A 72,089-nucleotide genomic window follows, 5' to 3' on the forward strand; every position below is an offset into this window, starting at 1 on the left:
CTTACAGACCTTACAGACCTTACATCTTGTTCGGGTTGCCCCAGGTCCCTCAGTGTGAGGCACCTCTAATGTCTACCAGAGAGTTGCTAGTACATCTTCCGGTATATTTTGCATCTTCCAATCTTGGATGGTCTGGGATGCAGCTTAGATATTTGTCGAGCTTATTCTTAAACACATCTACGCTCACTCCTGATATATTCCTCAGATGAGCTGGCAACGCATTGAATAGACGCTGCATTATCGATGCTGGTGCGTAGTGGATTAATGTCCTGTGTGCTTTCCTTATTTTTCCTGGTATAGTTTTGGGCACTATTAATCTACCTCTACTTGTTCTTTCTGATACTTTTAGCTCCATGATGTTTTCGGCAATTTTTTCTGTCTGTTTCCATGCCTGAATTATCATGTAGCGTTCTCTTCTCCTTTCTAGACTATAATTTTAAGGATTGTAGTCTTTCCCAGTAGTCAAGATCCTTAACATATTCTATTCTAGCTGTAAAGGACCTTTGTACACTCTCTATTTGTGCAATATCCTTTTGATAGTGTGGGTACCATATCATATTGCAATATTCAAGTGGACTACGAACATGTTTTATAAAGCATAATCATGTGTTCAGCTTTTCTTGTTTTGAAGTGCCGTAACAACATTACCATTTTTGCTTTACATTTTGCCAAAAGAATTGCTATTTGATCATTGCATAACATGTTCCTATTCATCATCACACCAAGGTCTTTAACTGCTTCCTTATTTGTGATTGTCTCATCATTAGGTCCCCTATATACATATAGCTTTCCTTCTCTGTCTTCATAATTTATTGATTCAAATTTATCAGATTTAAATACCATCCTATTTACCTCTGCCCAATCATATACTTTGTTAAGGTCTCTTTGTAGCGCGTTCCTATCTTCATCACAAGTAATTTCTCTACTTATTCTTGTGTCATCGGCGAAACTATTCACTACCGAGTCCTTAACATTACTGTCTATGTCTGCAATCATAATAACAAACAGTAATGCAGCTAACACTGTACCTTGTGGCACACCGGATATTACTTTGGTTTCATCCGATTTCTCATCGTTTGCAATAACTATCTGTTTTCTGTTGTGTAAAAATTCTTTTAACCATCTTCCTACTTTATCCACGATATTGTGTTTTCTAATTTTCTTCGCTAATATATTATGGTCTACCTTGTCAAAAGCTTTTGCAAAGCCTAGAAAAACCACATCTGTTTCATTTCCGCTTTTCATATTTTTGTATATGTTCTCACGGTGGACTAACAGTTGGGTTTGTGTACTTTTTCCGGGTACGAAACCATGTTGTCCCATATTAAACAAATTATTTTTTATTAAATGTTTCATAATATTTTTCTTCATTACCCTTTCATACACTTTCATAATATGTGATGTTAGACTCACAGGCCTATAATTACTTGCCTCTAGTCTTGATCCACTTTTGAAAGTAGGGGTAATATATGCTAATTTGTGCTCATCATAAATCTTGCCTGTATCTACACTTTGTCTTAATAATATTGCAAGTGGCTTTGCGATAGAATGAACTACTTTCTTTAACAAAATAGCAGGGATACCATCAGGCCCTGCAGCAGCTCCATTTTTAATTTCATTAATAGCCTGCACAATATCAGCTTTATTAATATATGTCAGCTAAATATTCACTATTTTCATCCCTTACTTCTATATCATTATCTTCATTATCAATTCTAGGGGTGAATTCTCTCTTATGTCGTTTTGCCAATATGTTGCTTATATCCTTTTTATCACTCGTTAATCTCCCTTCAATTCTTAGAGGGCCTAATCCTATTCTTCTTTTATTCATCTTTTTCGCCTACGAGTATAATAGTTTGGGGTTTTGCTTGATATTTATTAAGGTTTTTTCTTCCAAGTCCCATTTTTCATTTTCTTTTGATTGTATACTCTTTTGTTCTGCATTTTCTATCTGTATACTCTTTTGTTCTGCATTTTCTATCTTACTTTTTAGTTCTATAACTTTCCATGCATTTTTTTCCTTTGCAAGACCTTTTTTCCACTTTCTGATTTTCTGGAACAAGATCCTTCTGTCTCTTGGTATGCATGACTTATATAATATCTCCGTATTTCCCTTTATATCATCACTTACAAAAATGTTATCCCAATCTTTGTTTAATTATTCATTTATTTTGACCATTTTATATTTTTGCTGTAGAAGTTGTATTTTCCATATCCTTCCCTACTTTTTCATTTCTTGCTTATCTCTGTTTTCACTTGCTTTGGAATGGACTGTTAATTCTATGACATTATGGTCTGAAATACTCGCATTATAAACTATTATTTCTTTAACATAATTCATCTCGTTCACAAATACTAGGTCTAATGTATTTTTCTTTCTTGTTGGCAGGTGATTTATTTGTTGAATGTTGTATTCTAGTAGCATATCTAATAGCTTTTCGAATTGCCTCTTATCTTCTGCACTGCTATTACTCTCTTTTTTATATGTATAAATACAACCACAATCTCCTATTCGTTCTTTCCAGTCTACGAAAGGAAAGTTAAAGTTTCCGGATAGGAGAATAGTCCAGTCCTTGTGATTTCTACATATATCATCCAATTTTTCTATTACTATGTCAAACTTTAGTATTAGGGGGTCTATATATTACTATGTTCATTAATTTTTCAGATTCAAATTCTACCGCTATTAGTTCACATTCTGAGTTACTATATTTCTCATATATTTTTCCTTATTTTTTGTCTTTCCCATATATTGCGGTTCCCCCTTGATTCCTATTTTTTCTATCTGATCTATAAGTTTGGAACCCTTTTATTTGATCATCATTCCCAGTCTCTTGGGAATACCAGGTTTCACTTATATTCATTATATTTATTTTATTTTCAATTTGGGTTAGTTCTTCTAAGTACTCTATTTTTCTTTTTGAGTTACTCGTAACTAAACCCTGCGCATTCATCACTATGATGGTTTGCGTGTTTTCTCCTTCATTTAATATGGGCAATAATAACGATTTTCCCATGTCTCTTTCCTGTTCTGGTATGTTGTTCTTTTCTTCATTTCCAGAAATTCTGACATTAAAAAATCCAACTTTTCCATAATATTTGATCTTCCTTCATCATAAGTATTCATTTTGTGTCTGAATTTACAATTTTCTATATATCTGTAATATCGTCTTGAATCGTGAATACAGTATTTATCTCTTGAGCTGTAGCTTGGAGCCGATGCTTGGAAATATTTTGCTGACACACCATATTGTTCCTCTCTTTATCTGTTTCTTTCTTATTTTGGATTTTAGAATTTGATTGATTATTTATTTGATTTTGATTCATGGCTACAGGGTGCATATATTTACATTTTTTTTCGAACTTACATCCTTTTCCTTCTTTTAGGTTTTTGCATATTTTTGGATGTAGATCTCTGCAATCATCCCCATAGCCATCTAGGTATGCACATTTACCATATATTTCATAGTTGTGACATACCTTAGGATGTTTGTAGTAACATCTTTCTCCAAATCTGCAATTCCCTCTTTTCAAAAGGTTGCAGATTTTGTCTTTTTTGTCTATTTTTTCCTCTTTCCCGTCATTGTGTAGATCTGGGTAGAGCCTCTTCAGGATTTTCTTTTGTGCTGTCATGTCGTAATTTATTTCTTCGTATGTATGCTGCTTGATTGCCTCATATGTAGTATCAATGAGTATCTCTGCATCCATACTTTTATCTTGTTCTTTGTTTTCCTTATTTTTTTCTGTCATTTCAGTTTTGTTTACTTCTCTTCCGTTTTCCTCTTCTTCTTCATCCTCAACTATTTGTACATTCAATCTTGATTTAATAACATTGTCTATTCATGATAGACATGTTGAGCAAAATATTCTGGTATCTTTTCTCATATCTTGCATTACTTCAGCACATTGCGGATGCGTCGGAATGTTGCATGCAGCACATTTTCTTATCAGGTTTTGTGGATTAACTATGCTATACCACACCTTACACAGTTTGCATGCTTTTGGCAATCTTTTTCCTATTGCATCAATTAGGATATTCACAATGTTCACCTTATTCATTTTCTTTGTCAGAATATGTTGGTTTATGTATATTTTCTTTATGAGTCTCTTGACCACTTGGATTTTATTTGGAACTTCTTCAATTATTTTCAAGATGTTTTCTGTTGATTTGTTCCAGTTTGAAGGATCATATCCTTCTAATATATATAAGAATGCTTTTGCATCTTTTTTGGTTATGGCTGTTGTTGATCTCATAGATGAGAAATGCCAGCTCCCTTCCTGCTACCTCATCATATTGCGAATCTGCTAAACACGCTAAATTTGGCCATTTTTTTCCATAGTTGGAACTTACTGCCATCTTGTTCTGATTTACAGTATTTCACTTAACTAACTTAGTAGATGCTTTATACTACTATTTTCACAGAAATCTTATCACCGACAGTTCACGAAAACTTCTAGATATTTATAAATTTCCAGACAAATGTTAAACGCATGATATCTGTTGATTAATCAGACTGTGCCCGGTAACGTCTCACCAAGTAAAATGGCACTGAGAGAGAGAGAGAGAGAGAGAGAGAGAGAACCAAAGAACATAGAGGGTGGGTTGGGACCTCCCTCTCTGTTCTGTGCCCCTTTCTCTTCAAATCTCTAGAGAGAGACCTTACCTTACAGACCTTACAGTTCGTTCGGGTTGCCCCAGGTCCCTCAGTGTGAGGCACCTCTAATGTCTACCAGAGAGTTGCTAGTACATCTTCCGGTATATTTTGCATCTTCCAATCTTGGATGGTCTGGGATGCAGTTTAGATATTTGTCGAGCTTATTCTTAAACACATCTACGCTCACTCCTGATATATTCCTCAGATGAGCTGGCAACGCATTGAATAGACGCTGCATTATCGATGCTGGTGCGTAGTGGATTAATGTCCTGTGTTGCTTTCCTTATTTTTCCCTGGTAATTAGTTTTGGGCACTATTAATCTACCTCTGCTTGCTCTTTCTGATATTTTTAGTTCCATGATATTTTCTGTTATTCCTTCTATCTGTTTCCATGCCTGAATTATCATGTAGCGTTCTCTTCTCCTTTCTAGACTATATAATTTTAAGGATTGTAGTCTTTCCCAGTAGTCAAGGTCCTTAACTTCTTCTATTCTAGCTGTAAAGGACCTTTGTACACTCTCTATTTGTGCAATATCCTTTTGATAGTGTGGGTACCATATCATATTGCAATATTCAAGTGGACTACGAACATATGATTTATAAAGCATAATCATGTGTTCAGCTTTTCTTGTTTAGAAGTGCCGTAACAACATTCCCATTTTTGCTTTACATTTTGCCAAAAGAATTGCTATTTGATCATTGCATAACATGTTCCTAATCATCATCACACCAAGGTCTTTAACTGCTTCCTTATTTGTGATTGTCTCATTATTAGGTCCCCTATATGCATAAAGCTTTCCTTCTCTGTCTCCATAATTTATTGATTCAAATTTATCAGAGTTAAATACCATCCTATTTACCTCTGCCCAATCATATACTTTGTTAAGGTCTCTTTGTAGAGCGATCCTATCTTCATCACAAGTAATTTCTCTACTTATTCTTGTGTCATCAGCGAAACTACTCACTACCGAATCCTTAACATTACTGTCTATGTCTTCAATCATAATAACAAACAGTATTGCAGCTAACACCGTACCTTGTGGCACACCGGATATTACCTTGGTTTCATCCGATTTCTCATCGTTTGCAATAACTATCTGTTTTCTGTTGTGTAAAAATTCTTTTAACCATCTTCCTACTTTATCTACGATATTGTGTTTTCTAATTTTCTTCGCTAATATATTATGGTCTACTTTGTCAAAAGCTTTTGCAAAGTCTAGATAAACCACATCTGTTTCATTTCCGCTTTTCATATTTTTGAATATGTTCTCACGATGGACTAACAGTTGGGTTTGTGTACTTTTTCCGGGTACGAAACCGTGTTGTCCTATATTAAACAAATTATTTGCCTCTAGTCTTGATCCACTTTTGAAAGTAAGGGTGATATATGCTAATTTGTGCTCATCATAAATCTTGCCTGTATCTACACTTTGTCTTAATAATATTGCAAGTGGCTTTGCGATAGAATGAACTACTTTCTTTAACAAAATAGCAGAGACTCCATCAGGCCCTGCAGCAGCTCCATTTTTAATTTCATTAATTGCCTGCAAAATATCAGCTTCATTAATTTCTATGTCAGCTAAATATTCACTATTTTCGTCCCTTACTTCTATATCATTATCTTCATTATCTATTCTAGGGGTGAATTCTCTCTTATATCGTTCTGCCAGTATGTTGCAAATTTCCTTTTTTTCATTCGTTAATCTCCCTTCAATTCTCAGAGGGCCTATTTCTATTCTTCTTTTATTCATCTTTTTCGCATATGAGTATAATAGTTTGGGGTTTTGCTTGATATTTATTAGGGTGTTTTCTTCCAAGTCCCGTTTTTCATTTTCTTTTGATTGTATAATCTTTTGTTCTGCATTTTCTATCTTACTTTTTAGTTCTATAACTTTCCATGCATTTTTTTCTTTTTCTTTTTCAAGACCTTTTTTCCACTTTCTGATTTTCTGGAACAAGATCCTTCTGTCTCTTGGTATGCATGAATGATGTTTACTTTTCTTCTTCGGTATATATTTATCCACTATTTTCTCTAATATATAATATCTCCGTATTTACCCTTATGTCACACTTACAAAAATGTTATCCCAATCTTTGTTTAATTCTTCATTTATTTCTGACCATTTTATATTTTTACTGTAGAAGTTGTATTTTCCATATCCTTCCCACTTTTCATTTCTTGCTTATCTCTGTTTTCACTTGCTTTGGAATGAACTGTTAATTCTATGACATTATGGTCTGAAATACTCGCATTATAAACTATTATTTCTTTAACATAATTCGCCTCGTTCACAAATACTAGGTCTAAAGTATTTTCCTTTCTTGTTGGCAGGTGATTTATTTGTTGAATGTTGTATTCTAGTAGCATATCTAATAGCTTTTCGAATTGCCTCTTATCTTCTGCACTACTACTACTCTCTTTTTTATATGTATAAGTACAACCACAATCTCCTATTCGTTCTTTCCATTCTACGAAAGGAAAGTTGAAGTCTCCAGATAGGAGAATAGTCCAGTCCTTGTGATTTCTACATATATCATCCAATTTTTCAATTATTAAGTCAAACTCTTTAGTATTAGGAGGTCTATATATTACTATGTTCATTAATTTTTCAGATTCAAATTCTACCGCTATTAGTTCACATTCTGAGTTACTATATTTCTCATATATTTTTCCTTGTTTTTTATCTTTCCCATATATTGCGGTTCCCCCTTGATTCCTATTTTTTCTATCTGATCTATAAGTTTGGAACCCTTTTATTTGATCATCATTCCCAGTCTCTTGGGAATACCAGGTTTCACTTATATTCATTATATCTATTTTCTTTTCAATTTGGGTTAGTTCTTCTAAGTACTCTATTTTTCTTTTTGAGTTACTCGTAACTAAACCCTGCGCATTCATCACTATGATGGTTTGCGTGTTTTCTCCTTCATTTAATATTGGTAGTAATAAGGATTTTCTTTTTTCATGTCTCTTTCCTGTTCTGGTTATGTTGTTCTTTTTTTCATTTCCAGAAATTCTGACATTAAAAAATCCAACTTTTCCATAATATTTGATCTTCCTTCATCATAATTATTCATTTTGTGTCAGAATCTGCAATTTTCTCCGTTTGTGCAATATCCTCTTGCATAATAAATACAGTTATTATCTCTTGAGTAGAATTTTGGAGCTGATGCTTTGAAATTTTTTGCTGACACCTCTGCATATCTCGTTGGTGGCTTGCTTTTTTCTTTTACCTGATATTCTTTATTTCTCTCTTTATTTGTTTCTTTCTTATTTTGGATTTTATAACTTGGTTGGTTATTTATTTGATTATGATTCATGGCTACAGGGTGCATATTTTTACATTTTTTTTCGAACTTACATCCTTTTCCTTCTTTTAGGTTTTTGCATATTTTTGGATGCAGATCTCTGCAATCATCCCCATAGCCATCTAGGTATGCACATTTACCATATATTTCATAGTTGTGACATACCTTAGGATGTTTGTAGTAACATCTTTCTCCAAATCTGCAATTCCCTCTTTTCAAAAGGTTGCAGATTTTGTAAGTTCGACAAAAAATGCAAATATATGCACCCTGTAGCCATGAATCATAATCAAATAAATAACCAACCAAGTAATCCAAAATAAGAAAGAAACAAATAAAGAGAGAAATCAAGAATATCAGGTAAAAGAGAAAAAGCAAACCACCAATGAGATATGCAGAGGTGTCAGCAAAAAATTTCAAAGCATCAGCTCCGAAATTATACCCAAGAGATAATAACTGTATTTATTATGCAAGAGGATATTGCAGAAACGGAGAAAATTGCAGATTCAGACACAAAAGGAATAATTATGATGAAGGAAGATCAAATATTATGGAAAAGTTGGATTTTTTAATGTCAGAATTTCTGGAAATGAAAAAAAGAACAACATACCAGAACAGGAAAGAGACATGGGAAAATCCTTATTACTACCAGTATTAAATGAAGGAGAAAACACGCAAACCATCATAGTGATGAATGCGCAGGGTTTAGTTACGAGTAACTCAAAAAGAAAAATAGAGTACTTAGAAGAACTAACCCAAAATGAAAAGAAAATAGATATAATGAATATAAGTGAAACCTGGTATTCCCAAGAGACTGGGAATGATGATCAAATAAAAGGGTTCCAAACTTATAGATCAGATAGAAAAAATAGGAATCAAGGGGGAACCGCAATATATGGAAAGACAAAAAACAAGGAAAAATATATGAGAAATATAGTAACTCAGAATGTGAACTAATAGCGGTAGAATTTGAATCTGAAAAATTGATGAACAGTAATATATAGACCTCCTAATACTAAAGAGTTTGACTTAATAATTGAAAAATTGGATGATATATGTAGAAATCACAAGGACTGGACTATTTCTCCTATCTGGTGACTTCAACTTTCCCCTTTCGTAGAATGGAAAGAACGAATAGGAGATTGTGGTTGTACTTATACATATAAAAAAGAGAGTAATAGTAGTGCAGAAGATAAGAGGCAATTTGAAAAGCTATTAGATATGCTACTAGAATAACAACATTCAACAAATAAATCACCTGCCAACAAGAAAGGAAAATACTTTAGACCTAGTATTTGTGAACGAGATGAATTATGTTAAAGAAATAATAGTTTATAATGCGAATATTTCAGACCATAATGTCATAGAATTAACAGTTCATTCCAAAGCAAGTGAAAATAGAGATAAGCAAGAAATGAAAAAGTGGGAAGGATATGGAAAATACAACTTCTACAGTAAAAATATAAAATGGTCAGAAATTAATGAAGAATTAAACAAAGATTGGGATAACATTTTCGTAAGTGATGACATAAGGGTAAATACGGAGATATTATATAAAATATTGGAGAAAATAGTGGAAAAATATATACCGAAGAAGAAAAGTAAACATCATTCATGCATACCAAGAGACAGAAGGATCTTGTTCCAGAAAATCAGAAAGTGGAAAAAAGGTCTTGCAAAAGAAAAAAATGCATGGAAAGTTATAGAACTAAAAAGTAAGATAGAAAATGCAGAACAAAAGATTATACAATCAAAAGAAAATGAAAAACGGGACTTGGAAGAAAAAACCCTATTAAATATCAAGCAAAACCCCAAACTATTATACTCATATGCGAAGAAGATGAATAAAAGAAGAATAGAAATAGGCCCTCTGAGAATTGAAGGGAGATTAACGAATGAAAAAAGGAAATTTGCACATACTGGCAGAACGATATAAGAGAGAATTCACCCCTAGAATAGATAATGAAGATAATGATATAGAAGTAAGGGATGAAAATAGTGAATATTTAGCTGACATAGATATTAATGAAGCTGATATTGTGCAGGCTATTAATGAAATTAAAAATGGAGCTGCTGCAGGGCCTGATGGAATTCCTGCTATTTTGTTAAAGAAAGTAGTTCATTCTATCGCAAAGCCACTTGCAATATTATTAAGACAAAGTGTAGATACAGGCAAGATTTATGATGAGCACAAATTAGCATATATTACCCCTACTTTCAAAAGTGGATCAAGACTAGAGGCAAGTAAATTATAGGCCTGTGAGTCTAACATCACATATTATGAAAGTGTATGAAAGGGTAATGAAGAAAAAAATACTATGAAACATTTAATAAAAATAATTTGTTTTAATAAAGGACCAACATGGTTTCGTACCCGGAAAAAGTACACAAACCCAACTGTTAGTCCACCGTGAGAACATATTCAAAAATATGAAAAGCGGAAATGAAACAGATGTGGTTTATTTAGACTTTGCAAAAGCTTTTGATAAAGTAGACCATAATATATTAGCGAAGAAAATTAGAAAACACAATATCGTGGATAAAGTAGGAAGATGGTTAAAAGAATTTTTACACAACAGAAAACAGATAGTTATTGCAAACGACGAGAAATCGGATGAAGTCAAGGAAATATCCGGTGTGCCGCAAGGTACGGTGTTAGCTGCAATACTGTTTGTTATTATGATTGAAGACATAGACAATAATGTGAAGGATTCGGTAGTGAGTAGTTTCGCAGATGACACAAGAATAAGTAGAGAAATTACTTGTGATGAAGATAGGAACGCTCTACAAAGAGACCTTAACAAAGTATATGATTGGGCAGAGGTAAATAGGATGGTTTTTAACTCTGATAAATTTGAATCAATAAATTATGGAGACAGAGAAAGAAAGCTATATGCATATAAGGGACCTAATTAATGAGACCATCACAAATAAGGAAGCAGTTAAAGACCTTGGTGTGATGATAATAGGAACATGTTATGCAATGATCAAATAGCAACTCTGTTGGCAAAATGTAAAGCAAAAATGGAATGTGTTATGGCACTTCAAAAACAAGAAAAGCTGAACACATGATTATGCTTTATAAAACATATGTTCGTAGTCCACTTGAATATTGCAATATGATATGGTACCCACACTATCAAAAGGATATTGCACAAATAGAGAGTGTACAAAGGTCCTTTACAGCTAGAATAGAAGAAGTTAAGGACCTAGACTACTGGGAAAGACTACAATTCTTAAAATTATATAGTCTAGAAAGGAGAAGAGAACGCTACATGATAATTCAGGCATGGAAACAGATAGAAGGAATAGCAGAAAATATCATGGAACTAAAAATATCAGAAAGAGCAAGCAGAGGTAGATTAATAGTGCCCAAAACTATACCAGGAAAAATAAGGAAAGCACACAGGACATTAATCCACTACGCACCAGCATCGATAATGCAGCGTCTATTCAATGCGTTGCCAGCTCATCTGAGGAATATCAGGAGTGAGCGTAGATGTGTTTAAGAATAAGCTCGACAAATATCTAAACTGCATCCCAGACCATCCAAGATTGGAAGATGCAAAATATACCGGAAGATGTACTAGCAACTCTCTGGTAGACATTAGAGGTGCCTCACACTGAGGGACCTGGGGCAACCCGAACAAGATGTAAGGTCTGTAAGGTAAGGTAAGGTTTGTGTAGATCTGGGTAGAGCCTCTTCGGGATTTGCTTTTGTGTTGTCATATCGTAATTTATTTCTTCGTAGGTATGGTGCTTTATTGCCTCATATGTAGTATCAATGAGTATCTCTGCATCCATACTTTTATCTTGTTCTTTGTTTTCCTTATTTTTTTCTGTCATTTCATTTTTGTTTACTTCTCTTCCGTTTTCCTCTTCTTCTTCTTCTTCTTCTTCTTCCTCTTCCTCTTCTTCTTCATCCTCAACTATTTGTACATTCAATCTTGATTTAATAACATTGTCTATCCATGATAGACATGTTGAACAAAATATTCTTGTATCTTTTCTCATATCTTGCATTACCTCAGCACACTGTGGATGGGTCGGAATGTTGCATGCAGCACATTTTCTGATTAGGTTTTGTGGATTGACTATGCTATAACCAAACCTTAACACAGGTTTGCATGCTTTTGGCATTCTTTTTCCTAATGCATCAATTAGGATATTCACAAGGTTCACCTTATTCATTTTCTTTGTCAGAATATGTTGGTTTATGTATATTTTCTTTATGAGTCTCTTGACCACTTGGATTTTATTTGGAACTTCTTCAATTATTTTCAAGATGTTTTCATTAGATTTGTTCCAGTTTGAAGGATATCCTTCTAATATATCTATGAATGCTTTTGTATCTTTTTGGTTAGGACTGTTGCTGATCTCATAGATGAGAAATGCCAGTTCCCTTCCTGCTACCTCATCGTATTGCGAATCCGCCAAGCAAGCAAAATTTCGCCATTTCTTCCCGCAGTTGGAACTTACTGCCATCTTGTTCTGATTTACAGTATTTCACTTGATAAACTAACTTAAAAGACGCTTTATCCCACTATTTTCACACTAATCTTATCACCAATAGTTCACGAACACTTCTAGATATTTCTCAAATTCTAGACGTATGTTAAACTTGTGATATCTGTTGATTAATCTGACTTCACGCGGGAACGTCTCACCAAGCAAGATGGCTACTACGAGAGAGAGAGAGAGAGAGAGAGAGAGAGAGAGAGAGAGAGAGCACCAAAGAACATTAGAGGAGGGTTGGGGAACTCCTCTGTTCTGTTGGCCCCTTTCTCTTCCAATCTCTAGATGAGAGAGAGAGAGAGAGACGAGGAGAGAGAGAGAGAGAGAGAGAGAGAGAGAGAGAACCAAAGAACATAGAGGGAGGGGTGGGACCTCCCTCTCTGTTCTGTGCCCCTTTCTCTTCCAGTCTCTAGTGAGAGAGAGAGAGAGGGAGAGAGAACCACCTCTCTAGAAAGAGAGAGAGAGAGAGAGAGAGAGAGAGAGAGCACCAAAGAGCATAGAGGGAGGGGTGGGACCTCCCTCTCTGTTCTGTGCCCCTTTCTCTTCCAATCTCTAGTGAGATAGAGAGAGGGAGAGAGAACCGCCTCTCTAAAAAGAGAGAGAGAGAGAGCACCAAAGAACATAGAGGGAGGGGTGGGACCTCCTTCTCTGTTCTGTGCCCCTTTCTCTTCAAATCTCTAGAGAGACCTTACCTTACCTTACAGACCTTACATTTTGTTCGGGTTGCCCCAGGTCCCTCAGTGTGAGGCACCTCTAATGTCTACCAGAGAGTTGCTATTACATCTTCCGGTATATTTTGCATCTTCCAATCTTGGATGGTCTGGGATGCAGTTTAGATATTTGTTGAGCTTATTCCTAAACACATCTACGCTCACTCCTGTTATATTCCTCAGATGAGCTGGCAACGCATTGAATAGACGCTGCATTATCGATGCTGGTGCATAGTGGATTAATGTCCTGTGTGCTTTCCTTATTTTTCCTGGTATAGTTTTGGGCCCTATTAATCTACCTCTGCTTGCTCTTTCTGATATTTTTAGCTCCATGATGTTTTCAGCTATTCCTTCTATCTGTTTCCATGCCTGAATTATCATGTAGCGTTCTCTTCTCCTTTCTAGACTATATAATTTTAAGGATTGTAGTCTTTCCCAGTAGTCAAGGTCCTTAACTTCTTCTATTCTAGCTGTAAAGGACCTTTGTACACTCTATTTGTGCAATATCCTTTTGATAGTGTGGGTACCATATCATATTGCAATATTCAAGTGGACTACGAACATATGTTTTATAAAGCATAATCATGTGTTCAGCTTTTCTTGTTTTGAAATGCCGTAACAACATTCCCATTTTTACTTTACATTTTGCCAATAGAATTGCTATTTGATCGTTGCATAACATGTTCCTATTCATCATCACACCAAGGTCTTTAACTGCTTCCTTATTTGTGATTGTCTCATTATTAGGTCCCCTATATGCACATAGCTTTCCTTCTCTGTCTCCAGAGTTTATTGATTCAAATTTACCAGATATAAATACCATCCTATTTACCTCTGCCCAATCATATACTTTGTTAAGGTCTCTTTGTAGCGCGTTCCAATCTTCATCACAAGTAATTTCTCTACTTATTCTTGTGTCATCGGCGAAACTACTCACTACCGAGTCCTTAACATTACTGTCTATGTCTGCAATCATAATAACAAACAGTAATGCAGCTAACACCGTACCTTGTGGCACACCGGAAATTACCTTAGCTTCATCCGATTTCTCATAGTTTGCAATAACTATCTGTTTTCTGCTGTGTAAAAATTCTTTTAACCATCTTCCTACTTTATCCACTATATTATGTTTTCTAATTTTCTTCGCTAATATATTATGGTCTACCTTGTCAAAAGCTTTTGCAAAGTCTAGATAAACCACATCTGTTTCATTTCCGCTTTTCATATTTTTGTATATGTTTTCACGGTGGACTAACAGTTGGGTTTGTGTACTTTTTCCGGGTACGAAACCATGTTGTCCCATATTAAACAAATTATTTTTTAATAAATGTTTCATAATATTTTTCTCCGTATTTACCCTTATGTCATCACTTACGAAAATGTTATCCCAATCTTTGTTTAATTCTTCATTTATTTCTGACCATTTTATATTTTTACTGTAGAAATTGTATTTTCCATATCCTTCCCACTTTTTTATTCCTTGCTTATCTCTGTTTTCACTTGCTTTGGAATGGACTGTTAATTCTATGACATTATGGTCTGAAATATTCGCATTATAAACTATTATTTCTTTAACATAATTCACCTCCTTCACAAATACTAGGTCTAAAGTATTTTCCTTTCTTGTTGGCAGGTGATTTATCTGTTGAATGTTGTATTCTAGTAGCATATCTAATAGCTTTTCGAATTGCCTCTTATCTTCTGCACTACTATTACTCTCTTTTTTATATGTATAAGTACAACCACAATCTCCTATTCGTTCTTTCCAGTCTACGAAAGGAAAGTTGAAGTCTCCAGATAGGAGAATAATCCAGTCCTTGTGATTTCTACATATATCATCCAATTTTTCTATTATTAAGTCGAACTCTTTAGTATTAGGAGGTCTATATATTACTATATAGACCGGAGAGAGAGAGAGAGAGAGAAGAGAGAGAGAGAGAGAGAGAGAGTACCAAAGAACATAGAGGGAGGGGTGGGACCTTCTTCTCTGTTCTGTCACCCTTTCTCTTCCAATCTCTATAGAGAGAGAGAGAGAGAGAGAGAGAGAGAGAGAGAGAGAGAGAGAGAGAGAGAGAGAACCAAAGAACATAGAGGGAGGGGTGGGACCTCCTTCTCTGTTCTGTGCCCCTTTCTCTTCAAATCTCTAGAGAGAGAGAGAGAGAGAGAGAGAGAGAGAGAGAGAGAGAGAGAGACCTTACCTTACAGACCTTACAGTTCGTTCGGGTTGCCCCAGGTCCCTCAGTGTGAGGCACCTCTAATGTCTACCAGAGAGTTGCTAGTACATCTTCCGGTATATTTTGCATCTTCCAATCTTGGATGGTCTGGGATGCAGTTTAGATATTTGTCGAGCTTATTCTTAAACACATCTACGCTCACTCCTGATATATTCCTCAGATGAGCTGGCAACGCATTGAATAGACGCTGCATTATCGATGCTGGTGCGCAGTGGATTAATGTCCTGTGTGCTTTCCTTATTTTTCCTGGTATAGTTTTGGGCCCTATTAATCTACCTCTGCTTGCTCTTTCTGATATTTTTAGTTCCATGATATTTTCTGTTATTCCTTCTATCTGTTTCCATGCCTGAATTATCATGTAGCGTTCTCTTCTCCTTTCTAGACTATATAATTTTAAGGATTGTAGTCTTTCCCAGTAGTCAAGGTCCTTAACTTCTTCTATTCTAGCTGTAAAGGACCTTTGTACACTCTCTATTTGTGCAATATCCTTTTGATAGTGTGGGTACCATATCATATTGCAATATTCAAGCGGACTACGAACATATGTTTTATAAAGCATAATCATGTGTTCAGCTTTTCTTGTTTTGAAGTGCTGTAACAACATTCCCATTCTTGCTTTACATTTTGCCAAAAGAATTGCTATTTGATCATTGCATAACATGTGCCTATTCATCATCACACCAAGGTTTTTAACTGCTTCCTTATTTGTGATTGTCTCATTATTAGGTCCCCTATATGCATATAGCTTTCCTTCTCTGTCTCCATAATTTATTGATTCAAATTTATCAGAGTTAAATACCATCCTATTTACCTCTGCCCAACCATATACTTTGTTAAGGTCTCTTTGTAGAGCGTTCCTATCTTCATCACAAGTAATTTCTCTACTTATTCTTGTGTCATCAGCGAAACTACTCACTACCGAATCCTTAACATTACTGTCTATGTCTTCAATCATAATAACAAACAGTATTGCAGCTAACACCGTACCTTGTGGCACACCGGATATTACCTTGGTTTCATCCGATTTCTCATCGTTTGCAATAACTATCTGTTTTCTGTTGTGTAAAAATTCTTTTAACCATCTTCCTACTTTATCTACGATATTGTGTTTTCTAATTTTCTTCGCTAATATATTATGGTCTACCTTGTCAAAAGCTTTTGCAAAGTCTAGATAAACCACATCTGTTTCATTTCCGCTTTTCATATTTTTGAATATGTTCTCACGGTGGACTAACAGTTGGGTTTGTGTACTTTTTCCGGGTACGAAACCGTGTTGTTCTATATTAAACAAATTATTTTTTATTCAATGTTTCATAATATTTTTCTTCATTACCCTTTCATACACTTTCATAATATGTGATGTTAGACTCACAGGCCTATAATTTGGGCCTTATAATTAAGTACTTATCTTCCTTGTTCGCTATAGTAGATTCACATCACCCGTGCATCTGATGTCTTGGTCAGTCCCTTACGACGCTCTTGGTTGGTTGTTGATAAGCCAATCACTGAGCTGGAAACTCCCAGTTTCTCTCGAGAGTTCACATAGGCAGGTTGTATGTTCCACGTCTCCTGAGGAATACATTTTTCAAAAAGTATCCCTCAGGAGAGGTGGAACATACATCCTGCCTATGTGAACTCTCTCGAGAGACTGAGAGTTTCCAGCCCAGTGATTGGCTTCTCAACAGTCAATCAGGAGCGTCGTAAGGAACTGGCCTAGACATCAGAAGCACGGGTGATGTGAATCTACTATAGTAGGGACACTTAATTAGTTCAACAGGAGGAGGCCCTTTGCCCGACTGTATCTACAGATCTTCAACACTACCAGGGCTGCAAATTGATATGTAGATCATCCACCCTCCAATCATCAAACATACCAAATTGCAGCCCTCTAGCCTCAGTAGTTTTCATTTTATTTATGGTTAAAGTCAACCATCATTGTGCGTCTTCGGCGCATTTTTCATTTGTTGTTGTTGAAGATAAACATTTTTTTTTTAGCTTTTATTTAAATGTCCGGGATAATCTGCCAAAATGATCGTCGGTGCTTGCAGCTCTGTTGCACTTCTGATTGCTTCAGTGCTTGCGCTCGTGTTCATTAAATGCTCCATTAGTTCATTGACACAGCCGTTCATATAAGCCTTATTACGCTTGGTGACGTCACCCGCTTATTGCGGCCTTATATTGTTTATTGCAGCGATGTGGGTCAAAGTCTTTGTCTACTTTCCATTCTTGCTTTAACAGTTGCACGTATGAGGCTCAATTAGAATGACCTTGAACCTGTCACTCATAGATTTTTTTTTCTCCATTACACGTGATCTTTCTTTTCAAATGGTAAACTGTTTAATAATAATCGAAATGAAAGATCACGTACTACGGAAAATGATCATTACCGCCTGACAAGCAGGCTATAGCTATGACAAAATTGTCTGGAAAAAAAAGTTTGTACTGTACATACATGATAATACAATTATTGGAAGGCTTAGTGAAATTACCGTTACACGACGGATAAAAGTATTAACTTTGGCATGTGACTTCCTTGAGGACTATCAAACAATTTTAGAGTAGGAGCCCTCCAGTCTTTTTTAAGGGAAAGACAAAAAGAGATCAAATTTCAAGATGGCCGATATTTATTGAAAAAAAAAAAAGCTTTCCAGGTCATATGAGAAATACAATGACAATGTCTTTTCCTGACTTTGTAGCTTGGCTCACTAGAACCTTACTTTGGACATTACGATAGTAGCAATACATATATTTTGCACAATATAGTGTCTGACCTGCTAGGTGGGGGCAAGGAGGTGCCGCCCCTCCCTCTCACAATTTTCTTTTACTCTTTGCAAACTTGAATATAGTGTTAACCTCCAAATGAAACAAATTGTGCTTAAACATAGCTGTACATACCAGACAAAAAATTGTGGAAAGGTTGAAAGGCATCATTGGAGTCATTGTGTAGAATATTTGCACTTACAGAGAGGGGAGCAAACCAGGTTCGCTTTGCTACATTTGCAGCTGTAGCGGTCTCTTTTTGCAAGAGACTTAATTAGCTCACTACATGCCTTGGAAATCCTTGGAATTTTTGTCCAAACTGGTACCCTTGATCCTGACACCTTTTTTCCAAGCAACGTCCCATGGCGAAGGAACCGATAGCTGATCTTGAGTGCTGCTAGTCCAGATTCCTGCCTGGTCAACTGCTCGTCGGACATGCTGTAGAAGTGCATCTCTGGTCGGTGACGGTTTTTCCTTATACTAGTGCCGTTCGTGTGTTAGAAAAGTTCCCTTAATGCCTCATGACTGAGGTCAAATGACTATACTCGGCTTTTTTCCATCTGTCCACCCGCCTGTGGTGTATGCGTATGGTAACACTGCATCCCGGGCTTACATTCAACAATAATAATAACCCTATTTCGAATATTAACGGTGTATTTAGCATACAGTAAATTATTAAAACACTTTTCAGTTGCAAATGTACTCACAGATATCCTTTTATTTACCTAAAACTTATACATAGCGTAACTATCTAAAGCCCGGGACGCAGTGTTACCATACGCAAACACCACAGGCGGGTGGACAGATGGAAAAAAACAGTGTATAGTTTTGTTATAGAGGACAACAGTCATTCTCTCCAGCTTTGAGAAACGGTCATCCTCGAGAGTCAGGATTTGAAAGGGATTACGAGCAAGATACATAAATGTATTTGTGACTTCTTCATCAGCCTTCCAAGCTTGCCAAACAGACTTCTTGCTCTTTCCACTGAAGGCAGAAGTTGTGTCGCGACCTGAAAATAATGGAATTAACAGGTAATGCTTGTGATTGTGGGCTTCCAAGGCTTGTGCAGATGGCAATGATGTGGTAAAACCGGTAGTTCTTGCCCATTCCGAAAGCAGCACAGATGTCAGCGGTTGTATAGTAATCACCGATAAGAATGACTACTACAGTACATCTATGCTAAGTGCGTACATGAATCGTCTTTCTTCATTGTTGAAGGGCATGAAGCACATGAACCACAATTCTGGTATCTGCATCCTCATGATTGCAGTTTTGCATGGAGATGGTAGCAGCAACAGTCACCACATCCTGCCCTGATGTGATATAGAGTTTTCATTGGTTGTCAATTGAAATCTTCAATCTTGGAAGTCAAAAAGGCAAACCGCTCCTTCTTTTTAACTGGGTCACGTAGGAAATCCATCCACTTGCCTGCCAACTTGGTCTCACCTGACACCTTTCTGCGCACACCCTTGCCTCTCTTTTCCATGGTTGGCTCCTTCAAACTGTCTGGAATGTATGTGTCCTAAACAACATCCAACCTCATTGCCTCTTGGAGCTGTTTCTCTATGTGAGGGATGAATACCTTATGTGCATACTCATGGAAGGTACTCACTCCACAAACGGGAAGGCAGTGTACAATGACGGTACCATCGAGGATTTTGCAATCATAGGTTGAGGGTGGCTCTAATTGGTCAGGCTGCTCAAGACATTTTATCAGGCCAGAAATAGTGTTGGTCAAGCGAAGTTTACAGGAGTCTGAAAGAGAAGGAGGGAAGAACTGTACTTCATGTGCAAAGAACTCACCCAAATCACTATCTCTGTTCTGCATAGATATATACAGCTGGCCAAAGAGTACCTCTTAGGTTGCCTGAACAGTGCTAGGGAATTTCTCTTGATTGGGTCACGAATAGAGTGGCTATGTGCAGCAAGTACATTCTTGACAAAGTCCTTGCACTGTTTCTTGCCTGTATCCTCCAGTGTGAGCAAAGCTGCCATCACTGCACAGTTTCGACTGTCGAGTGTTAAGAGATCTTGGAAGTCAACTAAGAAAGGATTACCCATTCGTTGTATGGTATTAGAGAGGCTGGAAACCTGTGTCTGGAAGGTTTTCTGTCCTGAGAGACCCTGCTCACTCATGGTGCCTGATGTTTTTCACGATCCCCGAGTCATCATTTTCAAGGTAATCTCCTTCAAACTGATTAAGAAGCCGTGCCATCTCTGGCCCTGAGAGCATCCATCGTCGAAAGGCAACAGGGTTCTCAATAAGCCCCACAGTGCCCCCTGAGCCTTTCACTATCTAGTTCTTCTGCTCATGAACCTGGTCGAATGGAAACGCCAAGAATTTATTTGGGGTTTGGGAGAGCACCCGGCGAGAGCGTTTCTTGAAATCATCTTTGGCAGTGTTGGGCAAGGACTTCATATCCCTGATGTTGACAGACATCCATCGTGCGTCATATATGGCTCAATGCAAAGAACAACGGAGTGACTTCTTCAAAGGCTTCCACATACAAAGGAAAATTATTTTCTCTGTGAGCCTTGAGGAAGATGAGAATAAGGGTTTCATATCTCATGACCATGTCCCAGTACATGAAAGTAGGGAATATTGTCAACTTATTTCTGGACATAGGCCTGATTTAATTGCGAAAATTAGGCATATTTACAGGACATACTTTTACATTGAATTATTGGTGCCGTGATCGCTCTTTGTACAACATTGTTCAGCACAATATTCTACTGATGCCCTGTCCGAGATCCGACATCATTCCCAGAGACTGCCTCCACATTTCAATACTTAAATGTTGATCATGGTAATCAACATTTGGTTCATGTTTTCAGTTGCATAACAATCAATCAATTCAAAACACTTCTCAACCTCTTTTGCAATGCTTATGCTCCCTCAGGTAGACGAATATAGTTTTATTTTATTATAAATAAAGAAAAATAGAGAAATTCAGCATTTACACCACAAAAATATAAAAATTCAAGACGACTCCAACTCCAATATCAATTAGTAGTTCTCGATGGATCACCTTCCAATTTTTTTTTTTTTTAACCGCCCTGTAACGGTAATCTCAAAATCTGACATTAAGCAACCTGACTAATTGCTGAAAGTCCCAGAACAACACCTGGAGTCAGTTCTCTAGAGAAATTTTTAACGCGACTGTTCATTTTGTACATTGATTGTCCTGCAGGCAGAATAAACTAGAAAACATTACCGAATTATTTTACTTCACGTAAGTATATAAAAAAGACCTCATGTACGACTACGCTAAAATCCATTAATATTAGTGCTGCACATATGCTATTTTTAATGCATCTCTAGAGACCGTTAAACAGAGCAAGTAGAGTTTCAGCGAGGTGCTCTTTGCTGAAGGCTGCTTAATTATGCAAGATAAAACCTCACATCATCAAGGATGTTCGACTATACTCTGTTTTTTTTCATCTGTCCATCCGCCTGTGGTGTTTTAGTATGGTAACACTGCGTCCCGGGCTTTAGATAGTTACGCTATGTGTAAGTTTTAGGTAAATAAAAGGATATCTGGGTGTACATTTGCAACTGAAAAGTGTTTTAATAATTTACTGTATGCGAATTACACCGTTAATATTCGAAATAGGATATTATTATAATCGTTGAATGTAAGCTGAATGTAACTATCTAAAGCCCTGGACGCAGTGTTACCATACAAAAACACCACAGGCGGATGGACAGATGGAAAAAAAACAGAGTGTAGTTATCAATGATATATAAAGACCTCTCTCTATTCCAGCCTGAGACAGCTTGTCTCATTTAGTCTTAAAAGTTGCCTTGATAAAAATCAGTATCTTGCAGTGCCACTAAAGACTTTGACTCCTGCTTATCACATATTTCGTACATTGCACATAAATGCGTGAATAAACAGATAAACGGAGGAGCACTCTGCAGTCTCAATGTCGGACATGTGAATTCTAAATTTTAGTTAGCAAGAAAAATAAGATCGTTATTTTGATGTTATACAGAGAAGCGTTTCCAAAGATCAGAGGTGATTTTTTTTTAATGAATTGTACGCTGTCCACGCTTTTTCTACGTCACCAGAATGATGACATATGCAGTAAATTAGCTTTCCAATCCAATATCATTTTGTAGAAATATAAAAGTACCCAGCTGCAAAAGAAAATTTTTCGTGGCAAAGAAATGCAAAATCTTCATCGTTTCCTCTTTGATACGGGTGACGGGTCCCGTGTGTTGCTGTGGCCCGCCCTGTCAATGGTAAACTTGATTTTGAAAAACCTTCATGAATGACTTTGCCTATTTTTAAGCCTGTTTTTCCTCTGTGGGCATCACTTGTTCAGGCTGGCAGGATGGATATCATTTCAGCCTGAATAGGTTTTACTCTACACAAGGTTCTTCCACAGCCTGTAACAGACTCGAACAGACGTCAAGATTGAGTTTCAATAGAGTACCGTAGGAGTGTGACGCAATTACCACCGCTCCCTGGCCCTGGGCCACTTGTCTGTTGTCGCTCCGTAAGAAATTAAATTGAAACTGCCACAAAATCGTTAATAGAGGAAAGTTAGCATTGAAACACATACTTTGATCGGGGAAAATAAAAATTTATACAAGAGGTAAACAACCGAGTGGACTAGCTGTGGCCACCTTAACCGTGTTCGGACCCACCTTCGGAAAAAATACTTTAACACGTTCTGACACCGGAGATGGGCACCAGTCACGAGTCATATCTCGAGGTGTTGCTACCACGACCTGTAACTCGTGACTGGTGCCCATCTCCGGTGTCAGGACTTGTAAGAGTACTTTTTCTGAAAAATCTCCGGTGTCAGGACGTGTAAAAGTACTTTTTCAGAAAAAATACTTTAACACGTCTTGACACTAGAGATGGGCACCAGTCACGAGTCTCACGCCTCGAGGTGTTGTTGCCACGACCTATGACTCGTGACTGGTGCCCATCTCCGGTGTCAGGACGTGTTAAAGTACTTTTTCTGAAGGTGGGTCTGAACAAGATTAGGGCGGCCGCAGCTAGTCCACTCGGTTCTTTACTCTAGTTGTAACAAATACTTGTTGTTTATATTAAAAAATGACAACCAAGCAGCATATTTTATACAATATTATATAAATACTTATTTTTCTTAATCAAATTACATGGGTCTGAATGCTAACTTCCCTATATTAACGATTTCATGGGCGATTCAAATCCGGGCCTTTTAACTTCTTATGGAGGGAAAGCAGCCAGGTGGCCCAGCACGTGACCCGCGACGTCACGGCTATGGTATCCGATTATACAACAACAACCCGTTTATTGCAATCCAAATGCTTCAAACGGATACAAAATTATTTTTGATCTTGCATAAAATTTACTTTTATGCTGCAAATAATATCATTATTGCACAGATGTCTGAATCTGAATACTGCGCAATATTTTTGGTGCTAGGCTGATAGTCCTTGAAGAAGTTAAAAGTTAAGTATATCTTAGTTTAACCAGACTACTGAGCTGATTAACAGCTCTCCTAGGGCTGGCCCGAAGGATCAGATATTTTTACGTGGCTAGGAACCAATTGGTCACCTAGCAAAGGGACATACAGCTTATTGTGGTAGGATCCGAACCACATTATATTGAGAAATTAATTTCTGTCACCAGAAATAAATTCCTCTGATTCCGCGTTGGGCGAGCCAAGAATCGAACTTTGGACCATCGGATTGGTTATTACGTACTATGCTTCGTTAATTGCAGGTTTGTTCATTATGTCTTCAAAGACCACGATATTGAAAGTTCACTGATTTTTCTTTACGCACGAGATATAACACAACATCGGTTAATGAGAAATTTCTGCCTTATTTATGTCTAAATTGTTAACCGGAACTGAATGTTTTCCGTTTGAATCACTTAAGGACGTATACATAAAACCCATTCACAATTGGGTTCAAATTTATAGCTATTATTCTTTTCGATCATGACGAACGAATGCATGAGAATTAAACATACGATCAAATATTTCGGTAAAAAAAGGAAAAAAAAAACATGTTATGCACACGTAACTTTTCAAATCCCATTCACATGTGTCTGTAAATTATGTATATTGTATTATCTATCGCCTCATAAAACGTTTAACATCAGTTTCAACTGGTTAAGATTTATAGATCCTAATCATCTTCTGTGTATTATACCTATGTGTGTTTCCATTGAGTGATAGAGTTGGACATCCGAAAGAGTTGCCTTGTATGTATATCACTTAATTTTAGCGTAACATGAACTGAGGAAGAGAAGTTATCTGCTGTAACATGATCATCATTCGAACAATGTTGATCTCCCGGGATATATGTAAAGGACATATGCTGCCCTGTCTGAAGCTGAAATGGGCTATAGGGAAGCTGGCTCTCTCTCTCTCTCTCTCTCTCTCTCTCTCTCTCTGTTTTTTGTCTGTGGTTTTCACCTGATGGAGAGAAGGTCGAAAGTCTGAATACCATTCTGCCTAATGGTTATCTCTGTATGCAAATAAAGATTAGATAATGGGAGAAACAGATATTATATACATAAGCTACTGATGCGGAGTTCGCTCGAACATATACGATTCAGATACAAGTGATTTATTGAAAAAGAAACCCACAAAATTACTGTGTATAACGTGTTTACTTATAAGTATTTACAACCTACGCATCTCTTGAAAAAGGGCCACAGATAGGGCCTGAAAGTACACGAATGTTGAGTAAAATAAAATGTAAATGCTTATAAGTAAACACGTTATACACAGTAATTTTGTGGGTTTCTTTTTCAATCTTCAGAAGAAAACTGAAAGAAGTCTTTGTTTGGTTCAACAAGGGATTTAGTTCAGCCACATCATTGCTGGATTATTTTGAATGTTAAATTTGCTCATTAGAGCAATTCCTAACATACTAATCTTCAGGACACCTTGAAATGATTTCATACGCTAGAAATAGGTCTTACACTGGATGACCGCAAGCACGGTCTAGGTCCGTGACCGCAAGATCTCTCAAAGCGAGAATAACGAGCATTTAAATATGCATTGTTGTCTAAACTGTTCATGCAAAATTACTTCATTCATGACAAATCCAAAGTAAATGATGAAATTAGTTTTTTTTCGATTAGACTGCCCCAACCCCCTGCCCCTCAAGCAACGCCCCTGCCTATGTAATGTTAGTCGAAACAAGAATAACATGCATTGTTATTTAAATTTTTCATACAAAATAATTGCATTCATGATAATTCCATGGAAAAAATAGTGCAATAATTTATCGTTATTTAGGACGCCCTCTTACCTCCGTCCTAGTATGTGGTATCGGTCGAAAGCGAAGCAGACCCGGTCACGGCCTTTTTCAAATGCCCTGTTTGTAGATCAGCCTGTGAGCCAGAATATGGCGGTTTCCGTACACGCCTGGCCTTGTGAACATGTTGCAGACATTTGCCTCCATTTTTGTCTGCTTGCTGTTATCTACAGGTTAGCAGGTAGAGGTCACTCAACACAGCTGTTATTGTTGTGGTAAAAGCAGGCCATCCTTTTATTTCACTGGAGTTATTCATGGGCAAAAAAAATGGCCAAATAACAATGACGATCTATTGAGATCGCGGTCGAGGGCGTTGGACGTTTCCCATTCTGACGCCGAAAGTACTGGCTTCGTATTTTAGGAACTTCGGCGCGATTTATCCAGGCAATTGATTGGTTCATTTGTTGCCCGATTTTCGTCTGACTAAAAAGCTTAGAATCTTGCATTTCAGAGCAAGAATTAAGGATCAGCTCGACCTCAATTACGCTCTGTTTCACTTTGCATAGTTTGCAACAAATACACATGAATATTTAGTATGATCTGTGACGCATGCCCCATACTTTATCTTGAAAGGTCTAAAAGGGAAAAAATATTGAATAGATCAAAGTTCGATTTACAAAGACTGAAGAAAACAAACAGTAACTGATTATTCCGAAGCATTTGAGTTGCAGTAAAAACGGATTGTTGTATAACTGAAATTTAATCTTGATGTCTGTTTGAGTCTGTTACAGGCTGTGGATGAACTCTGTGTAGTGTAAAACCTATTCAGGATTAAATGGGATCCATCCTGTCAGCCTGGTCAGACAACGCTTCCGAGCGAAAAACACGCTTAAAAATCGGCAAAGGCATCTATGAGGGTCTTTCAAAATCCCATATAAAAGAGGAAATGATAACGACTTAGCGTTTTATTGACATTTAAAAAATTGCTCCTGTAGCTGTGTACTTTATTTTTTTTAATGATAAGGCGCAGAATAAAATACAAAAAGTAAGAAGATAAGGTGACAACAATCAACAGCAACTGATACATACCAACCAAAGTTGCAGAATTAAGTAAAAATGGTAAATGTCAGAAATACGGTACATACAGTTGGTCTTGAAACTTAGAATTTTCAGACTGAAAATGAAAATAAAATATACCCTTCACATTATGGATGTATCAATACCCATGCGATACAACAGAGGGCAGGAAGTTTAAGAAATAATGGATACTAAGTACAGTTCAATACATCAACGAGCTTAACAACAGAATGTAGAGTTAACCGTATTTCTGAATTTATATAAACAAAGCTGTGTATGATGTCCTTACCTAAGGGAATACAGTTATAACTACGACTTTGTACATGTATGAATAATACATACTTGAATGAATACACACAGGCGCTTATAACGACGGTACGTTGACTGAGTAACCATCAGTGGTGGAGACACGTGTAAAGTAAGTATATCTAAGTATACCTTAGTTTTACCAGACCACCGAGCTGATTAACAGCTCTCCTAGGGCTGGCCCGAAGGATTTGATATTTCAACCTGGCTAGGAATCAATTTGTTAGCAACGGGACTTACATTTTATTGTGGGATCTGAACCACACCGAGAAATATAATTTCTATCAACAGAAATAGATTCCTCGGATTCCCTGTTGGCAGAGCGGGGGAGGGGGTGGGAATCGTCCAACGAGGAAGTGGAGACAAGTGCAGAAACGGGAAATTACTCTCAAACTTTCCATAGCAAAGAACTAAAGAACTAAAGTAAGGAAGTAAATATGAAACGATACTTTTCAAAAAATCATTGAGATTGAATGTCACTGAATTTAATGAAATATCACCAACTCGTTCAGTTGAAAACACGGCCTTTAAATAAATCTTGGGTATGTTGATTTGAGATGCCAAAAACGCTACAAATGAGGATGATTTAATGATGATGACATACCTGGAAATGGAGTGAGTATAGATATCTCCATGTGAGTGATTGAAGGGTCTTCAGTTTTTTTTTTTTACTGTTTAACACTTGTCATCATTATTGTTTTTGCTTGGATATGCCTTAAAATGAAACAGATTGCATGGTATTTAGAAGCCTAAGGCAATGGCTTTTGTGAAGGCGATCAGAAGCTATCAATCACTGCTTAAGACACTATCTGCAGCAGTTACTTTAAATATTTGATCAGCAAATATCAATTTGTAAGTTAGTAACGAAATAGTTACAAAAATGACTCAGTTTGGTTGACAAAACGTTAAACCTACCATACTTGTGGGAATAAATTTGATTCCCAAAAGTTTTCTCCACGAACCATACTTAAGAGTGAGAACGGAATTGAGTCATTAGGAATTGAATAAAAGGTTGAGAGATTATCCCCGAGAACTAGACCCTTAAGTTTGCTACTTTGAAATGTCTCTCTCTGTTGCATAGGATTAGTGGAAGGACGCATCCTTACGTAATGGACGAGACTATAAATGGAAAAAAATAAGTTCTCTTCCAATTAGGACATCGCCAATCACCTACTCGCTATCTCATTGTTATTGAGATTTCGTAGAAAAGAAAACCGGGAAACGCAGACGCTGAAAGCACAATATTCGCGCGACCGTCCATATTTAGAGGAGTAAGTAAATCACAGCCCGAAGGGACAGAGGCGAAAGTCTCCTTATCATATTATTCTGGCTCCTGAAATTAAGTTTTGAGTTTTCTGTAAAAGAAAACTATAGAAATGGCCTTTTATCTGTCAGTCCACACTTTTTCTGTCGGCCCTCAGATCTTAAAAACTACAGAGGCTGCAAATTAGTATGATGATCATTTACTCTTCAATCATCAAACTTAAACAAATTGCAGCCCTTTAGCCTCTTTAGTTTTTATTTGACTTAAGGTTAAATTTAGCCATGATCGTAGTTTTGGCGCCGCTATAGGTGCCAACAACGCAGGTCACCATCGGGCCGTTTCGGCTGCGAGTTTCATGGGCCATGGCTCAGAGTTTCATACAGCATAAATATGCCATATCAAGAGGATTAACGAATAACGGCATTGCGGACCATTGGCTTAAGACAGACCATGCTATTAACTGAGATAATTCCTTGATAATCTGCAGGCTTAATGATCACCGCAAAAGGAGTCTGTTGGAATCCATTTTTATTGAAGCCACGCCAAAAAAGAATTTAAATCTCCATCCTGGATTGTCCCTTGATCCTCTTTCCTTGTCTCCTTTGATTAAACACGCCGCCCAGATTAACAAACTGTAACCCCAACCCCCCTTTCTGTTTTTGTATATAAAGGTCTGTGAACTTATATTCAGTGTGAACTTAAAAATATAGAATATACTACGAAAGTATTTGTTCCAAGTCACCAATTCTTCCCTCACCGTTCTACCGTGATTAAGGACATTATTCGCTCTACAGAAAAGTCACATTTTTACTTGTTGTCATAGTCAGTCGCAAGTAATCCACGGCTCTAAAATTTTTCGTTTGGAAAAATGGAACGGAACACATTACACGGCAAAAACTGACCTGGCATTATGTAAGTCCCTTTGTTAGAAGCCTTACACAAAGAGAACGGACATCGAACAGAATAAAACAGACACAATAAGAGAAATGGCCCAGTGGCACAGTTAACCCCGAGCTAACCGGTTCTGTATTGGCGCATGTAGTACGAGTTCCCTGGAAACGCTCAGCCACTGCCTGTCACTCTCGCCGTCTGGGGTCATGGAAGTGTTCCCTTTTCCAGAAGAAGGGATTGGCGGAATCCTTTCCTACTTCTACTTTCTGCGTCATATTGCAGTAGTTCAGATCACGTGATAAGGCACTTTCCGAATGCTTTCTTGGAGCAAGGTGACGCGGTTCTTTTTTTAATTCTTGAAATTTCGCCTCTCTCTCTTTTATCATCCATCTTGATGTGTTTCGCATTTGTACGTGCGTGTGTATCCGTGTGGTATGACGTCACAGACTTGTGAAGGTTTGGTGAGAACTATATGTACCTCAACTGTGAGGTTAGCAGCCAGCTTTCAGTGTCAACTCACCCACCGGAGTAGCCATACGGTGCTTTGCCTCCCTTAGCACATTTCAGTCACTTGCTTCGTTCGACTGTGGCAAAAACACAGCTTTGCAACGAAGTGGCCGTTTTCTCTGCTTATGATCCCGTTCATTGGCACAGCTGACTGCTTTGCCTTCCATATTGTGCACAGACCAAGACAGCCATTATCTTTAGAATTTACCTCGAAACTAAGCGAATTATAGATGAATGTATCCGGAAGGACTAGTTTTTCGTACTTTGTACCTGAAGTTTTAAGATGGAGCATATTCATTAACCTGAAACCTCATTCTCACTGACCTACATCTAGTTTCCCGCTACCATTCTCCCATCGCCCAATCCTTGGATAACTCCTACTATTAGGTGAAAGGCATTCTTAGCGAAGGGAAAGGAAAAAAAGAACAGGAAAAGACCGAGACCTTCGGCCCGTTATATTTCCGTTTGCACCCGGAGAAAGAAAGCAAAAGTACCGCTGACACCGCTAGCAACGTTCCCTTTCGACTAAGCGCTCCCCCATCGGCACACACACGTGACTTCGAGAGAGACGAATGCTAGAAACGCCGTCCTTAGGCTTTTCTCAAAGGTTAAATTCTCTTAGTTTAAAATCTCTAAAGATAAATGAGTCTTTTCGTGGACTAACGATATCTGCGTTAGGCGTTAGTTCCCTCATTTGCAAAGGTGTTTCAGACGCGACAACCACTTCGAATCGTTTCTAAGTTGCGGCTGTGCTTCGGCAAAACGTTGAAGACCATCTCGAGCGCACCAGCGAGAGGACAACAAGAGTCAAGTTTTAAGAACGAGTGATAGAAAAGGAGGACTCTTAGCTACCGAGCGGGATGGCTCCCTCAGTCTTCTCTTCGTTTTACCCAGCATCGGGACACCTCATCCTGCTCTGCATCATATTCGTGACAGGTAAGCTCTCCAGGCTTTTTGGAAATCGTAAAATTAGTTTAATTTAAGGTTCAGATATTTTTGTGCTCATTTCTGCAGGCTTTTAATTGTGTAAACTAAGTTTAATGGGATTGAACACAGTATAAAACGAGATTAAGAAACAAAGGAAAATATTAGTGAAATGTTCTACCTACACTATAGAATACCCTGCCTTTTTAGTAAAGAATTTATCATTATTATAACCTGGAATCACAACAGCAAAAGTCAGCAACGAGATAAAAAAGAAAAAAAAGAAAAAAAGAATTCCGGAAACATCGAGGATAAGAGTTCAAGATTTAAAAGTGAAAAGGATGGAGCTAAGTCGGTTAGGGACCTTTCTTCCGTAAAATAATCGTCTCTAATTCATAATTACTCATATTTTACGGTCTACAATAAACAGATGGAAGGTGAAGTTAACACAGTCTAGTACCTATACGGCCTGCTATCACTTAGATGAAAAACTGATTTTTGCTGTATTTCTACAACAATGCACTGGAATTCGTATCCGCTAAGTCTGAGATAGATTACCAAAATTGATCCAAGATTCTAAAGGGAAATGAAAAGTCCGGAGAAGCAAGATACTCTCTTCCCCTCCCCACGTCCTCACCCCCCCCCCCCCCCCCAGTGACCCACCACCATCACTTTCATCATACGCCAACCGAAACAGGTCCTCCGCTGCGAGAGAAACTGCTCAAGATTCCACTTGTTTGGATCCCCATCTACATATCCGTTATCCAGCTGACTCGATAATTGACGCGGTGACTTACTTCGGACAGATGTGGATTCTTCACAAACGGATTAATTGCGGTTTTCATGACGGACACGCCGCTACGGCTCCCTCCCATGGACCTCAAAAACAATCAATCGTGTCTTCTAAAAGGACGAAAATTCCCACGTAAATGTGTGCGAGTTTTAGTACGGCCACGGTCTAGGTATAATATACCTAGACCGTGAGTATGCCGTCGAATGATAGATACTCGCAGATACGATTAAAAAGATATAGATATGATTAAAAAAGATATAGGTACGATTAAAAAGATTAGATACAACTAAACAGTTAAATATGAGATTGTAAAGATAAAGATACGATTAAAAAAGATGAAGATACGATTACAATAGCATTGCCAAAGAGCAGAATTAGGTTTGGCATGAATAACTTCCAGTTGCTTAACGTTGTATTTGTCGATTCCAGTTTTTTTTTTTCAATATAGAATAAACATTGTCATTCATTGCACCAGTTTTGAAGCGTTTCTGTCACACTAATGTCAAATTTCGTCTGGAGTAAAATTTCAGCAGAGCTTCATCAAATGTAGAAAAATGGTATCCTTAGGGACATAACGTCTCGCGAGGAATTATTTCAGCTGAAAACGTAGTACAGTTGTTAGCTTACCTCCATTTCATTTTACACAATAAAGAATGAAACCGATGACGTCAAGAGCTTTCCTACTTTAGATAGATTCTATTTACTCTCGATGACCCGTGAATGGTTCACTTGAAATTACTGCTGTGGAAATGTTTTCGTTTGTGAAATTCAATGCCATTGCTAGTTCGGTCATTCTAAATCTGAAAATAACGACAGAGAGAGAGAGAGAGAGAGAGAGAGAGAGAGAGAGAGAGAGAGAGAGAGAGAGAGAGAGAGAGAGAGAGAGTTACTTTCGGTGAATTTCATCGCCAAAATTCACTTTCTTCCTATGCCAATTCTTTCCTCTTTTCCGACATTGACTTTGCTGGCTGCCTTCTTACTTTCCAATGTCTAATCCATCTATGACATCCGCGTAAACTATTTTTATTTCATGTAATCCTTCTGGAGTTGTTTAGAGTTGTTATCAAGTTCCATTTTAATGCAGTTAACATTAATTCTTGTTTTTTTTCTCTCTCTCTCTCTTGAAGACTTTTATTCTTTTATATTGTAAGGCATTTATGACATCAATGAATTTTGGTAGCATTTTTTGGTAATTTCCTTCTTCTATCGAAGCAAAAAATGATACATTTTATATCCATGATGAAATAAAAGGGAATGGGATGAATAATCAGATAAAATGGTAGAATACCCGTACCCACACTCAGCGTATGATATTGGAGAAGAGAAAGGATGTTGCAATTAAGCAGGAAATGCCCGGTGAGAGGAGGACTGTCGTCGAATGCGTAAAGATGGTGTCGACGTCTTTTCCTGTGACCTAATTCCATATTTAACAATCTTCATCTATTTATAGATGCATTAACATAGAAAGTACAGAAGCATCAAACTCGGGAAATACGCAAGCAATCTGAAGTGTCTACCACACACAAGTAGGCTACACACATACACTCGGATCACACACACACACACACACACACACACACATATATATATATATATATATATATACATTGAGCTACAAATGTCCTTTAATATCTAATTCGCTCTACCTCGGAATTAGATATTAAAGGACATTTGTAGCTCGATGTATATACATGAATCACGGTAATGTGATATGACTCATATATATGTGTGTGTGTGTGTGTGTATGTTACATATAAATCCGAGCGTATGTGTGTCTGTGTGTACTTGTGTGCGGTGGACATTTCAGATTGTTTGCGGATTTCCCGAGTTTGATGCTGCTGTACTTTCTATGTTAATGGAATGCACATCTATAATATCTAGTAGTGCTTAACTATGCCAGTACTGTGTAGATAGAGATTGTCAAATATAGAATTAGGTAACAGGAACAGACGTCGACACCATCTTTACGCATTCGACGACAGTCCTCCACTCACCGGGTATTTCCTGCTTAACTGCAACATCCTTTTCTCCAATATCATACTCTGCGTGTGGGTACGTGTATTCTACCATTTCATCTATCAATTCATCCAATTCCCTTCTGTTTCAATATGAATATAAAAGGTATTATTCGTTAGCTTCAATAGAAGACAACATTACGGGACAAATGTCACACTCCACTTGGTTGTCAAAGTCCTTCATTCTCTGTGTCGTAATGTGTGGAGCGTCTTCCATCTAATATGACGGATGTTCGTCTCCTAGGTTGAAGAGGGCCTGTAATGCAACTCATAAGCGTCATTGTTTTGTTCTTTATTTTTAGTTTATTTAATTTATGTTGGAACTGCTGCTTAGAAATGTATCGAGTTGGTCGTTTTTATACCTATTCGTGTAGCTTCTCGTGTTCGCTTTCACATCTGATTTTCATGATCAGAATCTTGTATTTGATTACCGTTGTGCGTATGACGATGCGCATAAGACGCCATTATAAAAAAAATGATAAAGAAGAAAACCAGACGAGTAGAAGAGTTGATCTGAAATACAAGTGACTCTTGCAGAGAGCAAGAAGTATCCAGTACAAGTACAATTTAATATGTCTATAGATGAACATAGATAATTAAGTATTACAAAAGTTAAGGGGAAATAGGTAGGAAACTGTGAGGTGGCATACAGCCTCACATTGATTAACTTTAAAAGAGCAGCATTTCAGAAATCACTTGACAATGCTCGCGAGAGAGTAGAAATCGCTCGCATAGAGAAGCAGATATAAAAATAAACATACTGATTCTTCCCCCATGCACACACTAGGAATATATATATATATATATATATATATATATATATAATAATATTATTTAATAATATATATATATAGATATATTAATATATATATATATATATTGATATATATATATATATATATATATTTATACTATATATATATATATATGCACAATCAAATACAAGATTCTGATCATGAGAATCAGATGTGAATGCGTACACGAGAGGGCTACATGAATAGGTATAAAAACGAGCAACTCAATACATTTCCAAGCAGCAGTTCCGAAATAAATTCAAAAACTAAAAATAAAGATGAAAACAATGACTCTTATGAGTTGCATTACAGGCCATTTTCAACTTAGGAGACGAACATCCGCAATATTAGAAGTAAGACGCTCCACAAATTTACGGCAGAAGGAACGAAGGACTTTGACAACCAAAAGGAGTGCGACATTGGCACCTACACGGAATACTGATGCCGACTGGCTTTGCATGCCAGCCAGGTACGACCTGAATTACAACAACCCTTATTTAAATGAAGGCAGAGGACTTTTAGATATGGTTATTTGCTGCAACTACTTCCATCTTAAAAAGTCTTTTTTTTTTTTTTTTTTTTTAATTGGACAATTGCAGTAGGTCCAGTGGCAGTACACACATTCATGTCCGCGCGAGTCTATACGGAATAAATACAAATATGGGGACGTTTGCATGTGTATTGTACATATTCATGTGCGGATATATTTTCTCCATGCTAGTGCATGTCATGCATGCGTGTTAGCATTCGATGATAAACGAAGATGGAAATTTCATTGATCTCTCGGAAGAACAGGAAAACCCATAGTGTAGATTAAGAGAAAATGGAAGAAAAATTGAAGCAGACCAACACCAGATTGTACCCGTTATCAAATTATTTTGTGTAAATTAACAATCATCTCTGAAAGCAGTTACGCGGCGTCTCAACTGGAAGCGGAACTATGACAACATTTTCTGCAGAGGAATATAATAATTCTCATTCGAAGGTCTATCCAAAGAAGTAATAAGCCTATAGATAACATGGAATGGGATTTTAAAGACGTGCTGTTCTAAGGTCAATAACCTTGTTACACATAAACACCTATCAAATGATACCATTTATTTTCACATCTTTACAAATTGTTTCTTCAGTTTTCTTCATCTTTTCTTTAATACTTCGACATTGACTCCTCTCACCAGTTGTGTAACATGTCGGGTGAGGAGTTGCCCCACGGAAAGGTAAAAAAAAAAAAAAAATTGGAAGTTGTTGTGGGCGTCTCTCCGTATATTGCAGAGTTTCCACGACAGAGTGAGATCTCGTCAATGAATTGATTCAAGAGAAATCATCTGGCAAAGGAAACAGCTGTAACCTGGGTGATTCACAGAAGAAAAAAAGAAAGAAAAAAAGAAAGTATCACTTCTTGCCAGAACACCAAGATGAATGCCCTTTATTCGCTGCCGTCGAAGGAGCATAGTATTTTCTATCACTTGGGCCACTCCATACCACATAATTATGGCGACAACTTTCTCCGACAGTCACTTTCTTTCTTCCAAAGCGACTTTCTTCCTTCATTGTTTCTTTGCTTTCGCCCTTTCTGTGAAAGTTGCAGACATCTCTTAAAACTCCTTTGGGCGAGGGAAAGAGGACTGTCGTGTGACGTCATGGTTGAAAAGTCATTATAGAAAATATATACATAATTATCTTTTCCTATTCATTTCTGTCTCGGATAATGACTTCGAAAAAGCGATAGTTTCGGATGACGGCAAATCACATCGGGGTTTCAGGAATCAAGAAATGATTCAATCTACTTTTCTTTTTCTTTCTTTTATGGGAGGCAGCGTACCCGCTGAACTTGGCGGAGAGATAGAGGGAGAGAACGGGCGAGATTATATTCCATCTATATAGGACTTTTTTTTATCTTTATATAGTTTAGTATTCTGACCGATACATTTATTGTGAATGAAAGAGATATCGCTCCCGTTTCTTAAATATAAGAAGCGATTCTGGATGACGATAAAAGAAAAAAAAAACGATTAAATCACCTTTATTTTCTCGTATTTAAATGCTCTAAGTCATTTCCATCCTTAACCGATAACGTCGCTTAGTTCAAGCATTTCCCGTCTGGACGATGCTTTCTAAATCAGAAGAAAGCAGCTATGAATTCGTATAGCCCGATAAAACAAATCTTGTTCGGTAACTCAACTGCAGACATCTTCTCTATCTTCAAGTATCTTTACTTGACTTGGGAACGCTTCTGTGAGGCAAACGAGTTTCCTACTTTAGTCTCCTTCTTCAGTCCTGTTTTATTTTCTTTGATTCAAAAAAAAGCGTAAGTATACTCTACCTACCATACACGTAACTACAGACACAAAAGAAAACGTAGATATACTTACACTTTATATATATATATATATATATTTATATATATATATATATATATATATATATATATATACATATATACACACATACATATGTTATAATGGCTCCCTATTGTCACTAGAGGGTTGAAGTTCAAATCCACGGCAAGGACGGAGTTAGAGAGTCTTTATCATGTAGTGGATTATGCACCTGTTTAATATAGTAGATTCACTTCACCCGTGCATCTCATGCCCAACGCCGTTCCTTACGACGCTCCTGACTGGCTGTTGATAAGCCAATCACAGGGCTCGAAACTCGGTCTCTCGAGAGTTCACGTAGGCAACATTTGTGTTCCAACATCCTTCAAACGTTATAACTTTCGTTACATCTCAGTTTTACCTGCAGAAAAGGAGCATTTCCCAATTTCATCACTAAACATCGTCAAGCCAATGATTTAAGGATTATAATGATATAAGAATTATGTACTTCAGTAAACTGAGTGGGAAAATATTTATAGTGAAACAAACATAAGATTCTTAATATAAAATATATTCTTTCATAGCTTATGAGATCGCAGTGCATTCATCATTTATCACCTTGTGTTTCATACAGTTTTGTAGTTTAAAAGTCATGGAAGACAATGGTACCAAAAATTATAGACGGGGGTATCAATATTAATCTCTCTCTCTCTATATATATATATATATATATATATATATATATATATATATATATAATATATATATATATATATATATATATATATATATATAAAATCGTTACTTAAATATTGATACCTTATGGAGAAAATTCATTCGTCCCACTGATTTTTCTTTCGCTACAATCAATCCCCATATATCCCTCTCATTATTCCTTTTTATTATATATTACGATTTTCTTCTTCATAATTCCTATATCATTATAATCCTTAAATCATCGGCTTGTCGATGTTTAGTGATGCAATTGCGAAACACTACTTTCCTGCAGTAAAACTGAGGTGTAATGAAAATTATAACTTTTGAAAAAGGAGAGGTGGCATATACATCCTGCCTATGTGAACTCTCTCTCGAGACTGAGAGTTTCCAACCCTGTGACTGGCTTATCAACAGCCAATCAGGAGCGTCGTAAGGAACGGCGTTAGGCATGAGATGCACGGGTGAAGTGAATCTACAATAATATACTGCGCTGGGTTGCAAACAGAGTGGGATGTCAGGTGACTGGCACCTTCTACTCTATGGAGACAAATCTATAGGTGATTATGTACCAGATACGAATGTAATTATTATAATAGCCACAATGCCCTCTCCTCGAACTCTTCGCGCTCTTTTGGATACGCTTGTCACTACAAAGCTATAGATCCATTTGAAGTAATCTCTGATGTCGGGGAGTGGGGTTCGATCTACCCACCTCTCCACTTAGGAGGACTGATTCCAGAGGGTTGCTCCTTTCTGGTTCTCGGAAATAATTTTGGGGAGAAGATGTTAGCCCCATGTCCTATTCTATCGTAGAGGAAACCCACCAAGAATTTTACCAGGATGGGCCTAAATCGTTCTGCACATCTGTGAAGAGTTTTAATCCCGGTGTTCTCGGTGGTGATATATATATATATATATATATTATATATATATATATATATATATATATATATATATATATATTATATATATATATATAGAGAGAGAGAGAGAGAGTAGAGATAGATAGATAGATAGATAGATAGATAGATATAGATAGTAGTAGATAGATAGATAGATATGCTTAAAAATCACAGTAGAAGCACTTGACTTCAGTATATAAGTAAATACCACAGGAAAATGATAGGCAGAAGTCAGCGCTTTCACCTGTTTATTTAAGCATCTTCGGAGCTTAAATGAGACAGTTGAAAAGGTGACAAGGTAAACAAAAAGAACAAAAAAACAAGATGGTTAATTGTCAAAAGGGTAATAAAGAGTGAGATGATCTAGGATAAATGGGGATCACGAGATCACAAACTAAAACTACAGACTTAACTGTAAGAGATACGGAAGCTTAGCCATACAAAATTCGAAAATATGTATAAATTGAATATTAATTTTGTTGCTTATATGTATAAACAACTATTTTTAATATGAAGACTTCGAGTTTACATAAACCAAGACTTAAATTTAAAACACTTCCATTACTTGACTTAATAAAACAAGATTCAATGATATTCCTTTTAATTGTGTCGCTGATAAAACAAGATTCAATGATATCCCTTTTAACTGTGTCGCTACACGGGACTGTGGAACTTGTCTGACTCCAGTTAATAGGATGATCGAAATCTCTCATATGTACGAATCATGTATTCGATATTTGGCCAGTTCTCTCAGAATAATGGTGTTGTTTTGGTTCGTTGTGAAAGTGATTTTCCCGCTTGTCCATAATATATTTTATCACATTTTTTTTTGTACAAGGAATTTCATATATGCAGCCAGAAACATCTTTTGGAGGATTTTTCATTTCTAAACTCTTAACCCTAAAGTTACTGAAAACAACATTTATGTTGAAAAGCTTCCAAATTCTAGGAATTTCTATAAACCTTCCATCATACGGTAATTTGAGAATATTATGCTTATTAAATCCAAGTGTGTTATTAGTTAAATAAAATGGCTCTTTTCCATGCTACATCTACAAAAGTCCTCAGGTATTTAAGTTGCAAGGCAATACTATCTTATAAATAATTTTAATCTCAGCATCAATGAACTGCCGGCTAAAAACACGCAAAGCCCTTAAGAACATCCCAGAAAAAATAGAGAATTTAACAATCTGATGATGATTGGAATAAAAATGAACAAAAGATGCAATGTTAGCTGATTTTCGAAAGACTGAAAAGTTGTAATTTTATCATGTTCATGGAGAGTCACATCAAGAAAATTTACTTTTACAGAAAATATCATCTACATATCTAAAACAACATAACTTTTGGGGGCAAAATTCTTGGTAAGAACCTTATAAAAAAAAAAATCTCATGTAAATATTACCAAGGACAGGAGATAAGGGATTACCCGTAGCCATGCCGAATTCTCCTTTGCTGAAGTTAAAGGAATAGCATAACTTTCTCATTCTTCCTCCAAAAATTCAAGTAAATCATCTGCAGTTCCTTTTGTAAATAAGCCGTCGACATCTAAACTAACCATATTAAAATCAAAATTCAATTTCAAAATATTCAATTTGTTTATGAGGTCGACCTTTTTTTTTTTTTTTTACATTCATGTCGGAAATGTTTCCTATCAAAGGTATAAGAATGTTTAATGATTGGTCTCATAGGCCGGTTACTGCCTGTGTGCTTTGAATAAGCCACAGAGATATAGTCGGAAGAAGCATAGATATATCTATGGCGAGGAGCACAGAGATGTAAGCCCTTTAAAGTTATTTCATTTGTTTACTAAAATGAGTTCACTGTCAGTGAACTCATAAAAAAATCATTAAACAAACATATTAAAGAAATAAACTATATAAAACAAATATATTAAACAATTGCAATCAGCCTATTGGTGAATTTTCTAGTTTTATGTATACCTTGCAGTTCTACTATTTATCACAAAAACTAACACCCGTTCCCATGGACATTCCGCCTGTGTATTCAGTCATTCAATTGCTCAGTGCTTTTCCAATTTCTCTCTTTTAATCTGACCGTTTTCCTCGGAATCTGTTCGTTCAAACATTAACGAAGCTGCTTAGTTTTTAAAAACTATGATGGGTAGCCAGGAATGACATGTTTGCAAGACGGACATGTTGTGAAAGTCGTCTCTTTCTATATCCGATTTTGATGCGCTATCCCTCAACAAATGATTGACCTTTCTACCTAAGAATATGGAGGGAAAACGAAAGGAAAGACTGGCCCCATTCGCGGAGGCGGGTATTACGGGGAACAACTTTCCTGCAGGAGCAAGTTCCGGCAATTCCTCCCGAGTCATCGGTCAAGAACCAGCCTCCGGTAATCTATTGTGGAAAGGGAAATTTTCCCATCCAGAGAATGCAATGAGGGAACGCCGATCTCGTGTTCAGCTTATCTTCCTCAGTAGGTCAAGGATCCTTTCATTAAAAGCTGAGCTTTTCCCTGCAGAACCTTTGGTATTTCCTACACCCTTTTACCTCCGTGTATCTCCTTGAATGATGTTGCTGATTCACATATGCTTGTGTGTGTGATTGGATGCTTGTATACACAAATAAAGACTTATAATCATAGGAGACCGGGAGAGGGAAAAAGTGCATTGGAAAAGTACGAAAAATACAATGTAGTTTTCCTTCGACATCTCAGTCAGTGGAAACGAGTAAGTAACCGTAATGAAAAGTGACAAGACTCTTCTCTTTCGCCCAAAGGCTCCCATACACACACGTTTGGCGAAAGTGTTTCCAAGCGTTTTTTAATTCTCTGGCTCTGGTGTTTCGCTTAGTCATGTTGTTGTCAAGATTTCTCCTATAAATATTTTGAGTGAATTCTTTGCCTGTCTAATATTTTCAACATGCAAACGAATGTTTCCATATTTAGTTCTCATATGGTATAGGTACGTTTTATTTATACTGTATAATGTTTATGCCTTCAAAGCATTTTTTCAAATTTTGCAGATGACATAATTTGATTATAAAACATGCCAAAAACATTATTTAAATACAGTTGAAACTCTTCGAGATATTAGATAAGATTTGTATATACTAAAATTTGAATATAGATCTCATTTCTCCTGACAGAACGCTAAAATTCGGGAAATCCTTGTATCGGGATGCCATTTGAATATGTTGTAGAGCTCAATAAGGCGCATCTAATTTATCTGGTAAGCCACAAGGCTAGGATAGCTCCAGGGCGGGCTACGGGGGTTAGTAGCAAGTAGAATGTTCAAGTAACCTTATCTAGGGGTAGAGTAGACTGTCGTCACAGACAACCCGTAGTTATCACTTAGGTTAGACTACGCAAGATAAATGACCTGAATGAATGCTTTTCAATATGCCATATTTGGGCCTTGCAACATACCGGACAAAGATTACTTGGTATGCACTCGGAGCGTCATACACAGTAGGGGATTTAGTTCTTAACTGTAAACCAAATTATTTTTTTCATCTACAAACAAAGCTATTAGTTTTAAGACAGGCCCTTATTTGGGATGCAAGTACTTGAAACTTATTGCCAGAGTCCGCAATGATCTCATTCCTTTGGGGATCATAATTATTCATTTTCTACCACGTTACCATTTCGAGTTAGAGAACATTCCCATGGGTTAACATCGGTTCCACTCGGCGTAGGTCCTAACACCCGATAGCATTTGGTATATTTATCTTACATAATTCATAGTGCACAGTGAGTAAAAACCAAGAAACATAATCCGAATGGGATAAAAGTCAGTTGTTGTTTGGCATTCGTAAGTATGGAAGATTACTCAACACGTGTGGAAATCTCGTGTGTAAATGGATGTGCTATTACTACCATATTTTGGTGTGCATGGTTATAATTATTGTTGTCATAGTCCATACAGACACACATGAAGCTCTTACAGGATATTAGAACAAAAACCTGAAAATCTGAAGTTGTGTAACTGTGGCTTAATCACAATAATCAAAAGCCGCGCAAACCTCACCATCAACTGGTTATCAGTGATTTACTCTGGTCATAGATATGCCACAACAGCTGAGCTGCTGGCAACTACTGTAAGGCCATTGCCAATCTGGCAAACGAAATGATTATTGGACAAACTCTTCGCTGTTTTCTTTGTGGTTTTTTTGTATGAGACCTGACTTGATAACATCCTCGTTTCAGCCACTTTTGCTCAGCCAGTAACGCGTCATTTTCACCTAAAAAATAATTTCTCTGCTATAAAAGTCTTTAAATTTTCCCGATTCTACGGTTCTATTTAGACAACTGCACGCTGCACTTCCCTCTCCAAGGTGACAATGAGTCTTAGACAAATTGGAATTTTAATATGAACTTTAGGCCAAAGGCCAAGTGCTAGGACCTATGAGATCATTCAGTTCTGGGGAGGAAATTGAGCGTAAAGAAGGTTTGAAAGGTGTAACAGGAGGAAAACCTCGCTGTAGCACTATGCAACTATTGTTAGGCGAGGGTGGCAAGCAAGGTGAAAGATAGATAATATGAACGGAGGTACAGTAAAAGCAGTTACAGTGGTTGTAGCTAGGAGCCGAAGGGACGTTGCAACAAAGCTTAAGTAATACCTACAGTGTACAACAGGAGGTGCACCGATGGCACTACCCTCCACACAGGTATATTAAACAGATGTCACTAACTAACTATACTTTGTTGAAGCTGCAATATGAAAACACCGAAACGGCTTGACTGAGCGATCTAATATTCATTTCAAAACTGAGATACCCGTGACTAAGAAGCGGATAATGGAAAGCTTTTGGAGGATAATAATGAAAAGCTTTTTAATAATAATAATGGCAACCAATCTCTACGTCATAAAACATCAGAAAGGTAATTAGATTCCTTGTTTTGTTAAGTTTTTTTTTTTATTATAAGGTACTCTGACGCTTATCCTTATATGTCAGATCGCATAAACCTACCAACCTATTTTGTAGTCCTTGGAGTTCTGGTTTAAGTTATACCTAACGAGAAATAATAAACAAATCATCCTGCACGTGGTTCTAAAAAGCACATGATAAACAGGTGCATAAACCGTTATGGGGACATCCTCAACAGGATGCCCCTAGGGTCTGTCTAGAGCCATAGACCGATGGTAGCTTTATTTCAAGAGACGCAGGCTGTCACGAAGGCGACAGTGAAAACCCACTGCAAAGGAGGAAGAAGAAGAAGAAAAGAAGGAGAGAAGGAGGAAAGGAAAGGGTTTGTTCACACGTAATGACAGCTATGTAACGGATAAAAGCGAAAGTATTCGCTACGGAAAAACGAACGGCCCAGTAAAAGGATTTGGGTGGCCCACTGACCTAAATATTTCTATTGGCAGACTTCCCGCAGACTTTCCAATGTAGCAGTTGCAAAGAAAACGAAATAGGACGAAAAGAAAAATGCGTTTTATGTAAATGATGTTGCACACTCTGAAGGGAAGTCATGCAACTGGAGAAGAAAAACTTCATCTGTGACGAGATAGCGAGACACACTGACACACATACGCACTAAGGTTCCAGAGAGAGAGAGAGAGATCGTATGGAGTCATAATGTCCATTACACGAGAGGGAAAGGGAAAACAGTTTTTCTACATTGTGGTGTAACAGTATCACTGTAAGACTACTGTAAAACGTATTCCATTAAAACATATTTCATTGTTTGTGTAAATGTTCGCCTTCTGTTTACGTTACTGTGACGGCATCTAATTGTGTGTTGATAAGCTACGATTTGTTTTCTTTCTTTTACTATGACTACTGCTACTACGTACTACTACTACTACTGATCAGCCTATAATTCACATTTCATCTTCACATTATACTTTTTTATATATGATTTGCAGTTTCTCACACACAGCTCATAAAAGCAAAATTACAGGAGTCAACATTAGCTATTTTAATACAATTTAACTGTGGTATGAGATGCGCAAAATGAATACAGAACTAGAAAAAGAAAAAAAAATGCAGAAGAAGAAACCGTAGTCTACGTAGAAGGACGGTTGGGCAAAGGTCCGAGAGAGTTGCGGGTGTGGGTGTTATCGATGCTCTCAGGAATGCAGCAGATACTCTCCAGCGCAGCGTTCCAAATATGGCGAAAGGACCACGTGGCGCCAAACTCAGTGTAAATAAACAGACTAGCAGGGCGTGTCCCCTGTCATGTAGTGATATTCTGGGTCACACTCTCTATATATCTCTCTTTCGCGGATTCTTCCTTTCACTCCTTTGACCCATAATACCAGTGTGGTACCTTTGGCCAATCTGGTTTTTACCAGTCTGCATTTTTTGTTTTTTGAGAAAAACAGCGATGAAACATAAGAAGGCTTAAAAACGTCTTATGGTTCTGCAGTTTCGGCATCTAGGCTACTATAACTTCAGTAAGTCCCCTCTGTTGTTTTTATTGATTAGAACTGCACTATTCACTTCCAGATGTCGTCATCTTGATCTACACGAATCTAAAGTGCGCAGTTCGGTGAAGCAGGAAGTTTTTTTTATATTTTTTTTTCCATCTACTTTTTTCCCCTCTCGCTCTCTTTCTCTTATTTACGTATGTTGAAGAGACAACTTTCACTGCTGGCCTGTTTGGTGCCATGATGGGTAGGGCCACGCTGGATTTGATTAGCCTCTCTGCAAACATAATTATGAGACCAAAACAGGTAGACCGATATTGATTTATCTTTCTTGCACAACACTTCAGTATAAATAATTTTCTAGTTAGTTTTATCAGATAAAGGTTGTACGAAGTGAAAGGTCAAGATTCTTATTGTAACAGCAATAAGGAATATTCTGCATGCATTTAGGGAAGGAGGGAAGAAGTTCATTTAATTTTCAATAATTTTTCTGTTTTACAATACATGATTATCTTTTTTCTGCCTCCACATGAAAAAAAGTATTTATCTCGTTTCCCTCTGTTCTCTTTTATTCAAATAAATCATTTTCGTTCTGCACAAATCTCTAAACCCAAAGTGAATCCTTATCAGTTAGTGGAAATATAGTCACACAATTTCCTTAAAGCGAACGAGCTTGATTCGAGGAGACATGCTTAGCTAGAGCCTTTTCACTCTATAAAGGTCCTCATAATAATCTACTGTAGCTGTAGGATGCATGTCACGCCAATGAGATTGCCCAGGTTCGGTCTTGAGCCAGGCGAAATTATTTTATCACAATGAAACCCAAAGTGCCCCTGCTGAGCTAAATAGTGAACTACCGACAGATAGCAATCAAAAGGAACATGGCTGTGGGTTTGGGGGTGCAAGGGGGAGTGAGGCGTGAAGCCACCTCTGAAAGGAAAATATTTATATCTTTTGCACAACCTCTGGGAGAATAGTATTTGATAGCGTTAGCTGGGCACTTGTGGGTACCGAGAGTGATGGAAGACCCAGATCTATTTGGGCGACAACGATGAGAAGGGAGCTGAGAGAAAAGGGGAGATTTCCGGAGAGCAGAGCCCAGGAAAGACAAAAGGTGGCAGAAAACGCTGGAGGGACATCAGTGGCAGAATTTCACAGAGGCCTTTTGCAAAAGTCCACTTCGTTGGAAGCTATAGTGACGATGATATCCAGTATATTCCTTTTCCGCTTTTGCACGGAGTGGCGTTACAGAGGTACAACGGTCTGTGTTATTAATTTTTTTTTCCATTAACACCCTTCTTAAAAAGTTGACCCCGGCAAAAACTGGTAACCCTTTATAACTGGGTATAGACTGGTGGGCAGTAGGGTAACAAAAACCCAAGGACCAACAACAATGTCCAAGTAGCTAATATATATATATTATATATATATATATATATATATATATATATATATATATATATATATATATATATATATATATATATATTATTTTAGTGTGAATTCTGACTGCCTCCTTAAATTTTTTCATGTAAATTCTGGACTATAAAATCATTCTGTATGGGTATATAACAAAATAGAATTTTGTCTTAAATAAAGCAAAATGTAAAACAAATACCCGAGTTAACAGGTGGTTCATAGAGACATGAACGCAATTTAAAGTTTTGATTAGAACTAAAAATGTCATTGTACACTTTAGTAAACTTTGAATTCAGATGTGAAAATCACAATGACTCCGTCTGTCAACAGGCACGCAAGCTCGTCGTTATTCAGCTTTAAGAAACAGCGAACGAGCCACTTCCCGCCATGGAGGTCACCCCAAGTTTCCTCTGGACAACAGCCGACAACAGTTTCCCTGCGGCCAGAAAGTGTCGGCCAAAGTCGTCGGGGGAGAAAATGCCGAGTATGGAGATCACCCGTGGCAGGTAAATACGAACAGTGCAGTCGTCTCTCCTTTGGCGTCCCTCTGCCTGTTCTCTTCCGTTTCAACTCTCAAAAATCTCTTCTCTTATGTTCATGATTTCAAATTTAAGTCACAGGTTTTGCCGAAGGTTCTGTGAACCGTTTTCAAATTGTATCTACACAGAAACGCATATATTGTTATCAACTGATTCCTACTTAAGACTACAAAGTAAGTGCTAAGTTATGCAAACATTTCCAGTTTGATATTTAGTCGGGGTTGCTGTTCTTAATGCACCTTTTCCAGTGGTTCATTTTATAATCTGTCTTATAATTGTTTCAAGCTCGGATATGCCGTTCCTGACTTCAACCTCCTTATTTACCCGGGCTTGGAAAACTTCCCATTATAAATCGATGTTAAGGATTCAATCGCCCCCCGCTGAAATATATGCATATATTTAAATGTTTGTCCTTTCCAAAAGTGTAGGGGTAGCTATTGATCTTAAAGTTAACGCTCATCAACTATTTATTTACTATTTTTTTTAAGTGATTGACTTTTAGTTTTCTGAAAAAGAAAACTCTTGAGATGACTTTGTCTGTCCGTCCGCACTTTTTGTGTTCGCCCTCAGACCTTAAAAACTACAGAGGCTAGAGGGCTGCAAATTGGTATGTTGATCATCCGCCCTCCAATCCTCAAACGTACTAAATTGCAGCCCTCTAGCCTCAGTAGTCTTTATTTTATTTAAGGTTAAAAACTGCCATAATCGTACGTCTGGCAGCGCTAGTTTACCAAAAGGCCACCACCGGGCCTTAGCTGAAAGTTTCATGGTCAGTGGTTAAAAGTTTCATCAGCCGTGACTGAGATTTTCATACATCATTATACGCTTTACAGAAAACTCCAGTGCGCCGAAGAAACTTGGGCTCATGTTTTACTTATTTTATTTTCATGTACACAATTTTCTACGACTAATTGTTTCAAAGCCCCACTCATTCTTCTTCTTTTTTCCGTAGGTAGAGTTTGAAATTTACATGCAAAGCCTGAAAGCCTTCACACATCACTGTGGTGGAGCAGTGATTAGTCCTATGCACGTCCTCACTGCTGCCCACTGTCTCTCGGGCTTTAACAAAGGAGACCTGAGAGTTAAGGTAAGCACTTGCACATTGCTGAATGTCTCGCAACCATCCACCTGATTTTCCAGGAATGCCTCCAATTCTATTATGGAAAAGAAAAATCTCGTCTTCGTAGTATTTCAAGCTTCATTACAGATTCGAGTCGAATTAAGTAACTCCGAATAGAGATTTTCCTTGAAATTCTAAAGTTCATAATAATTTACTTTTTGGTCTTTTTTAATCACCTATTTCTAGATATTGTAAGGGTATCGATACACTTTACAAAACCTCATTTATAGATCAAAGGCAATATTTTCAATGTGATGTTTTGCACAGCTGCAGCTCTTAGGCATAAGATTTCATGCTTGCAAATGTTAGCGATACTTAATTGAAATATTGTTCTCTCCGCTCTTTTAAAATTCAGTCATGATGGCTGACGATTTCGGTAGATATACTTTGGATCCGTTGTATTGGAACAAGGAAGGCCGAAGCGGCAGAAGATCAAGCAATACGTAGCTACGATTAAGCAGACGGTGTTTCCATTCAAGCACATTGTTGATGTAGTATTAAGTGGACTACACTTGATATAAAAATGCCTCTCAACAACAACATCCGTATCAACCACATCAACTTGCAAATATATCCACGGATTAGAACAATACGAGCCCAGTGTCTCACTACATATAGCAATAAAAACCAGAAAAAATGCTTATTTGCTATGAAGGAGACCCACTCCTTCCATAAGTATAGAAACTAAAGTGGATTTAAAATCGACTCTTTCTCCATTTGAAAGGTTACTGGACACATCATAATACCGATAACTTGTTTACTCACACACTTGTGAATAAAATGAATTATAAGTATCATGCGTTAATTTAAAACGACCCTATCATTGCCATCTAGCTGTTTTGCTACATACGATTTATTAGCCGAAATGTGTGAGGTGGGGAAATTCTTATTTAATGTGAAGCGGTGTCTGTTATAGGCAAATCATTAGAAATACATCCTACCCTTCGCATTTGTATCATCAATTTTTGTCATAGCGGGATGGTAAATGTTCATCGATCAGTAACTACCTTTCGTTCCCTCCAATGCTCACTGCATGCACTACCATCAACGTGCAAAAACTGGCGAGCAAACTTAAACGAAATTGAGGTTTTGATGACTGATTGCGTTCACCCACATTTCTTCCATAAGTATTAAAGCCAAAATGGGTTTAAAATCAGCTCTTTTCTCCAAGCATCTTGGAATGAGAGTGGCTAATCCGCTCCCGGCACTCAGAAGAAAAGTGCCTCTTGAAGTGCCCAAGACTGAAACATTCGACCTACAAATGCCTTCCATTAAAGGGGTCCGATCAGTCATCCAAGCCTGAATTCAGTTTATATTTGCTGGCTATTTTGTGCGCTGTTCATCTGTTTTCACGTTGATGGTACGACGCTAAAGAAGCAGTAATGAGGAATAAAGGCAGCTACCGATCGATAAACAGTGACTACCACACAATAAAAAAAAAAACTTCTAAGACTTACAAATTCGCAAAATAATATGCACTTCTATGAGTTGAAAGTACTTAGTATTCAATGCTTCACATTAGACAAGGATTTCCCAGCGACGAAAATTTCAAATAATAAATGGCCTCTTGCAAAAAAAGCTTGATCTCAATGATTGATTAGTTTTGTATGAACGCATAGCACAGTGTTATGCGTGATTTTACTCACACGTGAGCGTGTGAACCGATCACAAGTAATACGGTTCGTTCCTGAAAGACGATTTATTTCCTGTACTATATATTTTTTAAACGATCTACTGTACTCGATATAACCTATCTCTAAGTGTAAAATTTGGAAATACAATTCTTCGATGCTCATATTATGCTTGTCATATTTTCTATTTTTAGCCGACTCATCATTACACATTAATAATTAGATACTCAGTTCTGTCTGTTGTTTTATCCCTAAGGCAGGTGATTATAACCTACGTATGAAGGACGACGCCGAACAAATGTTTGCAGTGGAAAGCTGGCGGGTCCACCCAAACTTCAAAACAAGTAATTATTAACCAAATTGCAATGTTCAGTTACCTAGTACTGTAAAATATAATTGTTCCTTTGTATAAAAGCAAATGGGACATATGAGACTAATAACGCTATAGTACACCAGGGAAATAGTAATGGTTTGATTTGGAATCAGAAAGTAAGATAGGTGACAAAAATGTTGACAGAACAGCGTGGGTTTCGACAGGGACTGCGGTTTGTCTATGCGTCAGTTGGTTCATTTGAAAAATTTATGAGAAGTTAGAATGTAGAGGGATTAAGCTGAACGTGGCACATACAAGAACCTTGGAACCTGATGATGCAACTGATATGAAGGGTGTTGAGAATACACTACACACATTATATATATATATATATATATATATATATATATATATATATATATATATATATATATTTATACATACATACATGTATATATACTAAAAATTACAAAAGTAAGCACATGATTTTGGTTTATTAGCTGAAGCCAATAGGAAAGTTAGAAATGAAAAGACATGATTGCCAAGTACTTTCATGTATTTAACATATGTGTTAAATATATGAAAGTACTTGGCATTCTGTCTTTTCATTTTTAACTTTCCTATTGCTACAGCTAATAATATATATATATATATATATATATATATATATATATACATTGTAAATATATATAAATATATATATATATATATATATATATATATATATATATATACACATCATTGATGCAAGTGAATTAAAAGCCTTAATGATGGAAGAAATTTCAATCTTAAATTAATATGTAGACCAGAGAGTGGCTGGTTTGGTATAAAAATGAGTCCAAGAGAAGGGTTCGTCAAGTCTCCAAGGCTATTTAATGTTTATGTATGGAGTGATGTGAGAAGTCAGAGAAAGGAAATCAGACGTAGTTGTAAAGGTATAGGATAAGAAAGTGGGTCATGAATGGAGGGTGGAATGGTTAATTGAGAGTAAATGGAAATTGGCGACTGAATAATGAATGTCATCTGGATCCTGAAAGAATGGAAGCAGTTGATACACGTAGGCATTTGGAAGTAAATATTCCGGATGATGAAAGGACGAGAGAGGAAGAGAGTCAGAGGAGGCAAAGCAAGGATATTGTTAGTGGAGTGGTGCAAAAGACTGAGAAGAGGCTTGGAGTATCTCCGCAAATTCTCCAAGGTAAAAATATAGGAAGGGATTGTCAAGCCAACATTCCTTTAGGAAAAGACGTTCGAATAGTGAGTGTGAATGAAAAGACCTGAAGATAATTGTGTCGAGCGTAGGACATATTCCCCCCCAGACATATTCGCCCCCCCCTCCCCAGACATTTTCCCCTCAGGACATTTACCTACTGTATACAAATTGTATTTTTACCGAACAATTAAACTGATAAAACCATAATTGTATTAAGGATTAAAATGTTCATGTGGGGTATTTAGGGTCAAATACAGAAGAAAAGTGTCATTAATACAAGTTTATTTTTGGCAATAAGGATTAAAATATTCAATACATTCATATATTTAGGGTCAAATACAATAGCCAAGTTAAACCAACATCCCTCAAAGTTTGTTCTACAGTCTTCTCACCATCTCGTCGAGCTACGCATATCTCAAAGAGCCGCTCCTAAAGTTGTGTTGTGGACTTTGACACGTTTTTTGGGAGTCTGGCTGACCACGTTCCTCCTGAAGCAGGGCAATGAAGGGACACCAAAGAACAGTCCTTCCTTAATGCATCAACGAGTGTCCATAAAAATGGATGCTTGTGGCCAACCGAGTGAGTGAACGCATTATTCCAGCTTTCACGCATGTTGTTTGTGTGGTCCCCTCCTGCCTGCCAGGGTAACATCGAGCACATTCCAAATTCGTGGAGGAAAAAGATGTGGACGGCGCCGGATTCGTGCAGATAGAACATCGGGTGATGGCTTTACACGACGAATGTTTCCAGATACATAAACTGAATCAAAGTAATCAACTAGTTCTTCTAGCCCTTCAAGAGTTGTATTTTTCAGAAATGCTATGCCCTCGTCAACGTCCATCAGTCAAGGGTAGAAATGCTAGACCATCGAAGATACCAACAAAGTGTTTGATTTCCTCCTTGGGTAGAAATGCTAAACCAGGGGTGTCAAATTCAATCCTTTCTAGGAGGGCCAATTAGGTATGCACATGTTTATGGTCTCGAGGGCCATCAAAGATTTGGTAATTACTTATTTGGTTTCGGATGGATTCCTTATGACTCATTTATTAGATTTGCAATAAAAGAGCCGTATTGCCAGCACAGCAATTATAATATGAAATAAATTAATAAATTATTGTCATATGAATAATGAATGGTAAAAACTTATTATGTCTCACGTAACAGTTTAGTAACTTAAGTTAAATTTTCCTCAGTTCTAACAGATATAGTAGCTCGAGTCGAAAAATCTCTTGGCACCTCACGGGCCACATTTGGCCCGCAGGCCATGAGTTTGACACCCCTGTGCTAGACCATCGAAGGTACAAACAAAGTGTTGGTTCCTCCTAGGGTAGAAATGCTAGACCATCGAACATACCAACAAAGTGTTTGGTTTCCTCCTGGGGTAGAAATGCTAGACCATCGAAGATACCAACAAAGTGTTTGATTTCCTCCTGGTTTTTATATCTATGGACAAGTGCTCTGCGTAAGATGGTAGAACCAGCCCTGCGGTCTGACATGGTGACCGAGGACTGCTTGAACAGCATTCATGACAGATTTCTCGAAGTCGGTGATTACAACAGTTGGATCAGGAGTAAATCCCATTTCCTCACATCTGTCTACTAATGCCTTGATAACAACTTCATAGCTTCGCCGTTGTTTGTTGGGTAGCAAGGCATAAACCGCTGAAACTGAAGAACTACCAAGTGGCATACGAATAACATACAACTGCATGGATATATTTGGAGGGTGGGACATTGTCCACGTACACTGTGATAACGAGACTATTAACAGAATTAGCAGAACTAGCATCCCAGCCACTTAAACTATCACTGGGGTAATAGAGCCACTTGCTGTATACTAGGGGGAGGGGTAATGTCCAGATGGGAAAATGTCCAGAGGGAAATATGTCAGGGTGGTGTATGAACTGAAATGGCCGACAAATGTGGATTACATAGAGTGTTTTTAATGGTTAGCATAGCTGATGGCGGATGGATGGATGGATGGATCAGTGTTTCCAGTTGGCTGGTCATGTGGAAAGAATGGAAGAGGACAGGATGATGAAAAGAGAGCATGAATGAAGTTTCCGGGTGGAGGATGTGAAGAAGACCTTCGCTGATTGTACTTCTGCATGTTTCCTGTTTTGGTGACTTGCCTTTTCAGAACTTATTTACCGTTTTACCTTTTATCTATCTATCTAAGTCTATCTATCTTATCTATCTATATATATATATTTATATATATCCAATTGTTATAAAACTTTGCATTAATTTTATCCTCTCTCCGCTCTCACTCCTTTTTTCACTATAATTTCTTATATTTATCTATATATATATATATATATATATATATATATACACATATATATATATATATATATATATATATATATATATATGATATATATATATATATATTCTTTTCTGGGGAATAATGAATAATTGTAGTTCTATGAGTGATGTTTTAACTTAGTTTATAGTAATGAATCTGCACTACGTATCTTAATAATAATAGTAATGTGATTTTGGAGGAGGCAATTGATGTACTTAACTGAAGTTTCTAATAAAACTTCTCTTTCAAACAAGCGAACATTCTAAATTGTCGGGACCATGTCAAATTATGAAGCTTTGAATTGAATGCGCTTTAAATTGACTCCAAGAGTAATTTTTTCCCCCTTTTGGCACAGGCGGCATTTACTCGGACGATATAGCTGTCGTGAAAATATCTCCACAGAGGGGAAATGGCTTCCAGATGTCCAGGTTCGTTTCACCCGTCTGCCTTCCGTCAGTGTCAGTGTCTTACACCGATGGATATAAGTGCCAGGTCACAGGATGGGGTCTTACCGATCGTAAGTTATGACACATTGTTTTCGTATTTCAGTCATAAAAAAATTTACTACTTTCAGCAGAGTGGATGAAATCATTTCGGAAGCTTTATCTCCCCACGTTTTTGTAGCATTGTCTGGTCAGTGTTATTTTCATCTTTTAACACTAGTTGACCCCTTCCATTAAATCTGAGTTGTTAATTTACTGAAGAATTATAGAGGCTGAGATGATGACACTAACCTTATGTTGCTGCTTATTGCTTTCGTCCTTAAAATATCACATTTGACCCTCAGCACCCAAATGATGCTTTTGTCAATGCTTGGTCTTCCCAAGAATTTATGTAAACTTGCTATTTCACACTGAGTCTGTTCTGGCCTCCTATTCCTAAGATGTTAAGTAGAAAGCATTAAAGAACATTAATGTTGCAATATAAAAAAAAAACGTCCATCTCCCATTAACAACAAACTCAGCCATAACTTCCCAGACAAAAGTGTCATGTCTCAGAAGAGGCGAAACAAAAGCACGCGATGTACAGCGCTTTTATCGCTCACCAGAATATTAAACCTTATTGAGTATGCATGAAAAAGACCAGGGACAAAAACACATGAACTTAAAATAATCTAAGAATAAAAATCTGAGAAAAGAAAGGAAGAGCTTTAACGAATTAGTAAGTGGTGACAGGGTGCTCAAATGTACTTAGTTTTTCTGGCCAAGTACCCATGAACATGCAAACCATCCCTTTTAACAATAATACTTTGGTAAATTAAAGGCATTACGATTGTGTAAAGAGGCTGTTAACATTCTTACTTCTTTTTTTTAATGGGCAAGCAAAGTGCAGGCAATTCAAAAGAGAATAAGTATAAGAAAAAAAAAATAAAACTGACTCTGTGATCCTGACTGTGATTCTCTCAGGTGGAACTGAAATGATAGATATTCAGATTTCTCAATTTGTTCAATACTGAAAAGCTTTAAACGGTTAACTCCTCTAGTAATTGAAGTCTCAGAGCCGGTTGTGAGAATCCATCCATATTATAACCTTTCCATAATGTCCGATAACCTTTCCATAATGTTCAACAACTAAAGCAGAGACGAAAAATATAATTCCCTTGAATTTGAAGCCGTCAGATTTTTTTTTGTATCAAACTTTACTTTGTAGGATTTCATCAATATATGAATTCATTACCGCAAATCTTCATTTTAAGTTTATAGGCACCAACCTCCAAATTAACTTATAGGCATGAACCTTTAAATTAACAATATATAAGCACGAACTTCCACATCAACAATTTATAGGTATGAACCTCCAAATTAGTAATTTATAGGCATGAACTTTCAAATTAGCAATAGTATATAAAAGCCAGCAGACCTGAATAAGGAGAGCTACCATTCATAGTGCAAATTATTTTTGAAAAGTTCTGAAAACCTTGACTGATGTGGTATAACAACCAGATTTCGTACATAGAGATGTAAGTAGATTCACATCAACTGTGCATTTGATGTCTAGCGCCTTCCCTTACGACGTTCCTGATTGGCTGTTGATAAGCCAGTAACAGGGCTGGAAAGAAGTATCCTACAGGAGAGGTGGTGGAACACACATCCTGCCTATGTGAACTCTCGAGAGAGACTGAGAGTTTCCAACTTTCCAGCCCTGCGACTGGCTTATCAACAGTCAATCTGGAGCGTCTTAAGGGACGGGCCTAGACATCAAAAGCACGGTTGATGTGAATCTACTATAGCTAAACGTTTAGTCCATTAAAATGACAAAATGTGCTGCTGAAATGGTGGAATCCAGACGTAGGAATCTGAAATCAATTAACAAAACTATTCATGACTGGTTAAACATTTCGACATCTGTTTACTACTCAACAGCTGCCAATAACGACTCCAAAGCGAACATTCTGCAGCGAGCAGAGATCCCTTTGCTGCCAGACCAGCCGTGTAAAGAACGCTATGATGACTTCAGTCCTGGAATGATGTGCGCTGGTTACGATGCTGGGAAGATTGATGCTTGCAATGGAGATTCTGGAGGACCTTTGGTCTGCGAGAAACAAGGTTGGTATAGATGTAATCATTTTCGTTCAGCAACTATGGCTCGGTCATTCCCTTCTCTAATCTCTATATAATAACTCTATGTTATAGGTGATGTAACGCATCACGCGCTGCATATTGCAGAGGAATGCTTCTTTAATTATTCAAGTATTTCCTGTTTATATCTGCGGAATTGGTTCTTGTAGAATCTTTTGTGAAATTTCGAAAGCAAATTTTGTGTGCTGGTAATTATTAATATATATCAACCCTAACCGCAAAAGCCCAAATCTGCAAAAGACGGATTGGTTTTGATGCAGTTCCTCTTAACAGTTGATTTCTCATATTTGTATAATTGTCTTTCTAAATGTAAGTATACATAACATATAAGCTTATATACTAAATATATTTACGTAACGAATCACACTATCTCGCTGTTTTTGCAAGTGTTCTTATCTCTGGTATTTGCTGCTAACAACATTGTCCACCTACAGGGAAGCATACCGTCGTGGGCGTTGTGTCTTGGGGAATATCGTGCGCCACAAAAGGATTTCCAGGGATATATTCCAGTACCCAGTATTACCTGGACTGGATTCTATCAGCTGTGGAAGAACTCTAAAGTGCAGAGTCGAACTGAGGGTGCCGCACAACTTTAGTCCTGCAATGCCTTTCTCCTGGCGTTCGTCTTCTGAGCAGGAAACCTTACGAAAATGCATCGATTTATCATTTCTCAAAGCGCAATATTCAAAACAACTCAGTACTCACGGAAAGTCCCATGAATGAATATGAGTACGAGTGGCTGTCTTAGGGAATTGTTCCCAGACTTTATCACAACCGAATTCCCCATGTACGTAGATCTCAGGCTAGAACAGGACGTAAGATCGCAGGAGTTTTCTGTCTCTCTCTCTCTCTCTCTTCCATTTCCCATGAAGTTATACTTCAATAAAAATAAGAACAGAGGAACCCAATCAGAAGATAAACCTTTATCATTTCTTAATTACATTCTCATGATAAGTTACTTCTTCTTACACAATCCTCTTCTGCCAAAATTAAGCTGTGTTAAATGCATACCAAAAACTTAAGATGTAAATATTTCCTTAATAAAATTATTACATAATCAATACTGAGTTCATTACCCGACTGCTAACGGTGGTGAACAGGAGCTGTGCATCCTTCTCCAATGCATGCTTTCCCAAGTGCCTTTTTCAACATCGGTGACTCAAAGTGCATTACATTTCATTGCGCAAAGCGTTAGTCTCCATACGTATCATTTATTGTACCATATCTAACACTGTCTTTGTCGCAGTATTTCCCATACCCGAAAGAAATAAACCTCCATTTCAAGGGATTCACACAGTCTCCTCTACAGGAGGTTACTGAACCTGCAAGTGACCAAATAAAAACAAGAGGTCACCTCTCAGCGTGACTGATGAAGGAAAACGTGGAATTCATAATACCAACCTTGGATTTTTTATTTTTTTACTTACATAGATTTTTAGCATTATGCCAACCACTGGGGCAACTAAGGCCATTCAGCGCTGACAAAGAAATTGACAGTAAAAGGGTTGAAAGGTGTAACAGGAGGAAAACCTCGTAGTTGCGCTATGAAAATATTGTTAGGAGAGGATGGACAGTAAGATGGTAGAAAGAGAATATGAAGGGAGGTACTGTAAAAGGAATGAAAGTAGTTGCAACTTTGAGGTACAATAGAAAAGTCTGAAGAATCAATGCATCGCAGTGAATGGCTCAATCGAGCATTATCGCACATGGTGTAAGTACAATTTTGTCAGCTTGCAGTTACAGGTGTTGGTAAACCACACACGAGGGCCTGGTATTAAAAACTCAGAAATGCCTAAAAATTTATGATACACTTTAAGATGTATGGAAACTAATTTTCCTCAACGGCTCAGGTGTCAAGATCTTAAATATCAGTTTCTTACATTCCTTTCGTTTTCTCACCCAATGAACAATTGCTATAGCAATCAATACTTCGGGGCATTTTCTTATAAAGAGACGAACTTTTCTTTCAGTTATTCTACTTTATTCTATTTCCATGCTTGGAAAGAGAGAAGGTGCAGACTCTTTTTACAAAAAAATAGAGGATATTAAGATAAATATTTACAGTAAACAAGGATGAAATTGAACTCTATTGCACTCCTCGCCAGTAATAAAATATATGACATCATTTTTGGTGATGTTAAAAGCCACCTGTCTGGCAACAAACTGACATCGTGAGACCTTACCGTTCCCTAAATGGCTAAGTCTAAACAAGATGGCATAAGGGGAATCAACATTCTCAATTTTTACCAACTTTTTGAATCAATTGAGGCTGAGAAATCTTGCATATTTTAGTGACAAGTTCTTCACATCATCTGAACATACTATTGCAGCTGTGAGATGATAGCATGGGCTATAGAATGAGCCTTTATAGGATAATGTGGAGTGCCGAAGGTAGTGTCACTCACTACATCACTAAGGTAAGCTTGCTATGACTCCATAGTCAGCTAGATGCCTCAAAACATCTTGTTACTATGAGGACTAGGGAGCAGAAGGAAGTTAGCAGGTAAAACCCCCACCTCCTGGTTGTAATTAAAGAATGACGAATTAGCTATGAATTGAATTGAACTGAATATGAAATTTAGGCCAAAGGCCAAGCACTGGGACCTATGAGGCCATTCAGCGATGAAACGGAAACTGACAGTAAAATGGTTGACAGGTGTAACAGAAGGAAAAATTCGCAGTTGCACTATGAAGCAATGTTAGGAGAGGGTGGGACGTCAGATGGAAGAAAGAGAATATGAAAGGAGGTACAGTAAAAGGAATGAAAGGGGTTGCAGCTATTGGCCGATGGCACGCTGCAAAGAACCTTCAGTAATGCCTACAGTGCACCGCATGAGGTGTACTAACGGCACTACCCCGCCACAGGGATTAGCTAAGAATGGACGGCAGAAAAAAAATCTTAGGCCATAAGTGAGTCAGTACTTGCACATTCTCAGCATTGATGAAGGATGACCTGTCGTGATCTCTGACGTTAAGATATGAGCGAGCGGTATTTCTACAGAAGCAATCCGCGGTGGCCTAGACTATGGCAATTGACGTTTTCCTATGTTATTTTACCCACTGAACAAGAATTTAAAGTAATATTTATTCGGACGACTGTAATTAACCCCCAGGGACCAGTACTAAACACGGAGAAATACATTGGACGCCCCAATCCCTGGTAGATGTCGTATCCGCGGTTACGTTCCTTGCAGTTCGTAGGGAACTATTCTTTAGAATTACCCTGCAAGAAACGTAACCGGGGATACGACATCCACTAGGGATTGGGGCGTCCAATGTATTTCGCCGTGTTTAGTACTGGCCTCTGGGGGTTAATTACAGTCGTCCGAATAAATATTACTTAAAATTCTTGTTCAGTAGGTAAAACTGCTTAGAAAAACCGCAACTGCCATAGTCTAGGCCGCCGATCAACCGAGCGAGCTGCCATCAAAATGAAGTCAATTAAAATTTTCCCTTTAATCTTTTGTTTGTTTCTATAGTGTTTTTACGTTGCATGGAACCAGTGGTTATTCAGGAACAGGACCAACGGCTTTACGTGACTTCCGAACCACGTCGAGAGTGAACTTCTATCACCAGAAATACACATCTCTCACTCCTCAATGGATTGGCCGAGAATCAAACCCGCGACCACAGAGGTGTGACGCAAACACCATCAACCACGCCACTGAGGCGCTCTTTAATCTTTTGTCCTCGTTGGTTTATTGTTAACTTGACTTCCTGGACAGCTGGACCCTAACCCTAGTTGTATACGTGTTGAAATCAGTTTTAGGCTTTCAATCTACTTGTGAGGGCTACCTCATGAAGTACCTCATAGCCATAAGTTGACTTTGATAATATTCTTTGATACTATTAACTGCATCCTAGGCAGTATGAGAGACCCTACAATTAATACAGTGTCTTAAAACTCATGGCTTCAAGTTCATTTACTCCATGAGCACCCGAAAAAAATGTTTGTAAGACGAGAATTCTCTTCGTATATTGATAACCTTGAATTTATGTGAAAGACAAGAATACGCTTCATATATGGATATTTGAATTTATGTGAACACCTCTTATGCTGTAGATATGAAGTAATATTCTTATTGACGGACTGCTGAATGATCACATTTCTACCTGTTATTGATACTGGAGAAACCCTGATGTCAATACCATCTTTAAAGTAAAAACTGATAGAGAATACTTGCCAAAACATAAGACATACAATAAATCTTGAAGAATGATCTCAGAAGCAATGCTTATTATAGTCTTTCATTTGGCAGCTAACACTTGGCTGAATCGCTCCTTCTAATACTTGAAATAAATAGGTGTTTGCGAGACTTCTTTACGTAAAATAATAGTGTTAAATGTTATAAGTGTGATGCCTGCAAGAAGTGCCGGATAATTGTTTGTGGTCAAAAGCTTCACTTCTAGGGAATGTTTGAGAACCAGCTTGCCTGGAGTAGATTGGTTACTAGTAAAGCAACAATTGGACCGAACAATATAGCAGCTGTGTTATTTGAAAATGATTTATTCATAATTTGTAAAAAAAACAATGTCAATGAAATGGCCAGCTGCTAACTTTCACGGAGCTGATGTTTTCTCTGTAACTAAGAAAAAATTAAAGCTCCCAATAGGTCTAATTCATATGACCCTAGACAGAATGTCCAGTATGCCCCATCCTGACATTGGGCCTAACCCATTACACATATTCGGGGCCAGGTGCAGTCTCTTTAGCAGGCTAATGCTGATTAGGATTATCCAAGGAAAATTTTGTAACACCTTGTATATTGTAAAATTCATTATTTTTTTATTCCTTAATGAAATCGTCATTGAGGTTCATCATCATTTGCTAGATTAGATCATTATCTGTGAAACAGCATCCCTTTTTAATTTTCTGCCTTAAGCACCGCACAATAACTGTACTTCATCTTTAGCTCAAGGGCAATGATGTATTTGCAATTTCAGACATTATCCAATATGTGATTTCTGATCTTGTCTTTAAATATTCGACTTGATGACTACTTCTACGTCCTGTAACATATTGTCATTTCTCCAAGACCTATTTCTAGATGACTTACATTCATACTTCCACCAGTGGACAGGATGACTCGCAAATTACTCCTTTATTCAGGCGAAGGATGGAGGACTTATTACTATAAAAAAAATGGCCATCAATAATTCTGTGATATCATTTATCAAAGACAATTCTTGCAATGTAAGCTATGGGACTCACGTTCATGTGTGAATGCAAATATTCTAATGCCCCCTTTTTCAACCTCAGGGAAGGGACTTGGAGAAACATGAATGATGGCTAGGAAATTGTGACTAGCTCACACGAATACCTTACTTTTTACTTCAAGCTCTTGAACTGCCTCGCAGTTTCTCTGAGTATTATACCTATCGATAACCTAACCACAACCTTTGGCAGGGCCGGTTGAAAATAGTCAGCCTTGAATTTCGATGACAGCTGAAAAAATGGTATACTGTAAGTAAGGAGGGTCGCATCCGCTAACGAGACTATCATTTTCTAAGGGTATTCCTTGTGGGTTTGCAACAGCAGTACTTAGTTTTCATAGTTGCCTTGAAAATATGAACATCCATCAATGGCTTCATGAACATTCTATAATCTCTTATTTCTATTACTCTGAATAACCCCAGAGTAATTGTGCACAAGCTAAAAGCACTATGAGAGTCCATTAAAGTTTTTATATTATTTATTTACGAAAAACTTGTGCCTACAGGGTATCAACATGGTCCTTCTTACTGATACGTTCTGTCAATACATTTTAGAAATACTACGACCCCTACCAAAGCTCCACAAATTCCAAATTTGTTTAAATACAGCATTTCTCATTGGGTACAAATCTTTTGTTAAAACTGAATAAACTTATGGTGCATATGAAGGCTATTTTAACTTAAAGAAACGGAAATATACTGAAGTAGCGCAAGAACCCACTTATAAAAACAATGACCTTTCTTTTTTGTGCGATTTAAAGAGAAAAGTTAAGTATCTCCGAATACAAAACAAACATTTGACTTTGAATACATACATTTTTCAATGCTTTACATTCATGCCAAAACCAATAAAACAGTTACCGTTCAATAATAATAATAATAGAAACATATGAAGATACACAAAGCACTACACTCAAGAGCAAATACGGACAGACTATACATAACACGAAAGGAAGGAGGGAGAGGACTACTAAGCATAGAGGACTGCGTCAACATCGAGAGCAGAGCACTGGGGCCAAGACGGAATAACAAGACGGAATAACAAGTGGTGTGTTCACCGAGGGATCCGATCACTAATTTCCCTCTCTCTGTGACGTCACAGGAGCACATCGACTGGGCGATGCAATTGTCACTCCGTCAGTTGCATTGTTGCAGTTCACGATTATGGGTGTGTTCCATATTTGGGTGCACTAATAGTTCCGGACAGAAAGGGATTTCTTTTCACAGGTTCCCTAAAGACGCCGAGGTGTCCAAAGTATGGATTAATGCATGTAAAAGAAGTAATAGCATTAATGTTAAGGATGCCAGGATTTGTTCTGTCCATTTCCGGACAGAAGAGTACGAAAGAAATCTTCAACATGAACTGCTACCACAACTTTACCAGAGAAGTTATCAAAGATTAAAGAAAACCGCAGTTCCCTCTTTAAATTTACCTGTTAAGGACGTAAAGTCAGGTATGGTTTAACAATTTGCTTACAATCTCATTAGTGCAATTTTTAGTAACATATCTTCGGTTGATAAGTAGCCTGGACTAAATTCTTGAAATGAAGTACAAAATTAGAATAGGCATAGCCTATGCAATGAATGAAGAAATGATCGGATTAAAGGTATCCAATTTTTTTTCTTTTATACTTTCTTTTTATGAATGCAAAGTTGTTCGAACAGGTTATTAGGCCTATGCGTAATGACCTTCTTCTGCGTAGTCTTACTGGGGAATTTCGTTTTAGGTAAGACCAACATTTTAAGCAATCACAGTCATAATGTCGCTCCCAATGATGATAACATGCCATGTATGAGTAATACTAGCGTTATGGAGCCAGGTAAGTCTTGGGTTTTCAAAGCCTCTTAAGAAAGTGACTCAAGTCATGTTAACTTAGACTCTGAATTATGTATCTCTGCTCATCTCTTGATGAGAATTCCTCAGGTAGGTCTACCTAATGAGCTGGAGGAAGAGGATTTTGTAGATCTTGGAGTAGAATGTCTGAAAATGGTATAGAAATTGAAGCCTTGAATTATCTGGGAGGATATATATAGCTCATAAGTACAGAAATAAATATCCTTCCTTAAGATTCCCAGACAATGAAGGCCTAAACAACGGCTGGATCTCCAAAGTGAGGAGGAAAGAGTTGTTTAGGCCCAGTCCTCAATTTGTCAATAATTGAAAGGAAATGGAATAACTCTAAATCTTTTCATGGGGAACAGTTGAAACCAGGCGTTGATGGGATTACGAAATTAGTTAATATTTTCAGGGAATTAAACATTGATGTTCTAGAGGAAGTAATGAAGTTCTTTATTAGCTACAGAATACATTTTAGGGTGAAGTTACTAAATGCTGAAAGGAAGGAAGTCAGAATTTCTTAAAAAAGGTGTAAACAAAATGAAAAAAATTCTTCAGTAATTTTTTGTAAATAAAAGAACAATACGCTAATTCAATAAAAGTCTAGAAAGTTTTATTTTTTTTTTCATATTCATTCACCCTCGTTACTTTCGTTATTTGAATTCCAACAAGATTATATTCTAAGGCCTTAGATATCTTGATATAACGGTGTTTCAAGTGATATAATATATATATATATATATATATATATATATAATATATATATATAGAGAGAGAGAGAGAGAGAGAGAGAGAGAGAGAGAAGAGAGAGAGAGAGAGAGAGTATTTTCCTGTATGGAAATTGTGAACACCAGCATAGCACCTGTGACGTCACAGTGCGGGAACCGAGCGACCGACGATCTCACCTTATGTTATTCCATCTTGACTGGGGCAATATCTGAAAACCAGTGAAGACGAGTGGCTCAAGAGTGCATGGAAAGAAGGACTGATAAAAGTAGACGAAGACCCAGAAATATACAGAGACAGGAGAATGGCAAACAGAACAGAGGAATGGCACAACAAACCAATGCACGGACAATACGTGAGGCAGACTAAAGAACTAGTCAGCGATGAAACATGGCAATGGCTACAGAGGGGGAGAGCTAAAGAAGGAAACTGAAGGAATGATAACAGCGGCATAAGATCAGGCCCTAAGAACCAGATATATTCAAAGAACGATAGACGGAAATAACATCTCTCCCATATGTAGGAAGTGCAATACAAAAAATGAAACCACAAACCACATAGCAAGCGAATGTCCGGCACTTGAACAGAACCAGTACAAAAAGAGGCATGATTCAGTGGCAAAAGCCCTCCACTGGAGCCTGTGCAAGAAACATCAGCTACCTTGCAGTAATAAGTGGTACGAGCATCAACCTGAAGGAGTGATAGAAAACGATCAGGCAAAGATCCTCTGGGACTATGGTATGGTATCAGAACAGATAGGGTGATACGTGCAAATAGACCAGACGTGGCATTGATTGACAAAATCAAGAAGAAAGTATTACTCATTAATCTCGCAATACCAGAGTTGAAGAGAAAGAAAGGGAAAAAATGGATAAGTATCAAGACCTGAAAATAGAAATAAGAAGGGATATGCCAGTGGAAATTTTACCCATAATCATAGGAACACTAGGCACGATCCCAAGATCCCTGAAATGGAATCTGGAAAAACTAGAGACTGAAGTAGCTCCAGGACCCATGCAGAAGAGTGTGATCCTAGAAACGACGCACATAGTCAGAAAAGTGATGGACTCCTAAGGAGGCAGGATGCAACCCGGAACCCCACACTATAAATAGCACTCAGTCGAATTGGAGGACTGTGATAGACAATAATAATAATAATAATAATAATAATAATAATAATAATGTGTGGCGCCGTGGCAGAGTGGGTTAGGTCGTCAATGGTCTGGTTAAGCAACATTGGGGCTGGTCAGTCGTTGGATGGGTGACCGCTCTCCTCGGCGTTGATTCCTTGGGAAAGGATCTTTACAATAATTTCCTCAGTCTACTCAGCTGTAAATGAGTACCTATCCCTGATGGGGTAGGGTCCAACTATGGTTAAATAGCAAAACTCAGCAATGATGGAAAGAAATTAAGGAATAAACGACAACGACGTAAATGGAACCTCTGGCAACAGAGGAACTTCGTCTGGCAGCCAGGTATTTAACCCAATTGAAGGGGAAGACGGTCAGGTACTTGGAGGTCGTCATCCAGCAACTGACCACCACAATGACAGTAACCAACAGCCTGAGATTGGAGCTACAGAAGCAAATCAAAGGAAGAAATGGACAAGAGAAGAAAATAAAGAAATATGGAGATGCTACATCAGAAGCAACCCGACGGAGAGAGGATATAGAAGAAGGTTGGTCAACATCTGGAATGAGAGGAATAACACCCCCCAAACAGAGCAGAGGCTAGCAGACCAAGTAAGGAACATAAAGAAAAAGAACTGGCTCTCCCCAACAGAAAGAGAAGAACTGGAAAGGGAAATGTCACACGACAACGAATTACACGAAGACGAACTGAGAGACGATGCCACAGAAGATGACAGGGATGATGAGGTATCAAACAACGACACACGAAGAAACACCAATGAAGTAACAGAGAGGATGGAATGGGTAGAAAAGATTAGGCAATGGATGGAGCCAGATACAGAGAGAACAAAGATCCCCTCCATGAAAGCCTACAACACCAAGAAATTAAGGGAGAAAACAAGTGAGGTCAATGAAATAATGGGCATAATACACACCACCAGTATCACAGAAACAAATAACTTGGCATATGCAGGAGCAAGATTAGTAGCAGAACTGATGGGGATTCGAACACCAACACCACCAGCACAACCAACCCAACAGAAACCAAAACAGCAACCTCCTTGGAAAAGGCGCCTGGAAAAGCAAATCATGGTGATGAGATCTAACTTGAGTAAACTGAAAGAGATGGCAGAAAAAAGGCTAAGAAGCAAGAAAACAAGGGAGGAACTCAACGAGAAATAAAAAGTACAAGAGAGGGGACTAAACAACACAATAGAAGATGTAAAACAGAGGCTTAAGGCCAAAGCACATAAGATCCAACGGTACATGAACAGGAATAAGGGATACCAACAGAACAAACTATCCAGAACCAACCAGAAAAGACCATACAGCCAACTAAGAGGGGAAGACAACCACCAAGAAATTCCTGAAGCCGAACCAAGTAAGAGACTCTGGGAAAACATATGGAGTAATCCGGTATCACACAACAAACATGCAACATGGCTCCAGGAAGTCAAGGAAGAAGAAACAGGGAGAATAAAACAAAGATTCACAGAGATCACGACAGACACAGTCAGACACCAACTAAAGAAAATGCCAAACTGGAAAGCCCCAGGTCCCAATGAAGTCCATGGATACTGGCTCAAAAACTTCAAGGCCCTACACCCACAAATAGCAGAACAACTCCAGCATTGTATCTCAAATCACCATGCACCCAAATGGATGACCACAGGAAGAACATCCTTAGTACAAAAAGATAAGAGTAGGGAAATAAATATAGCCAGGCCTATCACCTGCCTACCAATAATGTGGAAGTAACTAACAGGTATCATCAGTGAAAGGCTATACAATTACCTAGAGGAGACAAACACCATCCCACACCAACTGAAAGGCTGCAGAAGGGGCACAAAAGACCAGCTCCTGATAGACAAAATGGTAATGAAGAACAGTAGGAGAAGGAAAACCAACCTAAGCATGGCATGGATAGACTATAAGAAAGCCTTCGACATGATACCACATACATGGCTAATAGAATGCCTGAAAGTATATGGAGCAGAGGAAAACACCATCAGCTTCCTCAAAAATACAATGCGCAACTGGAATACAATACTTACAAGCTCTGGAATAAGACTAGCCGAGGTTAATATCAGGAGAGGGATCTTCCAGGGCGACTCACTGTCCCCACTACTCTTCGTAGTAGGCATGATTCCCATGACAAAAGTACTACAGAAGATGGATGCCAGGTACCAACTCAAGAAAAGAGGCAACAGAATCAACCATCTGATGTTCATGGACGACATCAAGCTGTATGGTAAGAGCATCAAGGAAATAGATACCCTAATCCAGACTGTAAGGATTGTATCTGGGGACATCAGGATGGAGTTTGGAATAGAAAAATGCGCGTTAGTCAACATACAAAAAGGCAAAGTAACGAGAACTGAAGGGATAAAGCTACCAGATGGGAGCAACATAAAACACATAGATGAGACAGGATACAAATACCTGGGAATAATGGAAGGAGGGGATATAAAACACCAAGAGATGAAGGACACGATCAGGAAAGAATATATGCAGAGACTCAAGGCGATACTCAAGTCAAAACTCAATGCCGGAAATATGATAAAAGCCATAAACACATGGGCAGTGCCAGTAATCAGATACAGCGCAGGAATAGTGGAATGGACGAAGGCAGAACTCCGCAGCATAGATCAGAAAACCAGGAAACATATGACAATACACAAAGCACTACACCCAAGAGCAAATACGGACAGACTATACATAACACGAAAGGAAGGAGGGAGAGGACTGCATCAACATCGAGAACAGAGCACTGGGGCAATATCTGAAAACCAGTGAAGACAAGTGGCTCAAGAGTGCATAGGAAGAAGGACTAATAAAAGTAGACGAAGAACCAGAAATATACAGAGACAGGAGAATGACAGACAGAACAGAGGACTGGCACAACAAACCAATGCACGGACAATACATGAGACAGACTAAAGAACTAGCCAGCGATGACACATGGCAATGGCTACAGAGGGGAGAGCTAAAGAAGGAAACTGAAGGAATGATAACAGCGGCATAAGATCAGGCCCTAAGAACCAGATATGTTCAAAGAACGATAGACGGAAATAACATCTCTCGCATATGTAGGAAGTGCAATACAAAAAATGAAACCATAAACCACATAGCAAGCGAATGCCCGGCACTTGCACAGAACCAGTACAAAAAGAGGCATGATTCAGTGGCAAAAGCCCTCCACTGGAGCCTGTGCAAGAAACATCAGCTACCTTGCAGTAATAAGTGGTACAAGCACCAACCTGAGGGAGTGATAGAAAACGATCAGGCAAAGATCCTCTGGGACTATGGTGATACGTGCAAATAGACCTGAAATGACGTTGATTGACAAAGTCAAGAAGAAAGTATCACTCATTGATGTCGCAATACCATGGGACACCAGAGTTGAAGAGAAAGAGAGGGAAAAAATGGATAAGTATCAAGATATGAAAATAGAAATAAGAAGGATTTGGGATATGCCAGTGGAAATCGTACCCATAATCATTGGAGCACTAGGCACGATCCCAAGATCCCTGAAAAGGAATCTAGAAAAACTAGACGCTGAAGTAGCTCCAGGACTCATGCAGAAGAGTGTGATCCTAGAAACGGCGCACATAGTAAGAAAAGTGATGGACTCCTAAGGAGGCAGGATGCAACCCGGAACCTCGCACTATAAATAGCACCCAGTCGAATTGGAGGACTGTGATAGAGGAAAAAAAATAAATAAATAAAAATAATAATAATAATAATAATAATAATAATAATAATAATAATAATAATAATAATAATAATAATAATAATAATAATAATAATAATAATAATAATAATGTGGTTTAGGGATAGATATTTCTCACACCTAAGTAATTTTTCACAATTTACATATAATATCTAAAAATCGAGCTTTACAATGACACCTGAAAATAGCCTGAGGTGAAATTTATACTCTGAAAAGATAAATCTCGAGCTTTGAAGATGCCAAATTAACTAATAAAAAATTGACCTAAATATGAATAAATAAAAATAAAAAAGCAGTGCAATTAAACATGGGTCAGTTACAAATGCAAACCCTAACATAGATAATGGAACATTCGTACAGTTAACCCAAAAAGTAAGGCGTTTCCACATGACTCACACCCGAGATTCTGCAATGATTTAAAACATCACTGCACAAAAGAATAATTATTCTAGGTACTGATGCCATACTGCATGTTCTATAAGAAATAAAAATGCCAACAACATCTTGAGCCAGATAACACAGAAACAAAGCCCTAGTGTTCTATTCACTTGAAACATTAGAAGAAACAAACAAACTGTTGAAGACGACAGGAAACGGAAGGAATACGTGTCATGGTAATCGCTCTATAGCAAAGTAAAACATATTAAAAGAAAGGAAAATGCATTTTCTTCAATTAGGTCTGCAGCAAAGAGGCATTCGCGCACGTGTTGGAGGTGCCTGTTCTCATGATGGTTCGAGAATCCCCAGGTGTGTCACAGAAACTCAACAGGCGCCGACGTGTCATCAGAACACACCGCGAAATATGATGCAATATTTCGTCGAGATCCTTTTAAGACGTTCTTGTCATCTCGGGAGCCTGTGATGTTCGCTGGTAGGCCCCGACCCCAGATTGCCGTATATATACAACTGACGAAGTATCAGGGATCAGATCATCAGTGAGAGAGCAGCAGAGATCATCAGTGAGAGATCATCAGAGAGAGACAAGAGAAGAAGGAACAGACGAGGGATAAGAGAAGGAGGCGCTCGAGAAAGTGGTCTGAGTCGAGTCAAGTTGTCCACAGTGAGAGAGAGAGACAGAAGTTAAGTCGTCCGTAGCTGGAAAGGGAGATATTCTGACTTTGAGCAAGCCTTCAGAGAAGAAACGTCCTACAAGTTGGTTTTGAGGAGTAACCTGCCCTTCGAGTATCAAGAATAGACTTTGTTTTCTGCAGTACGGTGTCAAGAAGACGTCTGAAGTTATAGTTCTCCTTTGTGAAGTCGTCGCTTAGAGGATTGATTTCACAGCTGCAAAACTTATTAGCAAGTATTTTCATTACCTCACTGTTTCCCCAGTTCATGCAGTGTAAGATTTTACTTTTGTTATGTAAATAGGAGAAACCATTCTGCATTTATCTTTGTTAGTAAGCTTGTAAATAAACCTTTGTTCTGTTTGAGTTTCTTTCTATATTTGTATCCTGAGTTTCAACTGTTGGTGTTGAATTCTTTTTGTTTATTATATTATCGAACCTGAAGCGGACCTCTCGGGGTAACAAAACGTTAATTTGAATTTAACTGCAAACCATTGAAGAGAGCATTGTGAATATCAAGGTTAAATCTTATAACTCACGGGCAAAATTGACTGGTCAAATTTATTCTAGTAACATGTACTTAGGGATCCCCTAAATAAATAATGCCTACGTAAAAAATAGCTAGAATTAACTTAATGAATTGAACAGTAGCATTTGAATGGCAGCACGGTACATTAATTAAAATATTATCAAAGTTTCAGCACAACTGTTTCATCATTCACTTAGGGAAACCCAGAACAAGGGCTAATTTCTGAAACCCTCATACCAGTGGTTTTTAAACTTTATTGCCGTGTGGCCCCCCTCTGCTTTATGTATAGATCCCACGCCCACCCACCCCTGAAAGTTTTGCCAGCTATAAACTATAAACTATGTTGTCCATTTGTATACTAATCGTAAACAAGATTTGAAATGTTAATTTACTTATATTTTGAAATTTTGGCATGTTTTGAGATAATAACTAGAAAGCGTATGGAAGCCCTGATAATGTTTTTGGCAATTTTTCAATTAACATCACAAATTGAAAAATAATAGGCACCATCTGATAACCGTTCTTGCGCACCCCTTGGAAGCTTCTGGCGTCCCCCAAGAGGGGCATGCCCCCAAGTTTTAGAATCACTGCCTTATACTAAAGAATGGAGACTATGGTGTTACCTAAATAAATGGCATAAACTGGATCCATATACAGCTTAATATGAAGTTACAACATTGAACTTCATTGGCAAGATAAATCAGGATAGCCGAAGAACAGGTTCACTGCCATAATAGATTTGTAATCCTCTTCTGGCCACCAAATATGTCCAAAATGTTGCCGTTTTTCATCGAGGAAAGGTACCCTAACCTTTACAACAGAGAGTCTTCCAGAAGGCAATGGCAGTGCACCCTAGTCTCTTTAGCCTAAACTTCACCCTCACGCTCAAACGAACAAACGAAGTTTAAGGATACTTCAGAATCATTTGTGACTGATGTAGATGATACAGACCAACTATTCAAAGGTATCACACCCTCATAATTGCTCCCTTAACTTCAGTGGAGGACTACACCTACATGTGAAAGTATGTGAACCTTCAATAGAACACTAAATCATTATTTAAAAGCACCATGAACCTAGACTGGATAACTAAACCCTCATGCATCAGGTACAATGAAGAAAACTGTAGTGTAACAACTTACCTAAGACTAAGAATTTAAAGCTGTAGTAGCATAGGCAGTTCTCACTGCACTGTCTGGACTGTCTTCATTAATTACTGAGAGATATTTTACCTTATGTGGCTCTTCTTTCCAATTATGCAACTGCTTTGAACTGTGTTATATTCTAATGTCACTTTTTTATTTTCTAAAAATCACCAACATGTTTTGAGTTTTAATAACCCTTTTCTACTGAAATGAAGGGAGCTGTGGTTTGGGGCATAAGAAAGATCGGATATTGCAACACTTAACAAAAACAGTAATAATAATATACTTAACATTATTCTTTGCTACACAGTAACAGACCACTCAATATCCGTGTGGTAGGGGTGTAAGAATACTGCCACCGTAGGCCCTCTGTGTCGTAAAAGGCGAAATAAAAGGACAACTGCTGCTCTGCAGTCTTACTTTTTAGTAAAAGGCTAGGCCCACCGCCAACAACTATGGAAACTGCTGCTGCCTTGCAGTCTTACTTTTTAGTAAAAGGCTAGGCCCACTACCAATAACTGTGGAAACTCCTGCCTTGCAGGTGACTTTTTTAGTCAAAGACGAGGCCCATCGCCAATAACTGTGGTTGATGACAGCAAGGGCATGCGGTCGTAAAAACCCATTTGCCAAACAATGAACCATGCCTGATGCATGCAATGGAGATGGCGCATCAGACAACCGACCCCTTAATGTAGGGATAACGGTGGGAAAGAAGAACAGACCACTCAATACCCATTCTTTCTCAAGAAAAAAATACTATCATTTACTTTATTGAACTATAAGCTTTAAACTGATTCGTCTTCCTGCAAGGGCATCATCTTCAAATAAAAATCGAAGCGCAAGTTAACAGCTGATCAATGAAGTATCGCTCGGAAACAGCTCTTACTTTACCACCCTACCAGCCTGAGAAGCAACATTTTCTCAAAAATCTTGTGATGGTGTTGTCTTCACAGATGAAACATAGGATTTAATCCAAAACTGAAGACCTCACAGACATTAGACACCAAAAACTGATACCCCGTTAACAGAAGAAAAAACAGTAAGCTGGAAACATATGTTGAAGCTTTCAAAAGATACAGGGAAAAGTAACTAAAAAAGACAGAGAATATATGGACCAAAATAATTAAATAAAGACTTTTAGATGCACCACCTATTGCCTAAACCCATTACTGTTCATGGTATTAGTTAGTTAATAATCTTTCCCCCAAAAGTAAGATTAAATTAGCACTAAGTCTTCATACCAAATGATCAATATATGCCATTGGGTCGGATGGGTCCCAGTCTGAAAATATCCACCAGATGGTTAGGTGAAGTACCGAACAATTTTTATCTACATAGCA

The 72,089-nt window shown here is 37.7% G+C and overlaps 1 protein-coding gene across 2 annotated transcripts; it reads left to right on the forward strand.

Annotated features, from left to right (window-relative positions):
* Positions 1-29,117: 29,117 nt before the first annotated feature.
* LOC135212700 (plasma kallikrein-like) lies at positions 29,118-56,429 on the forward strand. Of its 2 annotated transcripts, none has more exons than XM_064246385.1 (7): positions 29,118-30,374; positions 45,997-46,172; positions 47,158-47,292; positions 49,213-49,300; positions 53,145-53,306; positions 55,153-55,335; positions 55,803-56,429. In XM_064246385.1, the coding sequence occupies exons 1-7, from the start codon at positions 30,299-30,301 to the stop codon at positions 55,925-55,927; spliced, it is 945 nt and encodes a 314-aa protein (XP_064102455.1). In that variant the 5' UTR covers positions 29,118-30,298; the 3' UTR covers positions 55,928-56,429. The 2 variants fall into 2 exon arrangements, with proteins under 2 accessions (XP_064102455.1, XP_064102456.1); XM_064246386.1 differs by lacking the exon at positions 29,118-30,374 and adding an exon at positions 43,983-44,274.
* Positions 56,430-72,089: the final 15,660 nt, after the last annotated feature.

The sequence above is a fragment of the Macrobrachium nipponense genome, chromosome 41, assembly GCF_015104395.2.
Source record: "Macrobrachium nipponense isolate FS-2020 chromosome 41, ASM1510439v2, whole genome shotgun sequence".
Lineage (NCBI taxonomy): Eukaryota > Metazoa > Arthropoda > Malacostraca > Decapoda > Palaemonidae > Macrobrachium > Macrobrachium nipponense.

Excerpts from the sequence above, each read along its gene's own strand:
- LOC135212700 (XM_064246385.1), top strand. The coding sequence starts at position 30,299 with ATGGCTCCCTCAGTCTTCTCTTCGTTTTACCCAGCATCGGGACACCTC. Across the intron at positions 30,375-45,996 it reads CTGCATCATATTCGTGACAG|GCACGCAAGCTCGTCGTTAT; the intron begins GTAAGCTCTCCA and ends GTCTGTCAACAG. Across the intron at positions 55,336-55,802 it reads TTTGGTCTGCGAGAAACAAG|GGAAGCATACCGTCGTGGGC; the intron begins GTTGGTATAGAT and ends GTCCACCTACAG.